At 40.2% G+C, this 72,089-nt stretch overlaps 3 protein-coding genes across 3 annotated transcripts; all 3 read left to right on the forward strand.

Moving 5' to 3' along the window:
- The first annotated feature begins 489 nt into the window (after positions 1-489).
- lrrc15 (leucine rich repeat containing 15) lies at positions 490-6,257 on the forward strand. The gene is made up of 2 exons (XM_073477016.1): positions 490-767; positions 3,424-6,257. Exon 2 carries the CDS (start codon positions 3,431-3,433, stop codon positions 5,141-5,143), a length of 1,713 nt encoding a protein of 570 aa, XP_073333117.1. The 5' UTR covers positions 490-767; positions 3,424-3,430; the 3' UTR covers positions 5,144-6,257.
- A 1,390-nt stretch (positions 6,258-7,647) lies between these two features.
- LOC141005428 (uncharacterized) lies at positions 7,648-11,848 on the forward strand. Its single transcript, XM_073477282.1, has 2 exons — positions 7,648-7,687; positions 7,917-11,848. Exon 2 carries the CDS (start codon positions 7,926-7,928, stop codon positions 10,356-10,358), a length of 2,433 nt encoding a protein of 810 aa, XP_073333383.1. The 5' UTR covers positions 7,648-7,687; positions 7,917-7,925; the 3' UTR covers positions 10,359-11,848.
- A 3,721-nt stretch (positions 11,849-15,569) lies between these two features.
- On the forward strand, positions 15,570-22,962 carry LOC141004976 (uncharacterized). The gene is made up of 3 exons (XM_073476699.1): positions 15,570-15,634; positions 18,581-18,762; positions 19,524-22,962. The coding sequence occupies exon 3, from the start codon at positions 19,533-19,535 to the stop codon at positions 21,687-21,689; it is 2,157 nt and encodes a 718-aa protein (XP_073332800.1). The 5' UTR covers positions 15,570-15,634; positions 18,581-18,762; positions 19,524-19,532; the 3' UTR covers positions 21,690-22,962.
- Positions 22,963-72,089: the final 49,127 nt, after the last annotated feature.

Genomic DNA, 72,089 nt, shown 5'->3' on the forward strand with positions numbered 1-72,089 from the left:
TTGTTTGGTTGTTTTTTGGATCATTTTGCAATCTGTAATCCCCCAACAGTGGGATACAGTGTGAACACCCACGATTGCCAAGTGCCCAAACCAGCAGTTCACAAACATACCACGGACGTCATACCAAAGATTAGTGCAGCTGTTACTTAAATTTGCACACCCAAACAAGAATGCACACACACAAAAAACAGTGTCACAAACAAAAACACAAAACCAACTCCATTGTCTTTCGCCAAACCAAATTCTCACTGTCCGTCCAGCCCTAACCTCCAACACAAACATATCTGTTTTTTTCTGGAACTAAAACATGTAGTTACATTACTAAAAAAACATTGGGATCCCCTAAGATGATCACACATCATTTTACATGCTTTCAAACAAGCAAAGTCACTCATCTAAACACAGATCAGCAGAGGGTGGGGCCTTGGTGGGTGATCCCCCCACCACCACGTTTAGCAAAAAATGTGAGCGTGAGTGTGTGAGAGGAACAGAGGGGGCAGGGGGACGGCCGGGACGCTGAACAGTGGCAGTGAAGCCTCAGCAAAAGGACCTACAGATTTCATGAGCTCAGGGCAAAAACAGAAAAAAAACAAGAGTGGTGAGGGGAAATCGAGTGATGACGAAGAGCAGGAAAATGTGATGGTGTGAGAGTTCAGACGGTGCTGGAAACTTTCATCAGAGGATCCGTGAAGCTAAGGAGGAAGGGGGGACGTACATAAAAGATAACCACCCAAAGTCACTCATTCAATCGTCCAGCACTCCGGGAGGTAAGTTCTGCAAAAGCTTAACAGAGTGCCGATTGCTGTTTAGTTGCAACATACTTGACAGGGATAATGTGGCATGAGGGTTTCATGGTGAAATTAATCAGAACTGAAATAAGATAAAGATAATGATAGATCTACAAAAGCTAAGCAAGTTTGTGTAATATATGATACTTCTACTTTAAAAGATACAACCCTCTGTGCAATATTCAACCCTTGATTTTGTTGAAAAGTCTGTATTCATGTGTAAACTATAATACTGCCTGTAGGATTCTTAATTTGCACTTAATTTATTTAGTTAATAAGTGAAATGTTCTGTCCAAAAATGTGGGGTTTTTTTGACAGCTTGAGTGGTAATCAAACCCTTTTATATAACAGATAGATTAACCTCTGTGGCTTGACTACTGGTCTCTGGCACCCGCTCTGCTGGTTCAGTCTTTTCATGACCGACAAAGTGCTGATCCTTCAGCTATGGCAAAGGGGAAAAAAAATCAAAGCAATTAATGGTGAACTGGAAATGCCTTTGCCATTACACTGTCCCGTTCGAGAGCAGACGGTGGTTTTGGTTGGACTGGGATTTTATAATATATACCAGAGAGGAAACATGGTCTAGCTGTCAGGTTTTGTTCGAAGAGGAAACTTATTAAATTCATACTTTTGAGGAGTCACGACAGGCACATAGGCTGCACAGTTCTCGCTGATTTTGTGTCAAGAGACAGTAACAGTGACAGCTTCCTGACAGTGTTTTTTTAAATGTTTTCCATAGTGACACATACAAAGGAAGGGGATAGGGGGCCTTCAGATATCACATTACTTAACGGATATAGGATTAGTTTTCTTATGGATGTGTAATCGGACACAAATGCCTGACTTAAACATGAACTCTGACCTTTCACAGCAAAAAAAAAAAAAAGAGGAAGTGGTGATAGTTATGCAACCACTGGATGTTGCCCCTTTAAACCTCACTTGAACCAATAAGAAGGAAGTTACAACTAATACTACAAAGTGTCTTGATAGACGTAAAAGTAGGGAGTACTGCTAGGGTTAAGAATAAAGATGTTTGAAAATAGCAACTTTTTACGAACAATGAAAACATTATTTTCCCTGTCACAGCAGGGACCCAGCAACCCAACTGCTTAAATGAAAGCAGACATGAGAACAAAATGAAAAAAAAAATGTGAACAGCTGTGAACCAGGATGTATTTTATGACCCACTATCTGTCATGAGAAAAATGAAAAAAGAAAAGACAGACAGAAAAGAAAGAAAGAAAGAAAGAAAGAAAGAAAGAAAGAAAGAAAGAAAAACCCGAAACAATCTGGTACCTCTGTAACTGAGCTCATATTGGTCTCTTTAGAAAGTTACTTCCTCGAGAAGACTCTTTCTGCACCCTAATCCACCTCAGCCACTGAGAAACTACTCATGCTTGCCAACCTTAAGTTGCAGAACTTTAAATGGATTTGTATGGAGAAACAGGTCATGATGCTGGCACAGCTTCATCTTTGGAGCCTCCTGAGCCATTACAAACACTGAGCACAGCCTCCGCCACAGCCTCAAACATGTGCAGACATTCATGTTAAGATACACTGATACACAACACAGAAATGAACAAATAAACACCACATGTATATTTAATGAGAATTCTGCAGCAGACTTTTCAAACGTAATGAGCTCTAAAATTGCTGTTGAACACAAATCTTGCAGACATGGTTTTAATGGCAAAAAGCTACTAGGCAGAGTGATTCACCAGCCAATTCTGTTGACAATGCTGACGAGCAAAGCTCCGAGCCACATGCAACAAAGTACAACACAGTATAAATTTATGGAAATGTCTCCTTTTTGGTTGAAACAGGAATGCTGAGGCTGCAACATGTAGGGGCTGTTACTAATTAGGGTTGCCTTCAGTACAACAGCCTTACTGTGGTGGTGATTTTAAAATGCAGAGAATCCCTTTTGTGGCTGTTCTCTCAATGAGAGGATGTCCAGAAATTGTTAAGTGTCCTGAGATCTAACAACTGTTGTTCATTCAATCTCACAAATGAGGTAAAAACACAACAAACGCAAAAATGCTACCGACGGCTTTAACTCATTCCCTTTATGTGCAAAAGTAGACCTTGATATTGTAATGTAGAGCTAACAATAAGTTCTTATTTGAGTAGAAACTACTTTTTAGAGCTACAAACATTTATGTTTCATTTCACATTGGTGGTGTTTTGGTGAGATCAATGGTTAGTCAGCTTTTAGACAAACCGTGTCGTTTGAAAGATGTTCAATTGTACCACTGGCTTTCTTTTTGTGTAGCCTTCTAGCCTATAATTACTCAAGTAAAGTCCAGGTCAAGGTAATCTTTATTTTCCCCGAGGGCCAATTTGTTACACAGCCAAGCGATAACATAATAATAATGTAATGTTGGTAAAATATTCGATTTTTGAGTCTCATTCCCAACTCATCAAATATTGACACGTTAGGAATGAGACTCAAAAATCAACCATTTTACCAACAGGAGCTTTAAGCGACTTTGACATGTAAAATTGGAGCGTCCCTTCAACCATGACATGTTTATATGTATTGACCATAACATGTTCACAATGCTATTACCTTCTATGTAAATCTGATATAAGATTCATAACTTTGACTGTAACATAGCTGTTTCTTCTGTTTAAGGGAAATAATGGATCTGTCCCTGACCCTTCACGTGCTCCTACTTCTCTGTTCTCTCAATGCTGTGGTTTGGGCGTGTCCGGATGGATGTAAATGTCAAGGAACCAAAATCCTCTGCAGTGGCCTCTCAGACTTCCCCTCAACTGTGCCCTCATCTACCACCGCCCTCTACTTCTCTGACTGCAGTATCTACTTCCTAAAACAAGAGGACCTGGCTGATTTCTCTAATGCCCTCAGCATCTTTGTGATTAAAGACACTGTGTTGCGGGAAGTACGCCTTGGCACATTTGATTCCACCACGAACATAGGTGCCTTAGGGTTTACTGGCACCGAACTGCAAGATCTCCCTGAGGAGTTATTCCAAAATCTTCAGAAGCTTGAGAGTCTGAATCTGAAGAGCAATAGGCTTCTGGTTCTCCGACCTAACTGGTTTTCCCGGCTGGCAGATCTGAAAGTCCTTGACCTCAGTAAGAATCTGTTCACCTCTGTACCTGTGGAAACTTTTTACCCGCTTGTTGAGCTGCAGTACTTAATGCTTTCCGCAAACAATATCAGTCAACTATCTAAAGACACATTCAAGGGTCTCTCTAAGCTGAAGACCTTACGACTTAACAAAAACTCAATACAGGAACTCCCCACTGGCATTTTTGATGACCTTGGAAACCTGGAGGAACTATCCCTACATGACAATCTGATCACTCATCTCCCCCAAGACCTGTTCTCTAATACTTTGAAACTCCAGAAGCTGTTCCTCTCCAACAACAGGCTCACATCTCTTCCGCAAGGGATCTTCTTAAACCTCCCCCTTCTTTCCCAGATCTCCCTGTATGAAAACCAGCTGGAGAGTCTGGGACCAGGGGTGTTTGGACCCATGGCCCTGCAGGACTTGTGGCTGTATGACAACAAACTGAGTCGTGTGGAGGATGACACATTTAAGAACTTGACTCAGTTGCGTCTGCTGGTGCTCAGTCGCAACCAGATCAGCCACGTGTCCACCAAGGCCTTTAATGGGTTGGAGAAGCTGGGAGAGGTATCACTTCACACCAATCGGCTCACAACCCTTCAAGCTGGGACTTTCCAAGGTCTGCCCAGACTGATCAACATTTCCTTGGAGCACAACTTCATCAAATCCCTCCCTTTGGGTTTTCTCCAGGGCCTGAGCAATCTGGGACAGATAGACCTGCGAAATAACTCCTTTCCTAACCTGCCACAGGAGAGTCTAGATGCCCTCACTGTCGTATCTGAAGTACTCCTGCAGCAGAACCCCTGGAGGTGTGACAAGGATATTCTGCCACTTAGAGACTGGCTGATACAGCACCCATCCAAAGCCAACCAAACTCTTGTGGTCTGTGAAACTCCTTTCAGTCTGAATGGCGAGCCAGTTGCACTGCTGAATGATGAAAATGTGACGCTTCTCAGCTCTACTGAGGCACCTGTTTGGACCTCAACGGAGAAGAGGAGGAAACCCAACACACATCCGACAAGACGAAGCACTTCCTCACCTGCTGTCAAGACCACCCCCACCTCAGAGTATGAGGAGGTCACCAGTGGTGGACAAGGAGAGAAGGAAACAGTTTCTAATGACACTTCGATCATCCTCATCCTCATCGCAGTAGTGTCCACTGTCATCATCAGCACTGTCGTCATCAGCTGTTTGTGCTGGAAGAGGAACAAGAGAGGCAGAGGAAACATAGGCAGCAGAAATAAGAACTCTGTGCTGTAGAGTAGACCACCCGACATCCCAGCAACCCCAAGAACTTTAAAGCCAAGGGAAACTGCTCACTGATTACAGTGGTTCACTCGGAAAACGTGGAGCTTAGAGTTGATTTTAGAGCCTCAACGGCAACAGAAATAACCACTTTAGCTCCATTCAGATGTACCAACTAGATCAGACAACTTTCAAACTGAAATGATGACATTTACCAGCCAGTATTCTTTTCATGTGTGCTGTAAAAAAGAGAACGGACATCGTAAGTACTAACTGAAAAAACAGGCAACCTGGACATTTTGGTGAATGTAACTTCAGATGCACTAAAACAGTGTTTTACTCTTCAGTGACACCTTATATTAGGGTACAAATATTCAACATTAACTTGTTGAATAAGTTGCTTATTAACATGCATATGAATGTAATATTGACTGTTTAAAGCACTTATTAATGTCTTATTCTGAAAGAACTACTATCCCAGTAACTAATTTGATAATAGTTTGACACCCACACAGTCACATTAGAATTGGGAACATATTCTGAGACAGACTAAATTTCTTGCTATTTGGACACACGCTGTTTTAAGAACAGACCATATTTATTAAGCGTTATTAGGAGAGAATGATTAGTCTTGTAAGACTTCCACCTTATAAGGCCTGTACTGAGTAAAACATATTTCAATTGTATACAACAACCTCCTTACTAACCATCAATAAGCAGCAATTAGGGGGTTATTGAGGGCAAACTCAATAATATCAAGAATGTGGTAATACAGAATATGGCATTAATAAGTCCTTTAAAATGACCAATAATGAGCCAATATTCTACTTATATATACATGCTAATAAGCAACTAGTTAATGGTTACAGTAGTGTGTACCCTACAGGTCTTCAAGGGAAATTAAGGCTGCATTCAGTATTTCTTCAAACTTTTTCATTTTTCAGTACTAATAGTTGCAGTTTGACAATGGCTTTTTGTGCTAACAACAATACATTAAGGAGTTTTGCAAAATGGCTATCCATGAAAAATCAAACGTAATCTTGACTCCACTGTAAAATATAAATGCTATGGTTTCCACACTTACAATGCAAAATGCTACAATATAATAAATGCACTACTTTTAGTGGGAGTAATCTTGTGTTGTGTTCATCATTTACTGAACAATGTGTCACTTACATTCGTCTCCTTGAAACAAGTGATCCTCAGGCGTGTAAAGGGGGAGTAAACTCCTCTCAAAGGTACTGTACCCACAAATAAAGACTCACTGATAAAAATAGGAAGTTGCATCACACTGACAGACTGTTTTGTACATCAGATGGAAAAAAAAGGAAAAAGAAGCACCCACACATCCAAAAATATTAAGATGTGTTATTTCTGTTGTGGCCTATGCCTTACATGATGATTATCCTACTGTGATCACTAAATTGTTAACAGACAGGATTTTTAATTAGACTAAGTTTCTGATTATGTTGATTGTGCCAGTTCCATTTGTGGAATGCCACAAAAAACAAAACAAGTCCAGACTGAGTAAATTTAAAATTGGGTCATGATGAACAGAAGGAGGCACAACATGATACTGTACCAGACTATTGGGGTTGCATTCACAGTAATCTTTATTGATTGTGAGGCTAAACTTTCTTCTTTCTTATAAACACAGAGTAATGGAGTAAACATGTCACTTATCTAACCCATTCCTACTTTCCTCTTTATTAAATCAATCAGAAACAGTGGAAAAGACTGCCATCTAATGGACAGAAGTCATAATGTTTGAAACCTTTGGCTCATAGCCAAACATTCCACTCTTTGCTTTGCCAGCAATTACAGACACCAGACTAAACAAACAAGTTGCAAACATTGTTATGTATGTTTAGTGGTTCCCTGACAAAACAATGATCTAGTAAAGAAGTAAAAACAAAACATAATCAACAGACCAGATAGAGATAGAAGCATAGGAAATGGATGAAAGTGGTGGATAATAAAAGTTTGAGTTTGAAAGATGTGGGAAGAGCTGCATATTTAAAAAAAATGGCATAATGTTTATGTACCATCAAGGATGTTAACATATAAATTATGTGTATGAATTCTAAATATTAAAGCTTTTAAAAAACATCTGTTGTTTACATTTTTGTCCTAGGTGAAGAACATACAGTAACATACCAAACATGTCTTTGTGGTGATCATCCATCAAATTTTAAAATCAACATTCAGTCATGTGTATTCAGCTTTAACAGAAGATATTGTCCTTAAAACTACTTTAATTTAGAATAATCAGAGTGCTGTAAAAACATCAGTGATGATAAATAATAATAATAAAAAAAGTCAGGTTTGTTATCTTAGAGCCATGTTGCAGATCAGTGCAGTAACAGGCTGAAACATTAAATAATTTCAGTTCTTGCTCTTATCTCAAGCTGCAGAAGTGAGTTTAACCACGCCTTACATGGGATGCAACACACTCCAAGCCTGCTGGCCAACATCGATACATCAGATATAAAATTAGACGTAGCTTGTTTGTGCCTCCTCGCTGCTGTAACAACCTGTTTAGGGACAAGAAATAACAAGGTAGGCAAATGTTTTTGGGGGGCATTTTTGACATAGCAAAGCTTTATATGATGTTATTGATACGTTACTACTCTTAGTTACTCGTAGTTACTTGTGGTTGGCTAATTATCATTAGAAAGACATAAAAGCCATGCATTTAACTTCCTTCCAAACTGTATGCAATGCCCAATTCAATCTACTCAACTTACTTCATAAGTTATACATTATCACATTTTCTTTCTTTTAACAGTGAATAAGCATGTCAAGAGGAGAATTCATCATTCTTTTTCTGTCTTTGCTGTTTGAGTCTTCATTGACTCAAGTCAAAGAATGTAAAAAGGGGCAAGTGTGCCCCAGAGATGTTTTTGATAAGCAAGTGATAGAAATCCCACGTGTCCTGAGACCAGGTGTGACAGAGGTCTACTTTCTGCATAGTCAGATTCAAACAATCCCCAAAGGAGCCTTTGTTGAAAATCCCCAACTTACAAAGGTGGAATTCTTGAACACTATCACGACATCTATTGAGCCAGGAGCTTTTGAAGGTTTGGTAAACCTCCAGTCCGTTGAGATCTCCGGCACCTCGTTAACGTCAATTCCAGTGGGAGTCTTTAAAGACCTCAGCAACCTGGATAAGATTATACTAAAGTCTAACAAGCTCCGCAGTCTGGAGACAGGCTTGTTTGACGGCCTTAAAAGACTTACAGAGATCCACTTACACGGAAATGAGATCGAATCGATTGAAGACGGGACCTTTGACGATCTTGGGAACCTTTCATTACTTCATCTCGCTAAAAACAATCTCTCTGCTGTATCCACTGACTGGTTCTCGAACCTAAACAAACTGGTGACTCTACGACTTTACGAGAACCAGCTGACCACCATTCCTGAAGACATATTTCAGAATTTGCCAAACTTGAAGGAAATTGGCTTGGCGGGAAACAAAATAACAGAATTATCACCTAATCTATTTTCACATAAAGACAAACTAACGAAGCTGTTTCTGGATGGTAATCTTCTGACTGGTTTACCTCAAGGATTTTTCGTTGACTTCCCTGTGCTTAAAACACTGACCCTACATAAGAATCAACTGACCAGTCTACCACCAGTGCTTTTTGGAGCACTGCCTAAATTGGGTGACTTAAGCCTCAGTCAGAACAATCTCAGCACTCTTCCTAATGGAATATTCAGCCCTCTGAAGAAACTCAAGAAGGTAGATCTGTCTAAAAACCACTTTGTCACCTTGAACGCTGAGTACTTTGAAGGCCTTGAGATGCTCACAGAGCTGAATCTACAGTACAACAAGATAAATTCACTGGATGCAGGTGTGTTTGAAAAGCTACAATCGCTGACCACACTCAAGCTCGCTCACAACGACCTCCAGACGCTTCCTGAGGATATTTTTCAGCCTTTAGCAAAACTCAAAAAACTGTACCTGGATCATAACCCCTGGAACTGTGACTGTAATCTGATAAATCTTCACCTCTGGATGAAGGTGAACTCTGCCAAGATTGTGTCTCAAGTGTTCTGTGAGTATCCAGAAAATCTAAAAGGACAGGAAATCAAATTATTAACAGAGGATCAATTTATTTGCCCCACCCTTCCCTCTACGACCACTCTCTTAACCACCACCACAACAACATCCACGACACTCCCAACTACAGTACCAACAACCACCATCCTTACAACTACAACACCGACCACCACTTTGCCAACCACCACTACACCTCCCGCAACCACCACACCCACCACGACTCTTCCAACCACATTGCAAACCACCACCATACTTACTACCACAACACCAACAACCACTTTACCAACTACAAGAATACCAACAACCACTTCTTTACCAACAACCACACCCACAACCACGACCACAATAACAACGACAGCACCAACCACCACCATTACAACCACTGCACCAACCACCACTATTACAACGACTGCACCAACCACCACTATCACAACACTTGCACCAACAACAACTGCACCAACCACCACTATCACAACACTTGCACCAACAACGACTGCGCCAACCACCACTATCACAACACTTGCACCAACAACGACTGCGCCAACCACAACTAAAACAACAACTGCTCCAACCACCAACATCACAACACTTGCACCAACAACAACTGCACCAACGACCACTATAACAACGACTGTACCAGCCACCACTATCACAACACTTGCACCAACAACAGCTGCACCAACCACCACTATAACAACAACTTCACCCACAACCACCAAAAGAACTGCGCCCACAACCACAATAGGAATAACAACACCCACGACCACCACCACCACCACCACCACCAGCACAACAAGTATCCCCACAACTACACTTACAACAACAACAGCCATAATCACCACCCTCGGCACTACCCAACCAACCACCATCCAAACAACGACGCCTCCTCTGTCCTACTGTCCCATCGAGCAGCCATCACCTTCATTTGAGTTTCAGCACACGCACAAACTTCTGCAGTGCAAATCTGAGATGATGTTCTACATCGCACTGCTGGTGGTGGAGATCACCTGCACACTGGCGCTGGCTAAGTTCACCCTCTCTCTTTACCGCCTGCTGCAACGCAGGAAAGGTATGGACCACGGGGTCAAACTCACCCACTTCTCCTACAGGAAAGAGGTTCTCCTCAGACCTCTACGAGAGGCAGAGACTCACAGCCTTTAAACAACAGCGCTTTACAGAGCATCCTCTTGTCTGTTGCCAGTGTAATTGAGCAGATCAGCTGAGCATCAGCATATGACCCATCAAAGCATCCTTGAGTAAGATATCGAACCCCTATTTGCTCATCTAATTGCTAATGTAACATTTACAGCATGTTTTTTTATTAAAACAATGTATCGGATAAGAATGTGACAAACAATGTGACACTGTGGGGAACCTGCAGAAAATTATCAATTGAATCTACAGCACCCTTCAGCTTTATGGAACTCATAGTGAGCATCAGTTCATTGTTTAGCTGTCCGACAGGAATTGATACACATGTGGATGATCTAAAATGATATACTTTAACAGAGCTATGCCGGTAATAAGTGTGATGCCCACAGTGATGTCACCACAGGTTTGTTGACTACTGTTTTGAAGCATTGAGTTTGGCATTACGAGCGTCGCCATCTTGTTTTTCATTGAAGCCAGAAGTGACCACATTTGGACGAGGGGGTTGATCTGGGGAGGATATTCTGATAGGATCTGACTGAGAACCTGAGGAACCGCCTTGGTGACGACTTGTCAATCACAAGGTAGCCACGCCTTATGCATAAATTTGTTGTCAATTTTACTCTAAATGGGACCATAATTTATAATATAAACATCATGCTGTGTTGAAGAAGATTTGAAACTAGTGATTAAGACCATAAACTCATTACGAAACTGTTTACTGAGGTAATGAATGAAGTCAGAAATAGGGTCATAAGCTTACAGACAATCAGACTTCTTTTTTAAACCAGTGGAGTGGACCCCTGCTGGCTATTAGAAAGAATGCAGGTTTAAGGCACTTCCACTTCACTTTTCAAACATCAGACTGTCCACACTTTATGCAATCAATGGCAGGGACTCTAACTGGCATTAAATTATTTTTTTGGCTGTGAACACAACGCTGTCTGTCTTTTCACCTTATAAAGTTGATACAAACTTGTTAGAAACCATTGTCCATTTACACATCCAACAGATATAGAGCAACTTTGGAGTCATGCTTTCTGGCCACCTCATGAATATAAGCGGGATATTTACTCTCCTTTTAACTGTTATTGGTCTCTTCCAATTCCTGAGTGAAATATCTGGCTTTTAGCTGTTAAATGCTACACTATGTTCACCAGGTCGTCTGTGACATTGTTTATCTGTTGCTTGGACCTGGAAGACACTTTAATGCATCATAGAGCTGAGGTGAACTGCTGAGTCAGGTGATAATTCTCTGTTGGTTTGTCATGATGTGTTCCATTGTTAATATAAATATACTAATTATAGCACCTTTAATAAATATGTTAAGTATTTTCAGCTTGGTGATGACGTGTTTTAGCAGGTTGTACTTACACACTCCATATAAATGTCTCACCTGGAACATTTTTTTTGTTTTGTTTTGTTTTTTTTTTGCTGTGAAGGATTTACGAAACATAGTAATGTGTTCTCAATGTACAATGATTAAAACATGTTTTCCTGGACATTTCTTTGCCTTGTAATAACTTTCCCAACCTGCCACAGGAGAGTCTAGATGCCCTCACTGTCGTATCTGAAGTACTCCTGCAGCAGAACTCCTGGAGCTGTGACAAGGATATTCTGCCACTTAGAGACTGGCTGATACAGCACCCATCCAAAGCCAACCAAACTCTTGTGGTCTGTGAAACTCCTTTCAGTCTGAATGGCGAGCCAGTTGCTCTTCTGAATGTAACCTCAGATGCACTAAAACAGTGTTTTACTCTTCAGTGACACTAAATAAGTTGCTTATTAACATGCATATGAATGTAATATTGGCTGTTCAAAGCACTTATTAATGTCTTATTCTGAAAGAACTACTATGCCAATAGCTAATTTGCTAATAGTTTGACACCCACACAGTCACATTAGAATTGGAAACATATTCTGAGACAGACTAAATTTCTTGTTATTTGAACACACAGTGCTTTAAGAACAGACCATATTTATTAAGTGTTATTAGGAGAGAATGATTAGTCTTGTAGGACTTCCACCTTATAAGGCCTGTACTGAGTACATCAGATGGATGTTAAAACTGCCTACCTACATGCACCGATAGATTGTGAGATTTACCTGGAACAACCAGAAGGTTATGAGGTGAAATCTGACACAGATGAAAGGTTGGTGTATAAACTTGAAAAATCACTATATGGGTTAAAGCAGTCTGGCAGAAACTGGAACAGAATATTACACGAGTATCTGAGTGAAAAACAGTTTGTGCAAAACCCAGCTGATCATTGTGTTTACACAAGAGAAACAGAAAATGAGAAAGTGATCATAATAATATGGGTTGATGACTTAATCATTGCTGCCAGTGGTAAAAAAGCACTGAAGGTTGTGAAGGAAATGCTCACAGCAAGATTCAAGATGAAGGACTTGGAAAAACTGAAAAACTTTCTTGGAATAGACTTTGATCAGAGTGAAGACTGTGTAAAGATGTCACAAAAGAGATATGTGGAGAAAATACTTGAAAGGTATAACATGCAAGACTTTAAACCTAGAGCCACACCCTGTGAACAAAAATTTAGCTACAGTGATGATGCAGAAATAATGAATGATGTCAGAAAATATAGAGAGGCTGTAGGAAGCCTATTCTACCTGACTACATGCATTTGACCTGATCTAAGTTTTGTAGTAAGTAAACTGTCACAGTACTTTACTGAACCAACAGAAGAGAAATGGACTACTGTAAAACATGTACTGAAATATCTGAAAGACACGATGGATAAAGAACTGTGTTATAGGAAATGTGACACTGAGAAACCAGGGCTACAAGTGTACAGTGATGCAGAATGGGCGGCTGATGTAACTGACAGACGTAGTACAACTGGTTATTGTGTAAATCTAAATGAAAATGGACCTGTCGTTTCATGGAAAACCAAAAAGCAACCTACTGTTGCCCTATCCACTTGTGAGGCAGACTATATGGCATTTGCCTTAACCATACTGTTAAGGCAATCTAAAGAAATTCTGCATTTGTGTTTATGTAATGGTTTGAATTTATTTTGCAGTAATTTATGTCTTTCCCACTAGAGGGTGACGTCAGGATCAGGTCAGACTCCTTAATGCAGGTATAGAGGCCTGAGGCCTGAGAGGTAGGGCTGAGGTGATAAGTAGGCTCAGAAACAGGTGTGTCACTCTTTTGTCACACAGACAGTGTTTGGTGGCATCACTGCATGGAGACCTCAGAGATGCCAGTGGTGAGAAAACCTTAATTTAATCACATTGACAAATAAAATAACTTTAAGTTAGTGAATGAGAGATTAAAATGTTTGTGTTTATTGATCACTTAATTGAGAAAGTTTATTAATGTATTTGATTAGTTAATTCTTTAATTTAATTAAGTTAATTTAATAATTTATTCATGTTCAGGTATTAATAAGGCAATTGATTTTGTACTTATTTAATGACTGCCTGATTCTTTGTTTTCGTGATGAATAAAAGGAGTAACTAAAAGCAATCTGAGTTGTGTCCAGCGTTCTCTGTTGACCTCCAGGCCTGATGACAAAACCTGCAACAAAGATAAAGTTGAATAAGTTTGCAAAGTTTATATTTGGAGAGTAACAATGTGAGAGCAAGTGGGGGTGTTAACATGTGTAAGATATGCTCTCAATTGTGCAAATGGGCTTTTGTTGTGGTGACATGGGCGGGTGCAAGTGTTGTGGGAGGAATGCTGACAGCCAGTGTCACCTATGACCTGTTTGTATAAAGAAAATGAGATTGACAAAGTTCTCTTCCTGTGAGGGTTCCAGTTAGAGCAGCCCACAGTGTGTTATTCATCCGTCATGCCCCAATTTCGGTCGAGCAATGGGTACTCATGTTAGGAACGCAGTGCGAATCGCGCTCTGACAACACATGTTTTCCTGGACATGTCTTTGCCTTGTTATAACTTTCCAAACCTGCCACAGGAGAGTCTAGATGCTTTCACTGTCACAGCGGAAATACTCCTGCAGAGAACAGATGTGACAGGGATATACTGCCACGTAGAGACTCCTTTCCTGCCATTGTCGCAGATGTAAGAGTGGTCTCTACTGTTTGTGCTTTAGTTTTGTTGGCGCATTCGTTTATTTGCTTCAAGAGAATCCAGAGAGATCAGTTCTTTTAGTTCAACTAATTTTTTAAGCATTAGAGAATCAAAAGGCATGTACATGGATCTCTTCTGTTTAGAAAACCGCAGTCCAAAAGGGGATCATCCCTATGTTCCCCGGGTCCTATGTTCCCCGGGTCCTATGTTCCCCGGGTCCTATGTTCCCCAGGTCCTATGTTCCCCGCTTTGTATGTGACCGGGGAACATAGGACCCTTTTTCTAAAAAAAGGGTCCCATGTTCCCCGCTGTTTACCCAAAGGGTCCTATGTTCCCCGCTGTGTATGTGACCGGGGAACATAAGACCCTTTTTTAGAAAAAGGGTCCTATGTTCCCCGCTTTCCCCCAAAAGGGTTAGGGTTAGTTAATTAGGACCCTTTCTTAGAAAAAAGGTCCTATGTTCCCCGGCAACAGCGGGGAACATAGGACCTTGGGAACATAGGTACGCTCCCGTCTGAAAGCAGCTGTCTGCCAACAGTTGCTGCGGCCAACATCCCAAAAGAGAATGACTATCTTAGCATTACACAGAGTATTATGAAAAATTGTGCATCTATCTGATTGGTCAGAAACTGCTGGGGGGGGGCTGTGGTTTAGACTTAGCTCTCCCTTCGTTGGTGCATGGGCTGGTCCCAGCCACTCGGCACACGAATCCACCTGTCACAGGAGACATCGTCCTAAAGAGGGGAAAGTCCTATTCCATCACTCTTTCTCCACGTGTTGGCGGCCCTTCCTTTATATACGTTCAACTAACATGACCTTTTAAGGGGTGCGTTGGAGTGGGTCAGTTTAGGAATCGGTTCCTGTATGTACTTTGGGAGTGTATCAGTTTAGGGATTGGTTCCTGTATGTACTTCTATTTTAACTGACAAAAACAAGTATGCGTGTGGGTGTTATTATATGTCAGCATTAAGACATCCTGTTATTGCATACAGAACAGCTTGTTCTGCTGGACAATGACTTAATTGTGCAAGCAATAAACTCTGTGTGCGAGCTTGTATATTGATAGAGCAAGATAGTAAGAAATGTTCCCGTAGTTAGCGTGTATAAAAATATAGTTTCAGTTTAGTTTTCTTAACATGCTGTTTTTGCCAGTTACATATGATTTTGTAGATCGCCCTGTTGTAGACCCTCTCCTGTCCATCAGAAGTGACTCTCTCACGGATCACTGCTGGTAGGTTCACCTATACTTTGTGCTGTGATATTATCATTATGTGTGTAGTTGCTAAACGGGTGTTTACGTTTTAGAAATTGGCTCATAGTGGTGGAATAAGCACCATAGAGTCTCGTCCACTCTCCTCTCCGGGCTCACAGGCGCGGCCGGATCGGGAATGCAGGTCTGTGTTGGTGTGTGGGGCTTATTTTAGTTACTTTGTCCCCTTTCATAATCTGTTTGTATCCTCCGTGGGTGATAGTCTTGTGTAGTTTATTTCATTTATTTTGTTCCTGAATTACTATTGTTTGGGAAAGAAACTTTTCATTTTGTGTTTGTTTAATTTCCAACTGCCTGGCTGCTTCTCTCACATCATTAATACTGTTTTGTGTAGTTTTGTTGATTTTTCACAATTTACCAATACCTGGCTGCTCAGCCCCCTCCATTAATATTGTTTTGTGTAGTTTATTCTGTTTACTTTATCTAATTTCTTTTGTTATCTTGTTGTTAAATTAAACTTCAAGTGGTCCGTCATTCACCACGGACAGGAGGCCCATTTTTCTGTCATTGCTGAGAACCTAGTGTTTAGTGTTTCAGCATTTAGTCACTGCAATATAGTGTTTTGTTTATTTGCAAGAGTGGAGCCCCACTAGCTTCATCTCATCCCCTTTTCTGTTTTTATTTTTATTTTTATTAAGACCATAAACGAAACTGTTTACTGAGGTAATGAATGAAGTCAGAAATAGGGTCATAAGCTTACAGACAATCAGACTTCTTTTTTAAACCAGTGGAGTGGACCCCTGCTGGCTATTAGAAAGAATGCAGGTTTAAGGCACTTCCACTTCACTTTTCAGACTGTCCATATTTTATGCAATCAATGGCAGGGACTCTAACTGGCAATAAATTATTTTTTTGGCTGTGAACACAACGCTGTCTGTATTTTCACCTTATAAAGTTGATACAAACTTGTTAAAAACCATTGTCCATTTACACATCCAACAGATATAGAGCAACTTTGGAGTCGTGCTTTCTGGCCACAAATGGTCATGAATATAAGCGGGATATTTACTCTCCTTTTAACTGTTACTGGTCTCTTCCAATTCCTGAGTGAAATATCTGGCTTTTAGCTGTTAAATGCTACACTATGTTCACCAGGTCGTCTGTGACTTTGTTTATCTGTTGCTTGGACCTGGAAGACACTTTAATGCATCATAGAGCTGAGGTGAACTGCTGAGTCAGGTGATAATTCTCTGTTGGTTTGTCATGATGTGTTCCATTGTTAATATAAATATACTAACTATAGCACCTTTAATAAAAATATGGAGTATTTTCACCTCGGTGATGACGTGTTTTAGCAGGTTGTACTTACACACTGTATAAATGTCTCGCCTGGAACATTTTTTTTTGTTTTGTTTTTTTGTTCAACCATACAGGAGTGTATGTACCTAGTACAACTGCAAGAGGGTATTGACAGATGTCAGTACACACTACCCAAGGTTTATGAGGATAACCAAGGGACAATAGCGCTAGCAAAGAACCCTATAAGCAGACAGAGATGTAAACATGTTGACATAAAATATCACTTTTTAAGGTCAACTGTGAATGATGGAAAAATAATTCTAGGGTATTGTCCAACAGACCAGATGGTAGCAGATGTGATAACAAAACCTGCAACAAAGATAAAGTTCAGTAAGTTTGGAAAGTTTGTTTGGAGAGTAACAATGTGAGAGCAAGTGGGGGTGTTAACATGTCTAAAATATGCTCTCAATTGTGTAAATGGGCTTTTGTTGTGGTGACATGGGCGGGTGCAAGTGTTGTGGGGGGAATGCTGACAGCCAATGTCATCTGTGATGTGTTTGTATAAAGGAAATGAGATTGACAAAGTTCTCTTCCTGTGAGGGTTCCAGTTAGAGCAGCCCTGGGTACTCATGTTAAGAATAGTTATGTGTTCTCAATGTACGATGATTGAAACATGTTTTCCTGGACATTTCTTTGCCTTGTAATAACTTTCCCAACCTGCCACAGGAGAGTCTAGATGCTCTCACTGTCGCAACAGAAGTATTCCTACAGCAGAACAGACGTGACAAGGATATACTGCCACTTAGAGACTCCTTTCCTGCCGTTGTCGCAGATATGAGAGCGGTCTCTATTGTTTGTGCTTTAGTTTCATTTTTCTTATCATGTTGTTTAAACCAGTTAGCCTACATATGATTTTGTAGATCGCCCTATTGTAGACCCTCTCCCATCCATCAGATGTGACTCTCTCACAGATCGCTGCTGGTAGGTTCACCTATACTTTGCGCTGTAATATTATCATGATGTGTGTAGTTGCTGAATGGGCGTTTTCGTTATAGGTATTGTTATCATTATTGGTACTCATAGTGGTGGAATAAGCACCAGAGTCTCGTCCGCTCTCCTCCCCTGGCTCACAGGCGCAGCTGGATCAGGACTGCGGGTCTGTGTTGGTGTTCAGCAGCCTTACTGGGGAGTTGTGTGGGGCTTATTTCAGTTACTTTGTCCCCTATTGTAATCTGTTTGTATCCTCCATGGGTGATAGTCTTGTGTAGCTTATTTAATTTATTTTGTTCCTGATTTACTATTGTTTGTGACAGTAATTTTTCATTTTGTTTTTGTTTAATTTCCAACTGCCTGGCTGCTTCTCTCACATCATTAATACTGTTTTGTGTAGTTTTGTTGATTTTTCACAATTTACCAATACCTGGCTGCTTAGCCCCCTCCATTAATATTGTTTTGTGTAGTTTATTCTGTTTACTTTATCTTATTTCTTTTGTTATCTTGTTGTTAAATTAAACTTCAAGTGGTCGGTCATTCACCACAGGCAGGAGGCCCATTTTCTTGTCATTGCTGATGATTAGTGTTTCAGCATTTAGTCACTGCAATATAGTGTTTTGTTTATTTGCATGAGTGGAGCCCCACTAACTTCACCTCGTCCCCTTTCTGTTTTAGAAACTGAGAGTCTAAGGTGCTGGGGGTTGGTGTCTTCCAGTGGTGGTTTCTCCTTCCTGTGTCCTGTGCTTAGTTGTCCACCCCTGGTGTAATCCTTCACGTGTGTGTGGATGTGTATGCACGTGTGATTGGGCTGACTCTTCTTCAGGATACCTCATTCCTGGTGGCCTGCCTCTCCACTGGTAAGCCTCAGCTTCAGACATTTTCTTTGCCCTTACCTAACAACTGTCTACATTGTGTGTTTTCTGGCCCACTTAATTAGTATTTTGATATTGTTAAAATAAAGACTTATTGTTGGATGGAACCATGTGTCTTACCTCTTAGTATCATGAACCTGTATGCCTTTGAGTTATCAGTCTTGGACTGAGGTAGATATTATTCCTTGGGTGAAATTCCCAGGGTGGCGCTGTCAGCTCCTCCTTAATTATACCAGCTCGCTGGTCGTCCTCCTAACCGCTCGCCACACCAGCAATCACAGACACCAGACTAAACAAACAAGTTGCAAACGTTATGTATGTTTAGCGGTTACCTGACAAAAACAATGATCTAGTAAGGAAGTAAAAGCAAAACATAATCAACAGACCAGAGATAGAAGCATAGGAAATGGATGAAAGTGGTGGATAATAAAAGTTTGAGTTTGAAAGATGTGGGAAGAGCTGCATATTTTAAAAATGGCATAATGTTTACGTACCATCAAGGATGTTAACATATAGATTATGTGCATGAATGCTAAATATTAAAGCTTTTAAAAAACATCTGTTTTTACATTTTTGTCCTAGGTGAAGAACATACAGTAACAGACCAAACACGTCTTTGTGGTGATCATCCATCAAATTTAAATCAACATTCATTCAGTCATGTGTATGCAGCGATAACAGAAGACATTGTTCTACTACTTTATTTTTTCAGGTTATTCTTTATCACATTTTCTTTCTTTTTACAGTGAATAAGCATGTCAAGAGGAGAATTCATCATTCTTTTTCTGTCTTTGCTGTTTGAGTCTTCATTGACTCAAGTCAAAGAATGTAAAAAGGGGCAAGTGTGCCCCAGAGATGTTTTTGATGAGCAAGTGATAGAAATCCCACGTGTCCTGAGACCAGGTGTGACAGAGGTCTACTTTCTGCATAGTCAGATTCAAACAATCCCCAAAGGAGCCTTTGTTGAAAATCCCCAACTTACAAAGGTGGAATTCTTGAACACTATCACGACATCTATTGAGCCAGGAGCTTTTGAAGGTTTGGTAAACCTCCAGTCCGTTGAGATCTCCGGCACCTCGTTAACGTCAATTCCAGTGGGAGTCTTTAAAGACCTCAGCAACCTGGATAAGATTATACTAAAGTCTAACAAGCTCCGCAGTCTGGAGACAGGCTTGTTTGACGGCCTTAAAAGACTTACAGAGATCCACTTACACGGAAATGAGATCGAATCGATTGAAGACGGGACCTTTGACGATCTTGGGAACCTTTCATTACTTCATCTCGCTAAAAACAATCTCTCTGCTGTATCCACTGACTGGTTCTCGAACCTAAACAAACTGGTGATTCTACGACTTTACGAGAACCAGCTGACCACCATTCCTGAAGACATATTTCAGAATTTGCCGAACTTGAAGGAAATTGGCTTGGCGGGAAACAAAATAACAGAATTATCACCTAATCTATTTTCACATAAAGACAAACTAATGAAGCTGTTTCTGGATGGTAATCTTCTGACTGGTTTACCTCAAGGATTTTTCGTTGACTTCCCTGTGCTTAAAACACTGACCCTACATAAGAATCAACTGACCAGTCTACCACCAGTGCTTTTTGGAGCACTGCCTAAATTGGGTGACTTAAGCCTCAGTCAGAACAATCTCAGCACTCTTCCTAATGGAATATTCAGCCCTCTGAAGAAACTCAAGAAGGTAGATCTGTCTAAAAACCACTTTGTCACCTTGAACGCTGAGTACTTTGAAGGCCTTGAGATGCTCACAGAGCTGAATCTACAGTACAACAAGATAAATTCACTGGATGCAGGTGTGTTTGAAAAGCTACAATCGCTGACCACACTCAAGCTCGCTCACAACGACCTCCAGACGCTTCCTGAGGATATTTTTCAGCCTTTAGCAAAACTCAAAAAACTGTACCTGGATCATAACCCCCGGAACTGTGACTGTAATCTGATAAATCTTCACCTCTGGATGAAGGTGAACTCTGCCAAGATTGTGTCTCAAGTGTTCTGTGAGTATCCAGAAAATCTAAAAGGACAGGAAATCAAATTATTAACAGAGGATCAATTTATTTGCCCCACCCTTCCCTCTACGACCACTCTCTTAACCACCACCACAACAACATCCACGACACTCTCAACTACAGTACCAACAACCACCATCCTTACAACTACAACACCGACCACCACTTTGCCAACCACCACCACGACTCTTCCAACCACATTGCAAACCACCACCATACTTACTACCACAACACCAACAACCACTTTACCAACTACAAGAATACCAACAACCACTTCTTTACCAACAACCACACCCACACCCACAACCACAATAACAATGACTGCACCAACCACCACTATTACAACGACTGCACCAACCACCACTATCACAACACTTGCACCAACAACAACTGCACCAACCACCACTATCACAACACTTGCACCAACAACGACTGCGCCAACCACAACTAAAACAACAACTGCTCCAACCACCACCATCACAACACTTGCACCAACAACAACTGCACCAACCACCACTATAACAACGACTGCACCAGCCACCACTATCACAACACTTGCACCAACAACGACTGCACCAACCACCACTATCACAACACTTGCACCAACAACGACTGCAACAACCACCACTATCACAACACTTGCACCAACAACAATTGCACCAACCACCACAATAAGAACATCTGAGATGATGTTCTACATCGCACTGCTGGTTGTGGTGATCTCCTGCACACTGGCGCTGGCTAAGTTCACCCTCTCTCTTTACCACCTGCTGCAACGCAGGAAAAGGATGTACCACGGGGTCGAACTCACCCACTTCTCCTACAGGAAAGAGGTTCTCCTCAGACCTCTACGAGAGGCAGAGACTCACAGCTTTTAAACAGCAGCGCTTTACAGAGCATCCTCTTGTCTGTTGCCAGTGTAATTGAGCAGATCAGCTGAGCATCAGCATATGACCTATCAAAGCATCCTTGAGTAAGATATCGAACCCCTATTTGCTCATCTAATGGCTATTGTAACATGTACAGCATGTTATTTTATTAAAACAATGTATCAGATAAGAATGTGAAAAACAGTGTGACATTGTGGGGAACCTGCAGAAAATCAGTTGAATCTACAGCACCCTTCAGCTTCATGGAACTCATAGTGAGCACCTCATGAATATAAGCGGGATATTTACTCTCCTTTTAACTGTTATTGGTCTCTCCAATTCCTGAGTAAAATATCTGGCTTTTTAGCTGTTAAACGCTACACTATGTTCACCAGGTCGTCTGTGACAGTTTATCTGCTACTTGATCATCATAGAGCTGAGATGAACTGCTGAGTCAGGTGATAATTCTCTGTTGGTTCATCATGATGTGTTCCATTGTTAATATAAATATACTAACTATAGCACCTTTTGATAAAAATGTTCTGTATTTTCATCTTGGTGATTACATGTTTTAGCAGGTTGTATAAATGTCTCACTTTTTTGTTTTTTGCTTTGCTGTGAAGGATTTACGAAACATACATGTGTTCTCAATGTGCAATGATTGACATTGACATTTCTTCGCCTTGTAATGACTGAAATCCAGCACTTGGCTACAATAGACACACCCTTACAGCAGGGGGAGCCAGAGGTCAGAGAGACCTAATTCTCTGCCTCATTCATTAATTTTCATTCACCAAAAACCAGAACTTAAGAAACTTCATCTAACACAGCCTCAAATTGTTTAGCATGTGTCTGCAATTAAGATGCCATTGTAATAGACTGAATTAAATGTAGGCCTACATTTTTTCCCCCTTATGCACAAGTATTACAGCTATATATTTTTTTCATCAGATATGTATATATGTATATTTTTTATTAAAGCAATAATCTTATGTCACTTCCTAAAAACAGAAATTATTGCACTTTTTCTACAATGTCATTGGAGCAAAACAAATTAATCTCTGAAGTTATACATTCATGAAGTGGCAGAGGGGAAACCACTGAGCAGGACTCTGGGACTGGGATTTGTGTTTGGTGGGGTTGTCTGCCTGATAGCAAAAGGCTAAAAGCATTAATTAGGCCTTTCATTAGACAGTAGCACAGGAACAGAACAGTAGGTCAGAACCATTAACCCTGTCTGTGTGAACACGTGTGTGAGTTTGTACATGTGTATGTGAGAGATAACAACCGAATTAAAAACTAAAATTCAACTAAGAATGTTTGCCTGCTGCCTGCTCCTAAATACAGTATAGTAAAAATAATGACTGACTCTGCACAGTAACTATGAGGTTACATGCACAATCCACTCCAATACAGCAGCTCTGGCCTGAATTTTATTTTCACGAGGCTTATTATTTTCAGTTTTCGTTGACACTGTCAGGAGGGTAATAATTCTACATTGTGTTTATTATTGAGATCATAGATGGTGGTGGGGTTGTACTGGAGTAGACCAGAATAGACCCCATTAACTTTAGGTGCGGGTCCAGATAAAGGGACAGAACCAGGGACACGAGAAGTAGGTGTGCTAAGGGGGCTGCAGCACCCCCTAAAAGGCATAATAAAAAACCTATTACTGATTGTCCACATGACAGAAAAACTTCCTTTGATCGTGAAGCCTAATGTTATTTTATCTGGTTAATCTGCCAAGTGTATGAACTACACTGCAGACTGGAGTCTCTGTTAATCGTGACAAACAGGCAAATCTGTGTTACATATCCTCCTCTCCACTATGAGATGTCTATAATCATAACATTTGCCAAATTTACAAGAAAGACAATTTATCGTAGAAAGCCTCATACAAAGTGTATAAAGTTACTTCCAACTCAATAACACACAAAATTGAGAGAATTCCTTTCCCTCTTCACCTCCTTGCTGTTGTCGACTGCAGTGGGTGTGGCTGCTTTGACCTACAGTATGTTGGTTTTCACACATTCTGTCTTCTGTTTTCAAATTATTATACAACAAATATTAGCAAATGTTAACATGCCAACAGGCTAAACCCAGACCACCAGCAGAGTAACCGCTAAGGGCCGGTGTCCACATAGTGTTGTTTTTTGGGCAGAAAAGCGCTGGCTGTGCATTCAGGGGTGCTGAGTTGATGTGTTTGTTGGCTGAGAGAAAAAACGCTGCACGTGCGTCTTCTCTCTGTGGCAATGACATCTTGACAACCGCCAGTGTACGATCAACAGTGCTTCTTTGCAGTTTACAATCCATTTAGTTTGATTTGACATCAGGACATCAGAGCAAGGAGAAAGTGGGTTTGTGACATGATCAGTAAAGAAGACGTTGTACATGAATTATAGTCTCATCCTAAACATTGTCAATTCTGTCAAAACAAAACACAAAACTAAAAGTGTAAATATTGTCCAAATAATAATGTGTTCCCTATTCTAAATTGAGGTCTTGCACGCAGCAAACTCAATAGTAAAACCTGTGTGGGTTAATATAAGAGCCAAAATACTAGCACCTAATTAATGGTTAATATGTGTAAATAATGTAGTGCTACCCTAATCTTTGTTAACTTGTTTATTGTAAGTTAATATTCTTGTGCTGTACAAAGAAGAATCTCAGCAATGTGGAGATGTGAGATGTGAATCTCTTCCACTAGAGGGCACTTCTGTATTGGACAAAAAAGCACAAAGACTTCAGAAAACGTTTAGCTGTCTCACGTCTTAAAATGTTCCCAGTGGTGCCTCTCCCCTCAAGCAAACTGCTGTATTGAATTACAGAGTAGTTTCCTGCTGAAAACCAGTGACACAGACAAGAGAATCTCGTTTCAAGTAAAATAAAATATGTGTTCATATTTAATCAGATGGCATCCAAACTGAGACTTATCCAGACACGGCAACTTACATAAATCCCTTTGGAGGAGACTTCTGTGTGTGTTGTGCCAGGCAGCAAGAATAGTGAATGAAGAGGCTGAATGAGGGTAACATAACTTTGCTTTATCAGATTTACCTCGAGGCTGTATGGAAAAACACTCACACACAGCTAGAGGGAGAGATGACTTGATTACATCAGCAATGGCTCTTCTGATGCTGTAAAAGGGAAATGATAAATAAGCAGCTCTATTAGAAAGGACAGAATATAAACCAAAGTTAAAAGCATTCATTAATATCAGTGTCTTAATCATATAACAAGTCCTGAGCAATCACTCCAAATACAATATCAAACCTTATACATAACTCAACTAAAAGATGGCAAGAACTGAGGAGTGGTGTTGTTTAATATTTCATCCTGTTGGTTAGCTTTAGTTAAGTTCCCTCCTGTAATGTTGCATCACAGAGCTATTCCTGTCTCCGCGTCAAGTAAGCAGTCTCATGTCTTTACCGTTTATCCAGATTTGAAAGACTGATCTATTTTAGTCCACTCTATACTTCCCTGTGTCTCTGATTACAAATAAAGCAGTTGCAGTTCTGGGGAATTTGTGACTATCTGACAGGGCAGACACAGGTGAAATCAACCAGTTCATCACACCGCTGGGAATAAAACTCTGAGAGAGGATGCTTAAGGTTTATTTTTTTATCCATCTGTTGATGAAAAAGAAGTTAAATGCAAATATGGAAATCCGCTCATGAATATCCATGTCTAAGTTATTAATTGTAAACCAAATAGAAAAAAAAAAAAAATCACATTAATACAAAGAAAACTACAGACGACATGACCTTGGTGTACTTAACGGTAGCTACGTAATGCGTAGCATTGTAATGTGGAGGCACCTCGGCATATGAGGGTTGTTTTTTTAAATGTATTTTAAGGAAAATTATTGTTGTAAAGAGATTTCTGCATTGTATTATTCATCTTTTATTCCATGCATCATATCTACAACACTATGCAAGCCGTTTCATTCTCTCACTGTGAAGCTTGTAAACACTTTTACTGTAATAACTTTGCATCAGTTATGGAGTAGAAAGACTTACAGTATCACCAGTGTCATCTCTGGACGTCCTGTTCAACTTTGAACTGGTTTCAGTTTCATGTCTCTTATGTTCCAGGTTCAGAACATGTTCTGTCACCATATGGTATCCCACAAGGATCTGTTCTCTCCCCTTCATCTTCATTTTCTGTTTCCATGTTTATAAGAACTATGGGATTTTATCTTAGAACTATCATAACCAGAGACAGCTGTACATAATACTGCCCATAGTTCATCTGTTGCCTCATTAAATCTTAAAGTGTACAGCTGGACGCTTCCACATGTGAAAAAAAGCTAATTGCTCATGAAAGTGTGTAATCCACATGTGAAAATGTATTGCTTATGTGGAAGTTTTCGTTCATACAGTATGTGAAAAAAGCCAATCACTTGTGAAAATGCTCACTTCACATAGGACTGGCAGCTCCAAATGTGCATTCAAAGCTATGTGCATCCATGCATCAAAAATCTAAACCTCCAGGAGAAACTCCAAATGTGAACCGCCTGACCACTTAAAACTTCCTGCATAAATGCCATGTGACTCCTGCCAATTAAATGTGTCATATTAAATGTACCGTTTCATTCACTTTAATTAAAAAAAATCCCAAAGCATTTTGACATTTTCTCAAAAATGATGCAAAACACAAATTATTATTACATTTTTTCTTAAACCTCTTAAAATAGTGCAGAATTGGGAGGCAAAATGACACAATTTACTTGAAAATAGGCAAACAAGAACCGACACCAAAGGTTAATTATATCTGACAACGTAGCCAGTGACCTTGCCATCAGGCAATGTGACTATAATGACTGGCTACAGCTATTTGCGGACTATGGAGTTTAATGCTCTGCTCTGAAGGTTATCTGCGTTTTAAATGTTTCCACAGGAATGCAACTGAGCCAACTGCTACATGTACTGACATTTGACAATATGCAGCTGACCCTCTTTTATCCACAGAAACATACAATGAGGTGGAGGGCAGATGGTTCAAACATCTAAAAGCCTCCTCTCGTCTCATAAATATGGAGAAATCTGCAGGAAATCCTCACTGCTGCTACGACACAGTGTCAGAAGCCAAAGTATGAAAGTACAAGTTGATATGAGAACTTCAAACTCACATTTATCTTCCCTCAGCGATCCTCTCTATTGCCACACAGGTCTACCATGCTCAATTCAGCTCATTTGACTCTCCCATTTTGAATTTCAATGGCTTTACAGTTCTACAGTTTTAGTTGAGCTAAACGATCCTCTTCCAGAGGCAGGAGAACTTGTCATATCCCTTGAAGCCTCTGCTTTTAGGAAGGATAAGCCTGCAAGTCCTGCTAATGGGCCTGAAATGGAGCTGAGGAGGTAATTGTGTGTGAAAAGGGCAATGTGCTGAAGAACATAAGAGGCCATAAAATGAGGAGGAGCCCATTACAGCCAAACTAAGACACTTCAACTGGAAAATAGTTTGCAGTAAGCAGGCGGGTTTTCGTAATACAGCTGATTACCTGGGGTTAATGACCAACAGAGGCCCATTATAGATAATATGTGGAACATACGATAGAGATGTGGCTGGCTGATTTTTGAGCACTCCACCTCCCATTCTTCACAGAATTTTCTTGCTTTATGAAGTCGTAAGAAAAGCTCTTGAGGGATTTTCAGTCCTCGGTCAACTGTGGCTACAGAATATAAATCTTAAAGCAAAAGTAAATTTAAAAAACACTGACAGTTTAACGGCTGATGTTCATTTTCCTTCAATTCTTGAACCACTGCTGCAGCACTCAAAACTCAGAAGAAATAATGCTTTTTTGATAGAAAGCAAGAAGTTCACAACCCCTTATGTAACCAGTGTCAAAAGTCATTCTGGGAAATTGCCAAGCAGAAGTAGATGAGGCAGGTTGAGGAAAATTGCCAACAGCAAAAGCAAATGAAAATACTTCATAAAAAAATGCTCCAATCACAATTTAATGGATTTGATGAGTGTATGTCAGTGTATTTTCTCATTTATTTTCTTAGTATGAGTGGTAGGATCCTACACAAATGCAACATTTACTTTAGATAAAACCACACACATAGTCCTGCAAATTTTTGAGTTTGAGTTTGATGTCATTAAGGAACCCTAAGCGAGGTAATGTTTTTCAAGTTTCATTCACGTTACCTTTAGAAGCCGACTTCTGCACACTCTCTGGCGAAGAGGAGTTATAGCGACGGATGACTAAGTGAAACATGCCGTTACCTTGAGTAAAATTATGGACTCCAAATGCTGCTGATCCCACTGCGAATCAACACTAGCTACATGCTGCTGTGGGACCATAGTTTTAGTTGACCCGTCTGTATGGTTGACTGACAATGACTCTCATTAACTTCACCATGTAAATGTGTAGGCTGTCACTCCCACCCAGCTCAGACACACTGAAGATATGATACATGGTGGAGACAATGTGACTGATTTGCTATTGAAGACAGAATAGACCCAGACATTGTTTTTTATAGAATTTGGAGGATCAGACCAGACATTAAAAGTGAGTGATTACTAGATTTGCATTTGAAAGGTTGTAAAAAAAAAAGAAAGAAAAAAAAGAGGACTCCATCAAGATGCCCACGTTGTTCTGTGACTGCTGGAGTCTTGCAAAGGTTTTGGTGCTGTGAGTTTGTTTGGAGGCTTTAGTGAACAATTGTAACTTTAACCACAGCACCTGTGGCCTCATGCAGCAAAATCCATCTGTTTTGTTCATTTTCTTTATTGCTCACAAACATGCTGTCATTGTTATTTTGCATTTTTAAAAAATCTTTGCAGATGATTTATGCTTTTATTCCTACCTTAATGTTATAATGACTCCACAGCTTGTGGTGTCTGACACAGACTGACAGACGTCTTCTCTTGGCTCATTGGACTCAGTCCGCCGGCTGCCCTCCAGCCTTCACAAACCGCCTTATGGTGCATCTGCAACCGGCTGTTGTGAACACACACGTACAAATGTCAACAGACACAGAATTCTGTTTTTCCTTTCTTTTTCTTTTTTAGCACTTTGCTGTGTGAATGCATAGATGAAAATTAAAAAGCAACAACATTCTGGATAATTCTGTGGTACACTAAATGTTCCCCAAATAGTAACAGGTAAAAGCTCCCTGGGATTTGTTGTGTTCCTGTGCACAAAAAAAAAGAGGGAACAAAGAGAGCCTGGAACAAACTGTAATTGTTTGGTTGGTCAGATTTTTTAGATAGCTACCTCCCAGATATTAGCAGCATTAAAGTTTTGTCTGTAAGCCCTTTATTTTCCTACAAACACAAAGATTACTCTGTGCCATATTTCAAAACAAGAGAAACGCTCACACACATGTACTCTTTGAGTGTTTTTATTCATTAACCGCTAGCTCAAACTGTGACATTCACCACCATGGCCCTAAATCTAATCCTAAACCTTACACTGACCCCTTTAAATAAGTAAGGACCAGCACTTTGTTTCCGCTTGCAGAGCAGCTTCCTTGTCCTTGTATTGTTTTGTTCTGAGGCAAAGGTCCTCACAAGTATAGCGAAACAGGGGCAAATATGCACAAGCAGTCTCACACAGGCAGACAGCGCTGAGGGGCACTCCTGGCCTCTGGCTCTGGAAAACACAGCAGCCTTGGCTCTGGTGTCTCACGCATCCGCTCCACAAACCCAACCTCCTACCCAAAGAGTCTCCAGCAGTGCCAGCTGAGTCCAATCTCTCCCTGCCAGCTGCACCCCCGCCAGGCAGGCTGCAGCTACATGGAGCTGGGGTCACCATAACACCTTCTCCCTTACTGCTAAAAATGGAAGCTGTCAGGTACTGAAACTTGTCATGCCTACATTGTGGCACAGCAGACTGGACACAGAGGATGTTAAATATTTTAACACTTCCTATAATTTACACAAGACAATACACACACAGATGGTTTCGTACCTCAGGGGACAAATAGATCAAGGAAATTGCGTCCAGAGATGTAGGTAAAGTAGCAGTGACATTTTTTCGGGCAGACTCTTTAACCTCTAACCAGTGCATAAAGGTTTATACATTTACAGATTAGCGCTCAAAAGTCTCTTATAAGGACCTTCTAGTTAATGATATAGGGGGGCATCACTGTGGTAGGAATTGTGAATTCACAAACAAGACCGAGAGTCTACGGTCATGCTAGCAGCTCTGTGAGGAGACAGGTTCAAAGTTGACCCTGTTCACCATCTTAGTTTAGCCTATTAGAATGCTAACATTTGCCACTTAGCACTAAACATAAAGTACGGCTGAGTAATTTTTGAATAACTGCAATTCAAGGACTTTAGTTTATAATGATGAATTGCTAGAGAACAGACAAGAGATATTTCATTAATGAATCATTAAGTCATGATTAGTTCATTAATATCTTCAGTCTTCATGATATGACATATGTAAGAACTGGCTACCTGTCAAATTCATATTACAAACAAATAGGGGGCAGCATACCATAGTACCATAGTAGCTGCTAACTGATGATAACTGTAGCTGCCATTAGCTAGTTAGCTCAGTTAGCAGTGCAGCTAGTGGTCCTATTAGCTGACTGAAAGCTCGGAGCAACGGGGGAAGAGTTGCCCAAAGAAGCATTTTGTGGCCTCATCGTCTGAGAATCGTGTTTCATGAAATGCCATGAAATCATTTGTACAGAATTCAATGGTTAAATTCACAGATATAAATGACAGCCTCCATGAATGTAACCCTACACTAGAAAAGTCGGTTGGCTAGAAAGTGCTATAAAGATGCAGTCCATTTAGCATTTCACATAAGACAAACATATCACCAAAGTCCTTTACTGAGAAACACAAGAATTATGATAGGAAGGACAAAAGATCTATGGCTAGATTTAAATATTGTATCAATCAGGCATGAATATTGTTGCGAACAGACTGCTACACATATACACTCAACATGTGCCTTTTGAAATGTGAACTAAGATCACACTTTTCAGTCCTAGACAGGGAATATTCCTTATTATTGTGAGTGATGAAATCACTACAATCCCACTATTGACTCTATTAATCAAAGTACCATCAGAGCTTTTCACTAACTTAATTCGGTGAGCAGCAGTTGGCACAGAGGTGAGAAAGGTGAAGACTCCTCTTGAGAAAATGCTATAATAAGAACACAAAATGTGCTGTACTGCCACATTTTTTAAACCATTAAAAAGTTATGAAATCTAATTGAAAAGTTATGAAATCTAATTCACAGTTTCAACCTTCACTGTGATCTCAGCATTAGTAACTACAGTACATATTAACAGTCCCTGGAGAGAGTTAAGAAAAAAAGAGGTGAAAAATGTCCAAATGCCTGAGCTGATGAGAAGATGAATCTTGGATGATACTTTGAATAACGATGCCAACGACCCAGCTGCCAAAACAAGAAGAAATAATGGCCTCAAATAATGACTTGTCAGGGTTTGTATGAGGAAATGAGACAGAAATAGCTCGGCTTGGGAAAAAAAAAGACATGCCTATTTTTACCCCGTCCTCTTCTCCTTTGTCTAATTTTAGTTAAGAATTACTCTTGCTGGCTGCCCAGGCAGAGGTCTCATCCATCTGCACAAGGGTACTGCAAATATTAGAGGGACTTTGAGAGTGATAATCTCTGACATCCACGTTTAAACACCTGGATTTACACACACACAATAGCTTAGCTCTCAAAGTCACAACATTTTGTTCGTTTCGAGGTCAATTTGAGTCCCTGCATTAGAGAGAAGTTTGAGATATTTTAGGATCTTTTGGACTGTGATGTCATTCTCAAACACACCAGTGATAATGGTGTCATTGACTTAATGAGATGTTTCACCTTCGCTACACCCCAAGTAGATGAAGCATCAGCCCAGCGTACAGGACACAAGAGAACACTTTGCCATTCAACTTCCAAATTCATGGGCGAAGCATTTGGCTCTTAATTGGCCATTTGCAATTAGAGCGATTCTTTCTCCTCTCTTCTCCTACCCCACAGGACTGCTCTGTGGGTCAAAAACTAAGCAAAGGTTTGGGGTTTAATTAGAAGAAAATTAAGTTTACTGCAGTTTTCAACATGACCTATAGATACGCAGCCATCCAGTTATTCCATATAGTATTCTGACTGACTGACTGACTGACTGGATCACTCCATACTGTGCTGCACTTAAAGTCACTCACTTGTACAAAATAAGCTTAACTTAAACTTAATTTAAAGATTAAGAGAAGAATCTGGGGCTATTTAAGTGAATGGGATTGAGAGGCAAACACTAAACGGAGGGGCTGTTGGTATTAAAATGTTGCACAGTGAAAAGTTGACAGCAGGTTCGTATTCTTTTATATACTGCTGTGTTTTAGTACCTGTTTTTGTCACCCTGCATTGTATGTAGGTGGGAAAAAGGGACACTCTCCTGTCTTCAGGGATAAAATTAAAACTCAAGCGATGCCAACAGAAACATAAGTGATGATTAATATGTGCTTCAGGATGACCACTGACCAATATATTGAGAAACTGCAGATTAGTAACAGCACTTAACTCAGACATTGTGGTCATTAAATCTTAATCGTACTGTATAAATGTCTTCCTGAGGGAATGTTTCTTTATTTAAAAACCAACTTCAATTAATCAAACTAACAAATCTTAAAGCTTCAGTAAGTGATATATTTTAAATGAAACAAGTCTTTAATGGCTCTCCAACAGTAATCACTGTTATGGAATGTAGTAGTAGTAGTAGTAGTAGTTGTAGTAGTAGTAGTATTAATATTTCTCTATGCATTCATCAAACTCTTTTGGCTCTGTTGATGTAAAAGGTTTGGTGTCCTTACTTGAATGTACTTGTTTCATGTTCAGTCTGAAAGCTGGATATTTTTAGATTCGAGTATCACCATTCTGTCAAATTAGACTCAAACATTTTGAGACAGCCAATGAAATCTTCCAAACAATCCAGCCACAAAGTCTCATCAACTTAACTGCTGTGGATGGGACAGCCAATGCAGCTGATTATATCACACTGCACCACAAACTTATTTAGCAGCCTCTCATGATCGAGTGCTGAGGAAATTTGTATGTATCATATCAGTAGAATTTCTCAAATCTGTAAATTTTGTTAAATAGCAAAGGAAGAACTGATTCTCGTGTGTTTGTAGGAGTAAGAAGAAGGTTGACTCACTTAACTAAGGCAGCAAAATATACTAGACTATACCTATGAAAAGAGAAAAGCCCTTGCTGGGGGGATGAAAAAGCAATCATACTGTATCAGTTTCAAGACTGATGTTCAGCAGGTCAATAATCCATCAGTGCAGAGCTCATTTGTGTCAATGAAATTTACCAACAACTGAAGCTAAAGTTGGTAAAGTAAGTAAGCAGCTATCCATCTCCAACCAACTCAACCTTTATTGTCTTTTTTTCCAATCAACCTTTTCATTCGTATTGATATGAGGCTGTAATGCTATGGGACACACAGCAACAGTGGACCTTCTCTGCACCTTCACTCACACCATGAAGCCAGCAACTTGAAAATTAAACATGTATTTTCGATTTCTTTACCTCTTTTGTTGTTTTATTGAATGTCTCCACCTTCAGGCATTTATAAATCACCCAGAGCATCTTGGACAAACAATGGCGAGAAGCACAATAGGGAGGGTGTTTAAGGTTATACAGTTAGGGCCTAGATGACACAGCATCCTGGATCACAACACTCTCACTATGTGTGAATGCACCTGCCTAGATGTAGCTAAGTGTCACCTGAGCCAGAAATCAATTGCAATCACCCTCCACTCTTGTCTGCCAGGAACTGGTTGTTCCTCCACCCTGCAGCCCCACACTGCCCGTGCACACCGAGGATGTAAACTCCCTGCTGGATCAAGACACAATGGTAGACTGTGAGTTTACATTGCTTTCAAACATGAGAAAACGATGAGTAAATTGGCTACAAGTTGATATTTTTTTACACAGAATCTAAACTGATATACAGGTACAAAACAATCTCATGCAAGTGCCGTGTAAGAAGTACTTGTGATGATGAAGCCATCCAGTTTCTTGTGTGTACTTCACAGTGCCTCTCAGTCATTGTGAAGTGACGGTGCAGGGTGAGATGGAACAGCAGGTGATTTAGTCTCTGGCGGGCAGCCGTCATCAGACAGATTTACACTTTGGACAATAACAGCAAGCACATGATTTGTGTCTGCGCACAAAATTCTCTGTCAAGGTCCTGATAAATTGAGCCGTATTGTCAGATTATCTGAGCTCCGTTTCAGGTTTCATTTCAGACGTCATCTTAAAACATCAGATTGATGAAGAGTTGCAATTCAGCCAGTAAATTTAGTTAGGACTTGATTACAGTGTCGTATTTTACGAACGGCACTGATGAAATATAATTTTCCACACATAAAATAAGGTTATGGAATTCAATCTTTTCTTGTATTTTGAATTCACCTATTTTTAATGTGTTTTTCTGTTTGCAAATTTAAATAATGTTGATAGTGTTTAGTGAAAACACATGAAGTTGTGATGCTGGAACAGTTTTGAATACTGTCATTTGTTTGGTTTTGGTTTAATGCTGTGATGATGAACAGAGTGAAAGTTTTGCCATCTGTCAACAATATTGGTTTTAGGGAACCCTCATTATCATAACAGATCTGTGTACACAGACTTGAATGACTATAATTTCTATGTAGATTTATAGCATATTAGCACAAGTAGACGCTGGATTAGTTCTAGTGACGGTTGTCAACAGCACTGAGCAGGATGGCCCTTAGTCAGTAAATGTATATCTGTCATTTGAGAGTTACAGCAACATTTGTTCAAATCAAGGAGGAATTTGGCAAACATTACTCACTGAACTCCAGTGCGAAAAGTCAGCTCTCATTATCAGTGTCAACGCTGACACACTGTCATTTACACAAAAGCTCCGATCATCTGTTCTCCTGAACTCAAAAAACTGAAAACAAACTTAAGAGTCTCATTAAAGGGTTACCGTCAGTTTTACTCATTAAAGTGTGTTTAAAGATCTTAGGGAGTAATCTACAACTGCATACTTTGTATAAAAAAGTAGTATAAAGCCTTTTGTGGCTCCAGAGGAAGCTACATGAATCTGATAAATTGTCTCCAATGATGTCACTCAACTGCAACGTTGCATTGTGGGCAATGGAGGCACCAGGTTTCTGCTGTATTGATTTTGATAATCTGTTCTTAAACTGTCAATAATGAGTCCAAACATTGCAATGCTAGACCAGTGGACTGCGTTTTAAAACATTGTGCTACCTACATTACCCACAATGCCACTGAGTGACATCACTGGAGCCACAAAAGACTTTATACTACTATTTTTACATATCTAGTAGTACTCCCCAAGACCTGTAATCACACTTGATTGACCTTGACCTGTGGAAAATTGGTGTAGTTATATTTAGAGAGTATGTTGAGCTTTCAGTTTTGATCATATAACTTCAATTTGTAATAGTATAATTTAGATCAATTTAGATCAAATAGTATCAAATTTAAATATTAACAGCATATAATTTAGCTTATTGATGTATGAACTCAATAATCGGGCACTTGTTTGTAAACATTACTGACATCATGGCATGGAATCATCAAAAAACTATAAAATTCTAATTTGCTGATTAATGTAAGTCTGAACCATGAAGATAAGTGACAGCAGGTTTCAATGATCTGCTTTCAATTTTGGTTGATGAACTAACTCTTTTTTTCTTATATGTAGATGATGACTTTTTTCTTTTAAAGGAGCACTATGTAGTTTTGGGAAGACATTTTAATCAGAGGAGACTGATTGTTTATCCCTAAACAAACTAAATAAACAAACTCTTTGTTTTCATGACTGAATAAACAAAAAGACCTTAAAGGACAACACAATTTCATACTGTTTTACTTTGTTTATATGTGGTGGACCCTGCCACCTTTCTGGCTTCAAACAGTGTTCTGGGGACCTTATTTTCCACTAAGAACACCCCTATTTGTTCAGTTATGGAAAAAATAAAGATTTCTGAGTTGATATTATTACCTAATTAATATTCTAATTATTAATATTCTGAGTTTGAATTTCTTCACCAAAACTACATGGTGCCCCTGATAACATCAGACTGTTTGGTTTGTGTGTGACTTTTGTTTGTTTGTTTGCTTCATCCAACTGAGGGGGAGAACAACGAGTGATGGATGGATGGATGAATAATGGATGAATAATTCCCTCCTCACTGCAAAAATTGACACATCAAAATAAAAAAATCAAAGCTGTGCTAACTGACCAACTGCTTTTCAGTCTGTTGTTTCAAGAGTTGTCAAACATTCTCTTCTGCCAATACAGTAAAGATGCACATATCAAATACTGCAATCTAAAACAACAACCACTCTCTCTCTTGTTATCTTTGAGGACATCCGTACACCACGCACGTACATGCACGCGCACACGCACACACGCACACACACACACACACACACACACACACACACACACACACACACACACGACTTGACCCCTTCTTCTCTCTGACATTCAGTTGACCCATGAGGACTCATCTCAGCTGTGTCGTCCCTGTGAGGGGCCTGTCTGCTGTGTCAGGGTGCTCCTTCAGTTAACCACACAATGAACCACTCTGAGCATTAAGTAGCAATATAAATGTAAATGAGTCCCTTGAATGTAGGGAAGATAGAGTGCGAGGAAACAATATATGTTTCCAGATGAGTAAGGATGATAAAGATGCCATGGACACGACTATCTGGATTACTTGCTAGTTGTGAGGACTTAATCCTCAGAGTGAATGCCTCATTTGAGAACTGTGCAGGTGTTAATTGATTTATGTGTCCATTGTTGAAGAGTACTCTGCACTTTTGTACTGTACAGCTTGATAAGACTTTTAGATTACCAATTGTCAATTCAGTCAATCACAAGAATACTTTTTTTTATTCTTCCTTTCTTCTTAAACAATTTTCATTTAAGTGGGAGCCAGTTGGAGCTAGTTTCCCATGAAAGCAGTCTGTCGAGACAGTTGATACATTACCAACAACCATGATTTTAATCACGAATAATGCATTTTTCAATGTAATGATTTATGTTAATGATACAAATAGGCAAATTTAAAAAAACAAAAAACAAAACATGTTTTCCTAAAGAGCTACGCTTTTCTACCAGACCTGATCACACACTTGGACAGTTCGGATGAGGAGCAGGACGTAGCATGGGATGCTCTAACGTTTTTTCTCAGGGAAAACACAGCAGTTTTTTATTTCATTTTTACCTCAAACATTAGTTATTTAAGAGATCCCCCCCATAAACTCAAACCCTGCAGGCACAGTTCCATGACATTGTGTCTGTGACACAGTTTTATTCTGTCCCCTGCACTTTTTATACGCCCCTGGGAGCGTTTCAGAAGCGAGACGCTTTGCCTGCCCAATTTTGTGCTCAGATTTTATGTTTTTTTTTTTTCCTTGATTTCTGGCCTGGTACCACAGTTATGATTAAATGTTGATTTAGTATTGTGATATACCATCAGGTATCAGCAGCTTCTCTCAAAAATAGAGTAGGAACGTATTTTCAGTGGTGCAGAGAAAAAGAGCCAGCTCTGGCACACTTCCGGTGTAGACGGTGACTGCTATTGGCTCTGGCAGCTACGTCACAGCCGGAATGCCACACAGCTGAAATCAAGCCGTTATGAGTACATGGTGACCTCACAAAAATCCTAGCATAGCTTCACGCAACTCCACCTGCGCATGTCTAATCAGCAAAATTACTGAAAAAGTCTGTGAGGTTAAGTGTGGCCTTTTAATCGATAACAATGCATCTATTTAGTAAGATGATATGTAAACTATAAGTAACTAGAAACTACACAAATGTAGCAAAGTAAAAAGTACAATACTTTCCTCCAAAATGTAGCAGAGCAGTGTTTTTCACTCATGTTCCTGGAGGCCCCCTGACTGCACCAATTAGCTATTTCCCTGCTCTAGCACAGCTGACTCAAATGATCAGCTTGTCATTAAGCTTTGCTGCAGCCTGATAACAACTTGTTCATTTCAGTCAGGTGTGTTGGAGTAGAGAAATATCAAGGGCGTGCTCTGTATCGCATGCTTTTTCTTTTTACTTTTAGTACGTACTGCAGTGCAGTATACATACAATTGGGACATACCTGAACTTTGACCCTCTTGCTCTTATATCCGTCTCATCCTTAGGACGGAAAAGTACAAAGAACATAGTGCTTACACTAAAATGTGCTTCATCTGTCAATGCTGTTTCAGTCATTCTGTCAAATGAGCCGTCAAATGTTTGTGCTCTGTCAGCAATGTTTATTTTTGCGTGACACTGTGACGTATGTGACGTATCTTCCGCTGCGCAGACTGTGGGTCAGAATAGCCAAAAAACCATGCTAGCTTGCATACTGCAAAATATGACCAGATGTAGTAGGACCTCCTGGTATTTTTGGCATTGTGAATTTCACATACTTCATATTGGGACATACATATTAATTTTTTTTCTGGCATACTAAATAGTATGGTAGTATGGGTAATGGAACGCAGGGCTAATACATGCAGGGCAGGGGGCCCCAGGAAAAGGATTGAAAAACACTGTAGTGGAGTATGAAGTGTATGATAATATGATTACTGATAAAAAAAGAAAAAAGTAAAAGTGATCTAAAATGGCTCCTCGTTAATGTGACTGTCAAGGTTGAAACTTGCCTCTCACCCAGTGTGTGCTGGGATGTGCTCCAGCCCTCTGTGACCGTGCACAGGATGAGCAGGTATAGAAACTAGATGGATGGATGTTTGCTGTTGTTCGTATGGAGACGGAGTGTGACTCAGCGGTCAACCGCTGGGACCGGGATCGGCAGGTTAGAGGGCGACTGTCTCTCGAGCTCTCAAACGTCACATAACTATCTCGCATCTCAGCCTGCCTGAACCTGCCACATTTCATTTGATGTTTGTTTATCAGACTAAGGTTGCACACCTCCTCCTCCTCCATCAAAAAAACAAGACTTGTGTTTTTCAAGACAAGGTACTTTGAACAATACAAAGTTTCAACAAATGTTTGCAGTTCAACGAGAGGAATCATGCAAATGCTGCTCGCAGAATTATGCAAATCATTCGTCACAGAGAGACCCGGGAACAAAGCGAAGAGAAAAAAGAAAGACTCATATAAATAAAACAGAAGTGCTGATAGACTGAGAGAGGTTTAGATATGAATAAAGAAAATGGCTCTGAGTGTTTCTACAATGATCAACAATTCCATCAACCAAAGTAGAGAAGGATGAAGTATAAAAATAGCTTTAAAGAAGTATGGATTATATTGCGTGCACTGGATGTACATATTCAAATGTGAATATAAATATTCTACTAAATATAAAAATATAATGTACTAAATATATAACATGATGACAGATTTAGACACAGGTGTATCTAATGGTGGCAATTTACTTGAGGATAGTGCAAAAGTGATGGATAAATCATGCAGTGGTCCATTAGAAGCATTTCAATTTATGAGTCTTCATGAGAAGAGCAGTGTGCTCGGCTCGCCTCTGAGCTGTGTCTCACGTTGACAGAACAGTTTTTGTTAGCTGTTGATGTGCTTTCATTACATCTCTACCACAGGGACAGATTTAAATGCTGCCCTGCTCCATTAGAATCTACATCAGCGGGTAAACTTATCAACCAGACTCCTAGCCATCCTCTCACTATCATTACTGATGCAACTCATGTGGTATTGGAAAACTTCTGGAGTTGGTTTTGAGCTCTGAGGCAAAATGAGACAGGCAAGATGTGTAGCCACTGAAATGATAATAAAAAAAGAAAATAAAAAAACCTCCTCCCACTCTAGTAAATTATTAAATATAGCTGTAATCTGGAGTGTTTTCATTTTTATTCGAGCAGTCTTGTCTCCTGATGCACCTGTTACATATTCAGGTGTGAAAAAGTTGTCAAGAACTAAAAAAAAAATGTTTAAGTGAATGTGATGATTATGCAATGTCTGGTCTGACTGTCAAAATAAAGCAGAAAAATATTTCACATATTATATCTTTTGGACTGTTAATTGTGTGCAGTTTGGTTAGCAAGGTTTAGGAAAAGATCATGGTTTGGTTTTAAAGTGTGTAAGTTCAGTTACATAACTTTGGTAAAAACAGGTCACTTTTACTGTTGGTTACACACAGGACTCAAACTCAGGTCTCCTGGGTAGAAGTCCTGTGTCTGACCCACCCAATCTCCCCTTCTATTCCTGAGCTTTGGTGTTGAATAATGGCCAGAAACATGCAAAACATTATGACATCATAGTGAAGTTGACCTTTGACCTTTTGGATATAAAACATCATTGCTTCATTTATGTGCTATTTTACCACAATGAGCGCGTGAATTCTCAAGTTATGGCCAAAAACATGTTTTGTGAAGTCACAGTGACATTGACCTTTTACCACCAAATCCTAATGAGTTCATCCTTGAGTCCAAATTAGAATAAATTCCCTCCAGGCGTTCCTGAGAAATCACATTCAAGAGAATGGAACAGAGAGACAACTCCTGCCGCGGCTGTCGCCAGCTCGGTGACATAAAAATTACAGGCTGCTGCCGGCTCACTGACTGAGGGGTTGCACAGAGTTTGCAGAGGAGTGACAGTAATGTGACTGAGAATCTTAATGGATGAGGAGTATATACAGAGTTGTTGCACTATGATGCAACAAACTACAGCCCGGACAGCTTGATTGTATTAAAATTCAGTTTGACATCCTCAGACATTAAACTCTACCTTCAACCTGCAGCTCAAGCCCATGTTAGGCATGATTACCCTGCTTGAAATTCATACCCCATACCAAATTTCAGTCTTTTTTTTGTTGTACCTGTTTTATAAGAGTTTATGATTGAGGCACTTGAACTGTAAATGGTAAAGGTTTCCTCCACCACTGTGTACGGCTTCTATTCATCTCCAGAGGACAGAAAATGTGAACAAAGTGCAGCAACATCTTGAAACCTTTCAGACAAGTGCCTGCAAGGTCACACCTGCAGGTGGTGAGTGGCCTACTTGAATTTCCATGAAGTGAACACATCACTGATGTGAGGTCAGAGAGTTCTTGACTGGTTTTGAGTGTCTGCCACCGGCATAGCCTTTTGATATTCAACATGCTTTAGGTGGAATATTGTATAGAAGCTAATCAAAATCAGTCGGGCCAACCAGCTCGCAGCCACATTGCAAAGGTACTTCATCATAAATGACTCCAGTGGCAGAAAGAAGAGCTGATTGTGCCTATATAAACCATTTTATCTGCAAGGAATATCTGTGAATGTGTATATGTGGATGTTTGTTGTTGCTCACACGCAGGAAACTTGTCTAAAATGAAAAGAGAAGAGCTGTGAACTCCCTTGGAGGCAATGTAGTGGACTTGCCACTGTTACGCAAGGCAGTGATTGCTCCCTTTAAAGACACTGGCACCCCTGTGCTGTGCTGTGCTCAACTCCTGGCTCACATTTTTCCATATTGGCAAAGATTGGATCTATTACATGTCAGTTTGGCTCTGACTTGAAATACTGTAAAACAATGGTATGAACGGGCCAAATTCATCTCAGATTTTCTCAGTTCTTAAGGAAAGAAGGACATTTGCTTTTAATCTCTAAGAGGCTTACCCTCCTGCTGAGAGAGGAAGTAATGTTTATAATCCCTGAAGACACAAGTTCATCAAAGTTGTGGATTTAGTGATGAAACATCCTCCCAGCTCTGTCCTTTCATTAGAATCAGTTCAGACTAGTTTCAAAGAAAACACAACCTCAGACATAAAGTTCAACCAGTCAGTCAGTCATCCATCCAATATCTGTAACTGCTTATCCTTTGCAGGGTCACAGAGCAGATCCCAGCTGACAGTGAGTGAGAGGTGGGGTACACCCTGGACAGGTCCCCAGTTCATCACAGGACACATAGACACAAATAACTGTTCACATGGATAATTAAGAGACACCAGCACAACACAGGAGAACATGCAAACTCCATGTAGAGGGGCCACAGCTGGCCAGGGGGTTCAAACCCACACCCTGCTTGCACCACCATGCCGCCCTCAGTCTGTGATGTTGAATACAGAAAATACTAGCATTGTTTTCAACTTTGTCTTGATTTGACTCATCTGCTTTAACTTGTTCTCGCTTATTTTCATGCATGAGATTAAAGGGTAACTCCGCAAATATTTACATTAGAGTGTGTCTACAGGTCTTGGGGAGTACTGCTACATACGTGGAAAAAAAAGCCTGTTGTGGCTCCAGACGAAGCTGCGTCGAATCCTCCAGTGATGTCACTCAGTGGCTAAGTAGCATTGTGGGTAATGTAGGCAGCAGATTTTGAAAAGCAGGCCACTGGTCTAGTATTACACTCCAATATCACCAATCACAATATCACTGTCACTATCATTATGGACAGCTTCAAAACAAATTATCAAGACAGCAGAACCAGAGACATCGCCTTTTTTATTCAACACATTCTACTTTTTCAAAACCTAATGCCTACTTTACCCATGATGCAGTTCAGCTACTGAGTGACATCACTGGAGGTAATTCATCAGATTAGATGCAGTATGCCTTAACCAACTGTCCGTTATTCACACTGCTCCTTCTCATAATCTTTGTTCATTCAGAGGGGACAGAAAATTATGTTGCAGTGTGTGAAGACTCATTTCAACTCATTACAAGTATAATCTATTTCACACGTTATCACTGACAGATCTGAAAGCATCTGCTCGGGCTACAGATCTTTTCTATGTCATCTTCTTAATCACTGTCTTGATGTATGTTTTGCCTCAGTGACTTCCTAAATATATTCAAATAGGCTGTGCTGCTCTGATGTGACTGAGATGTTCAATACTATTGGTCTTATTTGAGAATTGAAGACTCCAGTCTGCAAATGTACGGCGGTGGTACTAAACAGATCACATTTGGGTTTGCTGCAGCTTATTTAATAATTAGTTTATGTATGTGAAATCTAGAGGACAATGCAATAACCCAATCAGACTTGCTACTTATTTTAGACCCAATCCAGCCGACAATTTATGCATCATAGCAGGTTACAGCTAAATAAATAGCTGTCTGTAAATTACTATGAAGATAACTTTCATTGAATAAATTCACTGATTTTGTTAAAATCGTCCAACAAACTCTTTTGAGTTCCTGTGTTCAGTAGCTGTTTTTGCCCACAATGTGCGTGTTTTCTTGTATATTCTCCCCTCAGGGAATCCCATCGAACCATTCCTCCCTGAACGAGCTCACTGTTGGCTCATGACCAGCACAAATAAAAAAAAGAAGAAGCAGAATTTGACTCAGCTTGGCAGAGGTACTGAATGCTGGAGGTACTGCTTGTCTCAGTGTGTGCTGCTGTTTGAACAATACCTTCAGGTGCACAAAAACAGTACAGCCAGAGTTTGTCTCGTGACAGCCTGCAGATATTTGCTGAGGTATAGTATTGGTTGTTAGTTAGAGGCTACTTTTTATATGTACTTGTGTAAATAATGAAATTAGTTTCATGTCCTGTTGTTTGGCTGAATGTTTTGTTTGTTGTTTGGTTGAATGTTTTGTTTGTTGTTTTTTTTTATGTGAAACAATGTAATGTTAGGACGCGTGACACATTTCTGATCTGAAAGTGACATCAAAATCATATCAAAAGTCGTGAGTTATTTCTCCTTTTGATTCAACATAAATTACGCATGAATTTAAAAGTAGAATATTTTAAAAACCAACCAAGATTATAATTCATTGTCACAAATACATCTGTTACAGGTTATACATGATAATAAATTAAATTAATAAATTAATTATAAATCATTCCTCATATTCATTCCCTGCCTTCCACAGGCCTAAAACATGCACTGCACTTAATAAGCTGTCTTGAGACCCAGAGGTGTACTGCATGTTCAGTAAGCATTTCTTTTCTTATTGCATTTTGCAACAGCTTTCAGCGCTACTGTTTCATTCTTTGCCAGACTGTTATGCAACAAAGTAATTTTGAGTCAAAACAAATTGTTCCTCTAAAAACAGACAACATAAATATAGAAAACAAGAAGAAAAAACAGCCTCATTCATATTGACTCCCCACACTGACTCAACACAAGGATGACTGAAAGCTATTACTGTAAATAAAGATCTGGGTTGATTAAATGTGAATATCATTTAAAAACAGCAAGTAGATTTCCATTTGTGAAGACACATTTTACTGAATGAAGCTGCACAAGGATGGAGGATTGAGTAGTTTTACCCCTAATGTCAGATTTTATTGAATGAGGCAAAGGGCAATCTCTTTCTACCACAGATCGCTCTGATGTGAAGTTCAGAGGTCACGAAAGGTTGCCAGTAATTGGTCACTGATGAATTAGGTGTTTTCAGACAGGTAGAGACACGGCTAATCAGCATGTAATCCATGTTTACTCCAGGAATTGACCTAATTCTCTGACAAAAGAGTGGAAAAAGATGTCGGCGGCATATAAATCAGCACCTGCAATGCTGAGTCACCTGGTGAGCAGACAATACTCAGTACAATGACTAGACTCATTTAAATAATGTTGGGCTATTTTTAACATTTTCTAAAAGGAACAGCTCACTGCAGTTTGTGCATTTTGTCTACTCAGTAAATCATACATGGCACAAAAAATGCTCACGGATGAAGGAAAGTGTGTTTCAGCTGTGACAAAGGGGGGTTAGATGTTTACTTTGCTTGGAAAGCAAAATAAACATGAATACAGGAGAGGAAGTGAAAACAAAATCTGTCCCTTTCCCCTCGAGACTGCCACCTCCTATGTCTCCTAAAAGCAGGGAGCACAAAAAAATATCTCTACCTGTATACCTTCTGCTTTTCCTTCTGCTCACCTGTCACGATGGTGACAAGACTGGGCTCAGGCAGACAGAGACAGACAGACAGGCAGAGAGAGAGAGAGAGAGAGAGAGAGACTAAACAGAGAGAGCAGCTCTGTGCTGCATAGCTGGGCTTGCACCCCATCATTTCTCCATCTCATTTAATTTATCAGATATGGCCTGACGGAATCACCCAACCTTGGCAGTGATTATTCTCACCTTGTCAGTCATTCTCTCAGGATGTGTCTGTGGAATCACATGAAAGTTGCAGAGCTGCTGAGACTGCAAAGTCATTATAGCAAATGGAGCCAGATAAAGTCTGTACCATTTGCGGGTAAAAATGATGCATATTTATGTTTCAGATATACACGCATGTCAATAATATAAGCCCTGCTTTTTTACTTTAGGTTCAGATATAAGTTGTTTTGTTTTTAGCTTGCTCAAAGTGCAGATAGACAACTTTTCAATCTCTCCCCCACTAGTGTTTCCCTGTGGTATTAGTGTTGGCGCCGCTGTCGCAAACACAGCATTAGCAACATGGCTACTCAGCAGTTAGTCCAAAGCAAAAACAACTTTAAGAATTTCAATTTGACTTACATCCCTGAACACCCGCACGTATTAATCTGTTGACAGGTTTTGTTAGAAACTGATCAAGTAGAAAATAATGCCGGTTTTGAAGTCCCTGTGGTGAGGGGAAACCGTGCGTGAACACACTGTGAACAGACTTTGACATAACACTGACGCTCTCCATTGAGTGAATGCCCATCCGTTTAACCTCAGTTTCTATCACATCCCCTCTTAACCTTCTTTGGCTCCTCCATCATCATCATCTTTTTCTTTTGCTGTGTAGAATTTCTACAGTTTTTTCACCGTTACCTGATGATAGTGACCATAGAAAACAATGCTTCTTCCTGTTCTGGTTGTGCAATGGCAGACAGCTTCCCTTTTGCTGTAATATGAACTCCATTTTTGCTGGAAAAATCCATCCCGAACGCAGGCCGAAAAAGCATAGTGAAAGCAAGGCTTATGGGTGACCAAGCTATACACGGATGATGTCATTTTTCTACAGCCATCACACTGTGTAATCAGTTTTTTACTTCAGAATGATAAATTAAAGCTCAAATGTTGCCTATTGCCAGCTTAAAATGAGGATGAATGCAGAAATTCCAGAGGTCAATATGAAGTCACACAGTCAAAAAGATGTTTCCAGGGATGAATGAAGAACTCATCATTTGTGCAGCTTTTAAATAACAATCTCAGCTAAAGTACATTTGTACTTGTGTCCACAGTGTTTATCTTTAGGCCCTTTGCAGCCAACTCAATGGGGTTTAAACTGTGAATAGTCAGTCAACAGTATCTTCAGCATATATTCTGTGATCCAAATCGAACAGAGCGAACGCTAACCTTCTATTTCGAAGTTTAAAGAATTGCTTTCCTAAAGCAATGCGTCTTTAAACTCCAGCTTGTTAGAGGCATTATTTTGTACCCTGACACAGAAACCCTTCAGTCTGCACAGACTTTTATGCTAAACCTCCAATTTCTTTTACCAATGATTCACTGAATTCTTCTGTTCTTTCTCAACGCTTGCACAGAGTTATCTTTGTCTCTGTCGGCCCTTTCAGTTGTGAGTCTGGTTGAACAGCATTTTGTTCACCATCTACAAAACATCACTTTTTTGCAAAGCATTCATACAAAATAACATTGATTTATAAAGAGGAATTTATTCAACCTAAAACCATGAAAGCCTTTTCAATACTAAAGAGCAGTCCTCTCGGCCATCTGATTGTACAGAATCAAGCTTTGGTGCACTAATGACACATGAAGACAACACTGCATCATATTTTTTCAATGACGTTTTGGGACATTTTATTCCTTCATTAAATTTTATGTAGCTTACCCTTGGTGATATAAATGAGGGGAAAAACCTTTCAGCACCAAAAACTGTAGCTTCTAAAATGCCCATAAAGTTGAATCAACATCTCTCTAAAGCAAACTAAACATGGTTCATGGCTACGTGCACCTAACAAACTGGCAAGAGAGTGTGTAAACATCACACTGCACAGGATTGTGCCAAAAATATTCTGTGAGCACAAACAATTTCAAAAGCTGACAGAGCATTTAACTGTTGAGATGCCATATGGCGTTGTGATCAACACATGCTTACTGCATGTTCAAGTCCCTAGTGTGAATTTGTCAGAGCAGCAACCAGCTGTTCTGTATAAGGGGTCAGCACAGGATTGTCCTGACTCCGTATGACACCCCACAGCTGCCAAAGAGTGCCAGAGTGGGTGACATAATGACACAGTCGGGATATGGTTTCCATCAGCGGCTGTAATGTCAGGATGCCCTTGAGAAATTGTGACTTTCCCAGCAGACCTGCTTAACGCCCAAAAGCAGCCGTTGATGGATGAAGGCTACTGTGCAGCTCCCAGCTATAGCATGTGGAATCGAACTGAGACACAATTAATTTCTACGCTGATGAACTACACATTCGCAAGTACACTTTCTAGTAATAATCAGGTAATGTGAAGTGTCACCTTTACAGTTTTTAATTGTGAGAAACCACTATATGAGAGCTGTCTGATTCTGAAAGTAACCAGGATACAAAAAACATACTTCTATTTGATGTAACTGATCAACCAGTAAAAAGATTCAGTTTGTGAAACCATTGCTTACCTTGTGTAGCGTATATTATTCATTATTATTAATATTTTTTTCCTTCTGGTTTTTGTTGTATTGTTATCTCTCCTGTTTGTGTTTTTGTTCTGTGTGATGTTACTGTTCCATGAAATGCAATAAAAAAATAAATTATAAAAAAGCTAATTTATCAAAAAACCAGACTCATTATACTACTACTTACATCTGTCTATACTGCACTCTGAAATGATTAATTTCATTTTATTTTGTGTGTCTGTTTGCCTCTTTATTTTCCTGAAGGTTGTCCATGACTGGCTGCTGACTCAGCCATTGTTTTTCTAAATCCCATCCAGTACTTGTTGTTTTAAATCAATGGCTGGTGTTTTTCCACAAAGATACTGCATTTTGATTTAAGATTCTACTTGTGCTCTCACTAAAACATTTTAGATTCTTATTTAAAACCACATTATATTGAGAGAAGGAAAACAATATTTCCTCAGTGCATGACATTAAAACATTTTATCAGTCCCATTGCATTGTACGTGCTATCTTTTTATTTTGGCTGAATTTCAAAATCCCTCTGGACTGATTGCAGTAGATTCAGATCACCTATGTGCAGGGTGCAGAGACTGGCTCCTAATTAATGAGTGAAAGCAGCTCGGGGCATTCCCCTCCCAGCCAATCAAGGTGTGACAATGCACTTTCTAGTTGAGGGAAACTGTGTGTGTGTGTGTGTGTGTGCTTTCAGAAATACAGTTGAGTGACCAGCAACAGTCACTCTTCAACTAGGCTACCTTCATCCGGGTCTGGCTTATTTGTGCAAGTGTATAGCTTGCCTTTCAATTAGCCTGACGTCTGCATGTTTTCTTTTGTTCATTTAACTTTTCTTTATCTTAACTGAACCCCTTCGAACCCAAACCCCTCCCTTCTACATTAGTTTTCCCATTTTATTTTGCTAGGGACTTGAGAGGTTGCATAAGCATATTTCAGTTTCATTATCCCCTTAAGAGGCATTTTTTGTTCTAAGTATTTCTAAGTATCTAAGTATTTGGCATTACCTGGTTATATGTATATTTTTTGTTTATATATTTATGTGGGTTGGGACTGGTTCGTAAGCATTTTACTTCCAGTACGGCCACAACATGACATGATGTGTGCAGGGTTGCTATATGAGTGAAAGAAATGCCGTCCTGAGAAGGAACCATTGACCCCTTCTCCACATCATCAGTTCTGTCTCTGAACACTTGTTCTATCAATCTAATATTGACAAATGGTGAGTAATGGAGTTTGGGGTCTACTGACTTTTGTTGTTATCTATAAAGGGAGCAGCCCACTGAGGTTTGAGCTGAGCCAGGATCGTAAAGTCCATGCCTGTGACTGTCAGAGCTGGACACATTGACTAGTCGGTAAGCACGAGTACCAACAACTGAAGAGATAATTATAGAGGTACATGTACGGCAGAAAAAAGGGTTCACACTTGTCCCCTCTTCTCTCTTAGATTGAGGGGACAGTGAACAAACAACTCAGAATTGACCGAAGCATGATGGGAGGTAACTAACAGCCAGTGGTGTGTGGTAGTTAAACTGTTCAAAATCTAGAAGCTTTCTGGCTTCTTGTTTCCATAAATTATTTAGGCAGTGTGCATCAAAACTAGTGCTTACGGTGGACAAGCAGCAAAAAAGATTTAAGATCTGGTATATTAACAAGTAAACTAAAGACTTGTTTAATGTGCCTCTTATTAGCTTATCATAGTGTTTTAAATCTGTGAAAGTGTTTTATTTACCTATTTAACTCTAGTTGGTTTCACTTCACTCATTCTGGAGCTGACATGAACAAAAACAGAAATCAAGATTTTCATCTAGTAAACAAGACTTATGAATCATTGCGGAGTGTGGAAACACAGTGCATGGAACAGGAACAAGAAAACTTTATCTTTGCACTTGAACCCACACCGGCTCACAAATCATCTCACCAAAGCAATCCATCTTTAAAAGTCGTTTCAATTGATCGAGGAGCACAAGAAGCGTCTTTAATAATCCAACAACTGAGAGAGGGTGGGGAGATGTGACCCTATTTCTGGTGTGTGTGTGTGTGTGTGTGTGTGTGAGGAATTGGGAAATTAATGAGGCTTACTATGGGTGGACATGCACGGTAAGGGTTGGTTAGAGCAAGGTTTGTGTGTGTAAAACATTTTAATGCTTCACTATACGTCTCCTCTGTCATGGTGACACTGACACGTGACAGGTGTTAGACAGTGTTTGCAGTTCCTAGTAAAAGCTAGGTGATGTTTGCCTCAGAGGACACCACAGTGCAATGACACCGAGCCATGTGAGACAAAAAGGCATTTAAATCAATTTAGTGGATAATTTAGCTTTGGAAAGCATATGACCCTTCCTGAAATGTCTTAGTGGGGAAAAGCTCAATTATCTGTTGCTCAAAGAGGATAAAAATACAGTAAAAGAATGTCATGTTAATCATTAAGCTGCTAATTCAATTGGGATGGCAAGCACTGGGGCTAAATTCTGAGGTGGTGATAGTTTTCAACTCATTGAATCCAATAATTTGACAAAGAAAATGTACAGCAGTGTGCTTTGTATCAAGAATGTGTTATCACTTCAGTGCCATGAGCTTTACATTCACAGAAATGAATATTTTCACATCAGGAAGCTCCACGGTGCAATGACAGTCTCCTGCTGCTGGCAGCTGAGCAGCCTTTGCTTCAATTTAGGCTTTGGATGATCTGCACAAAGGCAGGTAACCATTAAAAGTGAACTATTTTCTGTGAAACTCACATTTACTGCATATTAGTCATCTTTGCAACATGCCTGCTCTATTGCTGCAACGTTGGAAAAGTCTTTATCACAACTCCCAGCTGGGAACATAGTCTTAACCAGCCTGTGAATTGGGACTAAACATGTCGATGTTTCAGTTAACATCTTCCAGCTCCTGGCTGCAGAGAAGAACCAAAATGATGTCATTTAGGTAAGGCTGAAATGAATGCCACAATCCAAAAGGGAGGAGAGAGGCATACCACCAGCAGAGCCCGTTTGTAAGTCAGACTCTGATATAAACAGACGTGGCAAAAGTACACATTCTTTACTCAAGTAGAAGTACAGATGCTTGTGTAAACTTTTCAACTACATTACTTTACTAACATAAAAGTGAGTTAATATAATTCAAAGAGTTTTAAAATAGAGCTAGAATAATTAGGATTTGTCTGAGCTGAGCTTCATAGACGCACCAGAAAGATAGTTGATTGTTGAGTCTCATTGCCAGGACATCAAATACCGACATTTTGGGTTGGTAAAGCGTTCTGTGCAGCACAAAAAACTGAGAAAATAAGAAAATCCAGGCAGAGGGCTACAGGGCCCCTGCAGATACGAGACGCTAACACAACTTTTCTCCCCGTTCGAGTCCCCCTCTCTGTCTGTTTCCTTCTCGCTACGTCTGCCGTGCGTGATATGCACTGATAGGTTGAAACCATTCTTGTGATGTTGGGAAGGCGGCGTGCAATGACGCAAAAATAAAAATAATTCAAAATGTTGATGTACTTCTTCTCCCTGCAACACAAAGGTCTGCTGAAGCTTAGATGAAATGAGTGAAAGCTGCAAAACAATTAAAGAATGGGCCTTGACATGAGATTGTTTTGTCAGCTACATAAACACAGTGATTTTTCTTACTACTCTCAAGTTCCTTTTTTTCTTAACTTGTCAGGATAAAAGAAAAGCAGACTTGTTAAATGTGGCTACCATGATTTTATGACGTACCCAGAATCTAATGAGAATGAAATCCCTCAGCTTAAACGACAAAAAGAAACTGACATTATGCAGTTTACACGCAGCAACATTACGCCTTTGTGCGTGTGGGTGTATCACTGTAAGTCTATCCAGCTAATTATCCCATTGTACTGTGGTGTATTGAGAGGTCACAGAAGTGTTATTGGCTGTCACACTGACAGGCGGCATTGAGGGATCATCACACCATCACTGTGTCAGCCTGAAAGCCTGAATACACTTCACCCGGTCAAAACACACACCGGGCATTCCGCCAGCACTGATGGGATTTACACGAGGGGGGGAAAAAACACTGATGTCTAATCCTTTTGTGAGTCAAATGTAATCATTTCTTTTCATGCAGGTTGAATATAAGGATATCTCTGTCACACTTGGCACAAATGTTACTTGTTTTTTGTTCGGATTTAAATCCAGCTCAAAAAACTAAATGTAGGCTTATACTGTATAATCTTGTCACATTAATACATTTTGGAAAAATTTGATAAATTCCTGTCATTCTTAATTTTTCTTTCTTTTATAATCCAGCCCTTCCTGTCCTCACCACCACAGCTTTACTATACTCTCACAGATCATAGTACTGCTGGCACTAATGGACTGAAATGGTGGAGATAACCAAAAATATTAAGTTGTGGTGGGTTGTCTCTGCACCAGAAATAACCTGTATTATAACATGACATCGTGACATTATTTTAATTTAGCTTTTTTATTTATTCATATCTTTAATCATGACAGTTTCATTAAACCATAACCTTGCAGACTCCTGACAGATCAAACAAGAACAATATTTCTCTGAATAATAATTCTTGAGTTAACAGTGAGTCCAATATTATCCCTGAAGGGAAACATCTTTTCTTCACTCTCACATTTGTTTTAAATCATTATCCGTCCGACGACAGAATTAGCACGGTGCCTGCTATAATACAGTGGCCTTTTTTTTACTCTTAACAAAACCCAGGTGATTCTTCGATGCACTGGTGACCAGCATGCTAGCACACAAGATGTAACATGTTAACAAGACAATTTCTAAACTTTTTCTTTAAATCTTCCTGTACTTAATGGTGTTTCTTTGCCACTCAGTCTTGACTTTGTGTTGTGATTCTTAACCTAAAAGGTTTGAGTTAGTCAAACTTACACAATGACGGCACACAGTTTACTCACGAAGCACATTAAGGAAATCTCAACCCACAGAAACGCTGCAGTATGTGGAAGTCTCAGTGCTAAAAGGATGTCTAATTAGCCTCTTTGTGAAACTTGCAAAGTTATCAGCCTACTGCGACAATTAACCACATTCGGGCTACACACTGTGGGTCCCTCCGTCTGTCTCATATCTCATCTCATCTCATCATATCTCCATCCCTTTGTACTGTGTGTAGGTGTCAGGTTTCTATTCATCGGTGTGAGCAGGCAGATGAGACTGGGAGGAGAGAGAGAGAGAGATCAGATACAGGGATGACTAACGGCTCATTGTTATGAACAAGGAGCTTGTTCACATGTGAGTCAACCTGTTCGACACAGTAACGCCAAACTGCCATGACAAAGTACAAATGTGCTTCTTCTTCTTCTTCCTCTTTGTGGTGCAGGATTCATGGTGCAATGTTGAACAGACAAAAATGATGAAGGCATGAGATACGGATTTACATAACAGTCTGCTTGAATGATTCATTCAGCTATTGACTGATTCATCAAGTAGGTCATCCATCGAAGTCTTCAGTTAAAAGGCTGCACACAAGAACGTACTGTATATTTGAACTGTAAGTTAACATACAGCTTTTTGGCTAAGGGGAATTCCAACTATCAAAAGTCCCGGTTTTATTCAGGGTCAAGTGCATTCATTGCATCACTGCACTTCTGTCCAGATCAGAGAGTCAACGAGGGGATTATGTTCAAAGTGGAAACACAAGTCAGCGGCCAAGTGCTGCAATGTTTTGGCCACGACACACAAGATCTTTATGCTCAACCAACCGGACCTTAAAATGGAGGTCTTACTCTTCTGGCGTCATTGCAGTTTTCTTTTTTAAAGTGAAACTTTAGATAACAAACAGCCAAGGTGTTTATCAGGTGTCAGCAGTGGGTAGATCAATACCTAAAGCATCAGTACAACAAACACTAAGCCTTGTTTTGAATATTTATTGTAGGGTCAATTGGACTGATAGATTAAAAGTGAACTTTTTTTTTTTTTTTTACTATTTATTTACTTCCCTGTGTTTAAACGTGTATGATTAGGTACGGGAATAGTGAAAAGAAACAGCAAATGCTCGGCAAATCATTTAGTGATAATGACAGTGTATTCACAAGCAGCTCTAATGGCCTCATAAATCATAACATATTGCTCTCCCATACATAATAGTACATTAGCCACTTTTAATAATAAAAACTCAAAATCAATATCAGTGATTCTACCCTTGAATTACTTATCAGAGGGTAACCAAATTATGTGCCATCATCCACTCTGAGCAATTGCATAGTTTTTTTCGCTGCCTTGCCTTTAATAGGTTATCCTGTTCGAGGTCCAGGGTGCACCTGGAGACGTTATCAGAGAGGAGACAAGCCACCTCAAACATTTTGTATAGAAAAGTCGGTAACTCTAGAGATGGCAGTGCACGGTTGAGATTCACGACAGTTTTTCAACCGATTTGGTGCAGCAGGAGAAATACTTCTAATAAGCACGGAAGAGGAGGGATTACCAAGCAAGGTGAGGTTATTTAAAGATTAGACATAAAAATTTGCATTTTTAATGGTATTTTAGAGTTCAGTACTTCATGGAAATCAGACGGGTGGACCTACTGTACATCACGACAAATAGCACCCGTTTCATTTGAACTTTAAAAATTGTTTTAAATAATTTTAATATTTAAATTTAATATAGCTTTTTTACTGCAGTGATACATTGCTATTACCCTCAACACTATGGGGGGCTGGGGATGGATGGGTAAGAGCTTCTATTGAAACAGAATAGCTCATTTAAAATTAAAAATACAGAAGAAATGAATGAGAACCAGTTCATTTATATCTGTGCAAACTGAACTTTGAACTGTACTTTTTTGTGAAGTGTAAACATGCACAACACATTCACTTTACCAGCCTGTCTGTCGATTCTGAGTTGAAACCTGAGCGCCTTTGCAGCAGGTGACCCATGCTGTCACAACAGGAACATGACCTTGTAGTCTGCTTTATCAATAAGCACAAAAAGGAGCATGAAAACAAATGTGTTTCAATCACACTACCAAGCACTTTGTGCCTTCCATTTATATCACCTTGCTGTCAGTGTTGTTCGTGCTACACGGTCTTCTGATTGTGTTTTCTGCCATGCTGGGACAAACAGAGCTCACCTTTGGCGTTAGCTAAACGGATCCTTAATAAAATACAAATAATCTCTATTGCCACAGTAATTGACCTTGCCACAAATAGCAAAGTGCATAGATAAAAGGAGAGGCACCGAGGGGTCAACATTGTTTGAAGGCGCTCGCAGCTCAGCGGGCTTGTGAATGCAACCTGCTTTTATCGGCCACCAAACAACTAAATACAGCAGAAGCAGGCAGCTGTATTTGCATTCTAAACACTCAACAATCAGCGGGTAGTGATATCAAAGCACTGCAGACCCCTTGATCTACTTTTGTATTCATCAAGAAAATCCTGCATTTACTGATAAATATAAATACTTCTGCATATGAATATTTCTAGTTTGGTTAATCTGGAGCAGCTGACATACAAGCATGTGTTTGCACTGGAGATGAATGGGATTTCTGTGTATGCCTCTCCTCATCTGAGGGAATATTTGAGAAACATGAATTATGAATCCCATGCCACGCACAGATAACCGTGGTAATGAAGCCAGCAGAACAACTGGATAGGCTACATATTTAAAGAGGCTACTTCCTTTGTGGACATGTCATTCGGGCATTAAAGATTCAGACGTTGTGATAGCCCAACATTACGGAGGACTGCAGGGTGAGTGGGTTTGAGACAAGAGCTTTATCTGGACGGCATTATGGGGTTGATGCTTACAAGAAACCAGAGCTGCAAGGGCAAGGCTGATGTAATAAGACAGCACATGTAAGCTTTACTCTGAAGTGTCCATAATGCCTCTGCAAACACTTCAAAATACCCGAAATTGTTAATGTTGCACATCCAGGATGCTAATTAAATTCACATGCTGAATTTATTCAGCACATATGAGAGGATTATTTATGGCCTCCAACTTCACAGCATCTGCAAACAACCTCTTTAATCACACTAGGAACAGGATTAAAACTAGAGCCATGAAACCTCAGCTCAGGTAGCATTAACCACCGCTGCAAAATGTTTATTTTCTCCAAATTAGTTTCTGTGTAATTAAACATTCATGCTACACATCTCTGCCCACACCATCCAGTTTCTCTGCAACGTTGGCCTTACTTTATCATTATCCTGTCCAGGCTACAGGCATGAACCAGGCTATACATTTACCAGGGGAGAGAACAAGGCCAGCACATGCTATTTAATCCTCCACTACATCATGGTTAACCAAGACCATTTGTTTAATCACCAACTGGAGTCAGTTCACTGCAGACACTGATAAAGAAACAGTATACCACCGAAAGGTCCTGACTGTCATTAAAGAACTGAAAGAGTATGTCAACCTTTGTCCAGGTGAGCTCTTAGATCCACTTACTACTGGGTGTTAGGATGGCTGGTAGCTTCACCTCTTGGTGTTGAGTACATGTTTAAGTTTATGAGTAGCCAGCTTGTAGTGTTCACTGGAAATACATCTTGAGATTTAACCCCACTTTGTGCTTTACCACTAAATTCTAGTAGTTACAGAACTGTGTCAAACAAACCAGAAGGTCGTTGAGCAACACCTACCACTTTTCTGAGGATATTTTCAGGATCCTCAAAGACTCGTCTAACCAGGGTCGCCAATAGTCTTGCTCATACCCAGGTGAGGAAGATCTTATTTGAAGGGTTAGGGGGTCATTTGGGGTCCTCCGATGACCCAGGCCCTGGGACAACTGACCTGGATTAAACATCTTTTTTATTGTAGTCAACATTTACATGCTAAAAAACAACATGCTAGCATTATCATTGTGATCTACAGCATGGATACCCAACCTGAACCAATCGGGATACGTCGGAACTCACCAGCTGGACCGGGTCAGACAAGGTTTCAGTCACGTCATAGATATAAACTGTGTGTAGAGAAATGCCTATTCATGGTAATCAACACTGTACATGTCTTTATTCCAGGTAAACAGGAAAGCTGTTACCATGGTAACAATTGTGTCAGAATAACACAAACTCAGTTCTTCAGCATACTTTAACTGCGTCGGGCTCGAGTTGGGTTAAGACATAAAAAACACAGTGCCTGTCGAGTTCGGGTTGGTTCTGTTATCATGTTGTCATGCTGATGTAATCCGCTTAGCTCATGCACAGCCACAAAGAGCTGCTGGAAGGACTTTAGATTCTTTGGCAGAAAAAAAAAAATTAAGACTTTTCCCTGACCTCGTTGATGAACATCATGAGGTCAACGAAAGATATGAAGGAGGGTTCTTAAGTACTTTGGAAAAAACAACCACAGAAGTAAGATAATCCAACTGTACTAACACTAAGGCTGCAAGGAATCGTGGGATGGCAGTATCTCCTTTCCTATTGTAAAGGATGGTCCAGCGTTTCTATGTGAAAGGAGACAAGAAAGGAAGCATTAAAGCACCTTTGCTTAGCATTTAGAGATTCAAATAACTCTTATCATGCTGCCACTTCAGTCATTTCACTTTTAAGCAAAGAAGAGTATTCGGCCACAGCTTTAGTCTTGTTTAAAAAAAAGTGAGGTTATGCAAACATACATGTAGTAAACTACAAATATTAAAAATTGTGACCAGTCTTTCAACATGAATATATTCAGTGATAATAGTAATATTGTCACAAAAGGCTAGCTGAGTCAGGGGACAGCACAGCTTCAACAGGAAACATGTTTGTTGGAGTGTAAACTGGTACAAAGTGTCTGCCACTCTCGGTCATTTGACATAATTTGTTTGCTCTATTAACTTTTTGTCATTTTCCTCTTCGGCTCTGTGTTTTGTTGGCTCACTGCTAATGACTTGTCCTCCACACTGCAGATTAGGTGTTAGCGTGGTACTTACACCGTGCGCTAAATCAAAATAAATCACGTTTCGTCTGAGGTGACCTGATAGAGCATGTAGTTTTCAGTAAAATGGGTTTGTTGCAGGAAAAAAAGGCAAGATGTCGCGATAAAAATGTGATCAAACAGATAAAAGTACTAGAATCATCTCTGTGGTGCATAATTAATTTGTATCGTGATTGAGCTGAAAGACAGTCAGAGTAATATGCAGGGGAATAATCTGAGTACAGTACCAAGGTCTCTCCGGTTACAGAACAAACTCACCTCCTCTAATAGCTTTGTTTGTGACAATACACACTTTCAGATTGCTGAGTGACACAGACTGAAGGTCAGGCTCCTCTCAAGCAAACAAAGCATGATGATGACGTCAAAAACAAAAACACACACAACCCAGACTGACAAATGGCCACGACATAAGATGGCAATTTCCATTTGATCATGGATTGAGGTGCAGAATTGTGTTGACCGACACAGACAGTGACCTGTGGGTTGTGCAACAGATGGCTGTCTGAACATCACTTGTGGAAAAAATGACAGTTACAGGGAGAGCTTCAATGTAAGAAATGTGTGATTGAATTTATGTGAGACTTTGAAGGTAATTTGCATGTATTCTCTGCTTTATGCTATATTGTGTGGTGTTTTGTGACATGAACAGTAGCCACCTGGTAGTGCCTCAGGGACTATTTTGCATCAAACATGAATCCTACATTCATTTAATCAAATACTCTTTTTGTGCTTTGCCCATGTGCTCAGACTCATCTTTGGCGGGACTCTCACCTCAACTTGAACTGTGACGTTACATGGTATACCTATCAGCCAATAGATGATACATGTGATAATGGGGATTTAAATTTTTAATCAGCACATTTGTCAGGTTACTTTGGTGTACGTCTGCTAATAATGGGCTCACCAAATGTGCTACCTGCATCTATTTTTGTCCTCATTCATAATAACTTCATTTGAAACACTGTGAAGCCAGAGATCAATGTGTTCTGACACATTTTTTTTTTTGAGATTTTTGATATTTTTAGACTTCAAAGACCTGTCCTGAGAGGCTATTTCAGAAATGGGCATCACCATCTGTGATCCAGTTTTGAATGCTGACAGGTAATGAACACTGCTGCTAATGATCAAAACAAGCATGTCACTTCTTTTGATTACCATAGATTTATCATAATGACAATACACACTCATCTGAAGTGGCACTACTGTGCGAGAGTCTCTTTAGGTGTGATTCTCTCATCAAAGTAATTAAGCGAAGCCTGAGTGCCTTGATGCAAAAACAATTCACACATCCTGTAGTACTCCTGCTTTCAACGCTGTTGGATGAAAACCTCACATCCACAGGTTTGGTGATTTTAATATTTTCAGATGAGCTAACAGATAGCAATGGGCTGTTTAAAAATGATAAGATATGATAATCAATACATGATCTTAACATGTGAAAATGTGTCTGATCTTCACCATCAAGTCTAGAACAAAACTGTATAGAGCCAACTTGGACACTTAAGTGTTTTGATCTGCATGCTAATATATGCATGCTAACATGCTCCAATGATAATGCTAGCATGCTAATGTTTGGAAGGCAATGTTTACCTTGTTCACAATCTTAGTTTAGTGTGTTAGCATGCTAATATTTGTTAATTAGCCCTCAACACAAACTAGCTGAGGCTCAAGAAAATGTCAGTAGTTCTTTAGGTATTTGGTTATAAAACAAAGTATTTGAGAAACTGAAATTTTGACCTCATGATGATGCTAGTTGAAAGTTAAGATATCGCCAATTAATCCTGTGGAAAACAAATTTCATCACGATTATCCAATACTGATCAGAAACCAACGTTTTGGACAAATTTACATTTGGACCAGATGATTGTGGTGATTAAAGGTCAAGGGATCACCATAGACATAACGATTCATGCTTTTTGGAATATGCTTCATCTCTCAGGGATCCTGACTGTCTGTACAAATATTCATGGGAATCCAACCGATAGTTGTTTTGGTATTTCACTGTGGTCCAAAGTGGTGGACTGTCTGACAGACCGATATTGCCATCCCTTGAGCTATGCCTCTAGCATGGCCAAAAACTTGTTGAAAGAGAAAAAGAAAACATTGCCAATTTTTCATGCAAGGTCCAAAAACATACTGAAGCAAATGCTGTAATGTCCAACATGGACACGAATAGCAGAAAATCCTTTTGGTCTAGGTAAAATGCAGGGTTTTCTGATGATTCATTTCTTATTCTTTAGATTAATTTCTATATTTCTGACACACCATGACAGAACCCATGTGCACAAAGCCAAATCTCGTAGTTCCCATTTCTCTTAACATGAGACTTTTACTGAATTTGTTACATGTAGTTAAAATTCCAATTTTCTCCATCACTGAGATGAAAACAGCTTTACCTCTTTTCCCAAAACCAACTAACACAAGGTTCTGAGCTTTTTTGTAAATGTAACAGATGTGGCATAATATACACATGCAATTTATGCCCAATGACTCCTCAAATTATTTTTCACTGAATATCCTGATGGAAACTCGACTCGACTCTCTCTTTCAGCTGCTACACTTCAGAGACAGATAAAACATTTCAATTTGACAGAAATAATTTGTCCGTCAGAGAGTGCTGGCTGTCTGTTCTGTTGTACGGAGAAGTAATTCCCCTCGTCTTAACATTAATTATGTTCTCCTTGTGTCTGTCAACACAAGGAGATTGATGGCCGAGGGAGGAAGAAAAAACAGAGCCACAGTCCGATGAAGTCTAAAAATAGACTCAGAGGCCAGCACGTTCACGTCTGTCATCTCACATCACCAGCATGAATGTGTAATTATTATTCATTGATTAAACAATTGGGGGAGGGATATGAAAGAATTAGAACCTATTGATACACAGGGTGGCATATTTATGTGTATGTGATTGAGTATATATAGAAACACAGGGACTAATAATCAGGCTGACTTTCATGCCTGGGGGCTGGATTTGTTTTCATCTGCTGAGGGATGAAGAATATCAAAACACCGCTGATGGAAAAGACTGCTGTGCTCCTGCTGGTGTACAAAACACTGGGTGTTTGAGGTTTGGCGGGTTGCTGCATAGGAACAAAATCCAATCATCAAAGAAAGGCTGTGTGTAATTATCGCAGAGTTTTTCATATCCACTGAGGTCTAAAAGCCAGAAAAAATGAAGAAAGAAGTTACAGGTGCGACCCAATCGCCAGAATAAATGTTGGAAATGTATGATTTTGCAAACCACGACTGTGTTGCAACTTTTAGATTTTGATTTCCAATTTCATCCTCTGACATCGCTGTGGTTATGTTCTGGTTAGGTTTAGGCAAAAAAACACACTTGGTTAGAGTTAGGAAAACACCATGTTCTGACTTAAAACACCTGGGTTTTTTTGCTGTAAAACACAGCTGTAGATGTCCTGATGTCTTGATAAAAATGTGGTTTTGTTACCACAAACATGGCTAGAGATGTTCTGACCTCCTGTCATAAATATAAGTTTTTGTATAGTATATCCAGCATTGTCAAACTTGCAAATGTTCAAACGCATACTTGAACTGCGGTCACCGGCTTGGCAGCCTTGTCTTCTGTAACTCCACCACCGTCCCCTTCACCTCCTAATATGAAAGTCAGGTCATAAACATGCCATGTGAACATGATATGACACGTTTTGTAGAAATGTCAAGGTACGCAGCCAATGGCATGCACAAATGTGAACGTATCAGTGGCTCACAATAACATTAAATGCTAACATTTACTTCCGGCAGGTGACAGTTTTCTGCCCAGAGAAAAGGACAGATCAAATATAAAGAGTGAAATAGGACTTGTCTTGTCTTAATCAAAGAAGACTAGACTCACTGGTATTAAATCCTTTGCCTCTTGACAGGCACCAGACACAAGAGCGCTGCATGCAGTTACATCACATTTCATGACTTCTGGGCAATGAAGTTCATACTGTCAGTTACCCCTCGTTGCCATCTGGAACTGCCAGTGTGAGAAGTTGCCTGGTGCAGCCTCCATTCACACGCTTAGTGGTAACATCTGACCCGAGTACAGTGTATTGTAGTAGATGTCCAGATGGTGGTACATTGTGATCCTTTGCTACTCAGCTACATCTAATGAACAGCTGCAAGGTGAGAAAAGGGTTTGCATGCAAACATATGGTGGACTTTATTCTTTATTTAGAAGAGGTATTACAAAAGAAGTGTGAATGGTTCATCACACATTGTTATTCAGCGAGAATAAGAAAGATGGGCTCCATCACTCAACGTTACTTACGATATAGATGCAGGCCTATAATATACTGTACATTATAACAAGTTGCATACCAAAATTAAAGTATCTTTTTATTGTTGTTTTACAGTTATGATCAACATTTTTACACTAACAATGTTGCAAATGACAGTGTTAAAATGACAAAAAGAGAGGAGTCGCTTAGCTCCACTCAGCTTTACGAAGCTTTGTCGTGATTTTCAGCTCACTGTTTAGCAGTCTAGTCCTCATCTTCCCTGGAGACTATCCCCGCATGTATTCTCTATCACAAGACTCACACAAAATTACCATTTCACCTGTTTGTCTTTGTACTAGAAAATGGAATACCGGAAGAAACTGACACAGACACAGCAACACACAGAGAAAGACCCGAACTGGCCATACTGCGATTAAAACCCAGGATACTAACAAACCATATTACTAACTGACATGCTTTAAGTCTGATAATGACAGACAGTATTATTAAGGCCGTAAGTATTCCCACTGACTGGTTGACTTTATACTGTAAAACCACACTTTGTCTCTGTGCTGATGCTGCCTCTGTTGGTGTCGCTGCAGCTGCTAGCATGGAGAACCAGTGGTGTAATTATGCAAACTACACAGTTAATTAATAAATGCAAAATAGTACTCGGAGGTACTGCTCTTCTCTATATTTAAAAAATAGTCCATACCTACTCCTTTACTCTCCTGTTTGAAGCGCAACATCTGGTGCTTAGCCTCTGCCTCTCAGTGTCTGATGCAGAGGAGGGAATTTCCAGGAACCCCACGATTTGACTCTGGATCAGAGGGCTACAATGTGACTATAAAGTGATTATGGATGCATCTTGAAGCATCAAAATGTTTAACTTTCTGTAGCCTACATGATTTATTTTTTCTCAGTTTGACTACTTGCTACTTTTAAAATATATATTGTATTTGTGATGATCCCTAATTAAAGTAACAGATGAATTTACCTCCATTATCTTTGCTTACATGTTGTGTGTGTAAGTTTCACAGTTCAGTTGGTTCAGTCGTACAGAACGTGCAGCCCGGTCTTACAGACTCGTTGCAGGCAATCATGTGAAGAACTGGGAGTCAGATTTTCAATTATCAGCTGTTTTGCATTAAAACATATTCTTTCAAGAGAGATTTTTGCAGTGCATCTGACAGTCTCCTGGTCTGATAGGGCTTTAATCGGCTGCTAAGGGACCAGATTCCTGTGGAACGATGGTACTGTCATCTGGATCTTTCTTCCCTTCAGCAGTTCTGATGGGTTTACACCGACAGATGTGTGTTGCTCTGTCGCACATTAATGCTAACAGTAGGTCAGTGTGTTTGAGGATGCACGTCCATTTCCCTGAGAGTTGTGAGAACTGGACGAAACACGCACAATGTCCTAATGTCTTCGCTTTCACTGACTTTACAACCAGGTGTGTCCTGGTAGAAGACAGATGCAATCTTTCCATGCAAATGATACTGTAATCCAGTGCTTGGCTCGATACTCACATGTGTCTGTGTAGGTTGAAATGCCTCTGTGTGCCCTTTGTGTGCACTTGATTTCCTGGCAGAAGTGGCAGGTTTCCACTATGCATTCCATATTGGCAGATATTTTAAGCCACCACACAGTTTCCTTGGCCTGTTCTCTGCATTTTGACAAGCTTTTAATGCTTTGACATCATGCATGCTCTCTAACATTTCCTGTGTCATTGACTGTGGAATTACAAGGTGACAGTCTGGTGTGATAAGGCCCTCACATTCTGACAATGAGTCTTTCAGCGTGTAATAGTCTTTTGCACCGCGTGTGATGCCATCCACCTTTGATCAGCTTTAGTACACTTTGCAGCTGCTCATCCCTCGGCGGAGCAGACTTTATCATGTCCAGTTTGCGCTGTGATATTGGCCAACTGTGACAGCATTTACATGACAAGCAACGTCTCTATGTCTCTGTGGTGTTGTCGCTGTCCTCTAATGTTCTGCGTGACAATGCATTAGTAACGAAAGGGGGGTTTTCCTGGTGCTTACTCTGCTTTGGCATTGAACTGCATCAGTTGCATTAGATGTCAGGTGTCCAGGCGGTTTCTCCTCTCAGCAGATCATACAGGGGACCTGCATCTGTTGACATTTTGGTTATATACTTGTTCATAAAGTATAATTAATCATGGTCGTGGACATTTGTGGGCTCCTGTGGCTTGCTGATGATGTTTGTCTGCTCTGATTCCCCTGACATTCACTATGTGGCTGTCTGAACACACAGCCTTCCTTGTTGAGTTTGAGGCCAGCCTCCGTTCTCTCCAGTTGGTGTGATGCAGGTGTGTTTAATGTGCAGGTACGTCTCTCCCTTCCAGCAGTTTATTCAGTTTGCACTGGAATATATCTAGAGCCATATGTATTCAAAAAGGCAGGAGCTTGAATCAACACCTCCATAAGGCGAGATACATATTGTTTGGAGGCTATCCTCATGCAGTGCTGTCCAACAATGTGAAGACTGTGGATCCTGACAGCTTGGCCAGTGTCTCCTCTATTCTTGGCAGATGGAATCTCACACTTTTGACGTTCAGCTCTTGGAGACAAAATTAACTAATGCTTCCACCGGCCAAATTGCTTGTGAATGTGCAAATTTTACCAGCAACTCAATAGATTATCTATCAGCCACTTGCATATTTTACCAGCATTTGGCTGGTGACTCATACTGATTTTGTGCCCTTTTTGGAGGCCTATCCAGATCCTCGATGAGCTTATTGGCTCCAGCATGGTGAGTACCAGTCTGTCAGGCTGCGTGACCCTCTCGGTCACACCCTGCTCTTCCACTCGCTGCAACTTGCCTCAGACTTTAGAAGGAAGTGGTAGAGGAACTCTTCTGTGTGACATATGATACAGCTCCCTCTCGTAGGTGGATCTTGAACAACCCAAAATGCAGAATATATTTTGCCTATGGATGTTTCTGCAAACCACAGATATGTGGGAACTTAACATTTCTATATTTTGCAACTTTTTGTTTCTTTTGGCTCAATTTTTTCAGTTGTATCTTATGATAACGCTATGCTCATGCTTTGGTTGGGTTAAGACACAAAACCACTCATTATAAGGTGTAGGAAAAGATCATGTTTTGGCTTAAAATACCCATTTTGGTTGGCATAAACACGGCTGGAGAATCCCTACTCCCCATCAAAAATATCTGCAGTCTCGAGCTGCGATCACTGGCTTGGTAGCCTTCTTGCCTGTAAATCCACCACCATCCCCCCCCCCCCCCCCCCCCCCCCCCCCCAATATGAAAGTCAGGTCATAAATATGTAATATGAGCATGATATGACACATCTTGTAGCAACGTCAATACAGTACGTAGCCTATGACATGTACAAATGTGAACGTGTGTGTGTGGGTTGCAGAATCATTAACTGCCTACATCTTATCCTGGCGATTGGGTCTTTATGTTTGGTCTAAGTGGTCTGAATTTTCTTTACAGCATCAACATCAGCTCCTTTTAATAGTTCTGAACCCAAATGTGAGTGTGTTCTTTATTTATTTATTCTGTCTAATGACCTGATTTTACGAGTTAAAAGTTTTTTCTCAGTCTCCTCTCTAGTACTGACCTTACTAAGCTCTTACTAATTTGGAGTAAGTAGCATCTTTTATCAAAATGTCTTTTCTCCCCTCAGATTCTAATAGTTGCCTGGAGCTCTATATTTATGCTACATCGTCTTTGACACGTATGCCGACAACCAGTCTGCCCGTGATGTGTTCACTGTTTTCAGTGTGACCCCAGCATTTGCACTAACTGTTGCAGGCGCGCTCCCTCATATAGTGGTTTTCTTTGGTATGAAATAATCATCGCATTCAGCGAGAGCCATCTTGTAGTCGTCCTCTTTGTCCCCTCTTCCGAACTTTGCAGTTGATCTGTGCAGGGTGGATCTCAGTTTGACTTCAGGTGTCTCTGTCAGAACACTTCTGACATCATGTCAGATAAACTGCAGGTTAACACAGCTTGTTAATGTGTTTCATTAACTCTACAGCAACATCTCAACATGAACATTATGACATGCTATCAACCAATCATGGTGACTCACATACTGCACAGCTTGCCACAGCATTGCTCTCTGCACAGTCTTACTTGGCACATGGCTCTGCATTGTCATTTATTTATTGCCATTAATTCATTTCCCCATTTTGCAGTTCTTGCCTTTGCTGCTCAGCTGCTGGCCTGGGGCACATTTAATTTGCCTACTGGTCGGGTCAGAAGTTTTATACGATTTCTTATAACAAGTCAGGCTGGGCTGGGACTGGAACTGAATGATAATGGTAGCAGGTCTTTCGATGCTGAACTTTGCAGGTACATTACAGGTTTGCAAAACTGGAATCATGTATGGATCTGGATTGAGAATGTTTTTCTTCCCATTTTGCAAACTTGTTTAAACTTTTTAATAACATTTCTGATTGCTTTCGCTGCATATAGGAATACAGGATGAAATATGTGTGGCTGATGTTGATTATTTCTTTTCTCACAGTCTAACTCGCAAAATAATTTATTTGCGACTTTGCGATACTAGACGTTCATCAGGCGAATAGTTTGTTCCAGTGAGAATCCATCTTAAATAGGGAGTGACTGCAAGTCTGCAACCAATCACATTCCATGCATGAAATATAAAGACATGAATAATGACAAAAAACACAGGTTTCCTACATGAAAGTATCAAACAGGGAACAAGAGAAGCAAAATACTTAACAGTAATTCATATAAAGAAGACCATGAAGAAGAAAGTATTCCACTCACTGATCTGAGTGATTATTCCTCCATAATTAACTGCAAAATACCGGACTTACATATTTTTGGTTATATTATTGTTTCCTCCACTAATTGGGCAGCTGGGAATAACAATGCAGACATCTTTCACACATAACATGTGCCGTACAGTTTGCTTTTTGCAATCTAATAAAAAAATGACACAGTATGTTACATAACAATGTGCCAGAGATGACTAATAATGATTATAAAATAATTGAAAATGCACAGAACTTGGCCAAAATATGTGTAAATATATAGAATTAAAGTAATACACAGGACAGAAGGGCAAATATGGTATATGTTGATGAAGGTTCACAGTCAAGAAAGATGGTATATAAGCACAGATGGATAGCTCAAACTGATGCCTCAAAAATACATTTGTAATTAATGGCATGTCCATTTTTCCTAACCTGCTCTGAAGTGTGTGTGAAATGTGCTCGTGTGCCTCCTTGTGGAGCACGTCAGCACTGGAGGAGGCACCACAGGGCTGGGTCACAGGGAGTAGTTGGCAAACAGGAAAGAGGAGCGCACTATAAGAAGAGACTGAACCCTGAGGAGCGTCAAAACATTTAAAACCACATCCGAGAGAGGAGGAGAGGAGAGAGGGAGACAGAGGCGAAGTGAGACACGCACAGTGAAGGACAGACACGGCGAAGCGTCCAGAATGAAGCGGTGATTTTATTCCCACAAGGACCGCGAGGCTGCCTTTTTAAAAAACCCCAAACCGGTCCTTGTCACAACCCAGCGTCAGCACACTGTGAGGAGAAGGTAAAAGTGCGGTCCGACGTCGCACTCCTCCTGCGCCCGGCGCGCCTCGGTGTCACCGCGCACAGAAATCCTGGATGCGCACAAAGTGTCAGCTTCAGCACCTGAGGAGAGGACAGCTCCGCTCTGGACCTCCTGTCCGACACAACTCCAATACAGCTTTTCATGTCCACACTTCCAGTCTGACAATCTGCTTCTCAAGTCTGGAAGAAGTCTGAAGACCCGCTGACGGAGAGATCCGCGACCGACTGTGTGCTCAATATGTACCAGGGGCATTTACAGGTAAGGAGGCAGCCTCTTTTGTTTGCTCATTCGTCCATGAAAGGGAAGTGTTTTAGTTGGGATGGGACTGACGTTAACGGGGCGCGCTTCCACATGCATCCGAGTTCATGTCAAGGGCATTTTTTAAGAGGTACTCACGGTTAATGCTCTGACAACAGGGACAGGAATGGGAAACAATGTGCTCATTTTCATCTGCAGAGGGACGTTTTCTCTCATCAATCACAGCTGAACATTTAGGTTTATGGCAAAATTGCCTACATTGATGAAAAGGGATGACCTAGGAGCTATAAATGTGTACATTATTTTCTAACATCCATTGACCAAAGAGAGATATGATAGGTGCACGTGCAGGTGCGTGCCAGATGTAAACAGGAGGTGAGCCCTGAGCAGGGCAGCCTTGACTCTGGCAACAACAAATCATGAGTTTTTGAACGTGCATGCTTAGGCTCACGTGACGTCATGCAATCTGACGTCAGTTTCCATACAGCAAACTACAGTACTAACAACATAGACCAGGAAAAGAGACTGAAACTGGAACAGAACGATCAAGACATGAAATGAGAGGAGCGTCAAACACTGCATGCCTGATGTACAACATAATCACACACTGTCAGTCCTTCCTCAGTGGTTAATGACGGCCTCTCCTCCAGTTTAGACGCATGGATTGAAATGAATACTGGTGGTTGACAGAGATACCTCAGCTCCCAGACAGTTGATTATGTAACAGAAACTGACTGACTTGGTGCTCGGGAGCATTAAAGACCAAAATTTAATATTTCATGATGGATTACTCAAGCAGCAGTATTCATTGAAAATGCATGAAAAGGCGGTCAGCAGTTCTTGTCTGGATTGTGTTTGTTACGGGTCAACGAGGAGCCTGTGTTACTGAGTTAAGACATGTAATCAATGCTATCTTTACGCCACATGTTTCATCCCATGATCTCACACTTTAAATGTTTCTCATCACATGCATGCGAGCCAGTACACTGTGCATTGTTTAGATCATGACTGAAACAGGACATCTTGTTTACGATATAAGGCTGATTTAGCAGCAGAAAGGTATTGAATCTATCGCCATGACGCTCATTTGTGTAACTGCTGCACTTTCTCCTTTAAAGTTAAATGTGTGTGTGCATATGAAAATAGAGCTACCTGAGCCTCGGCCAGATCTTTGTCTCATACTGTAATAATGCACTGGCTGTGTGGAGAAAGGGTGTGGTTTGCTTTACACATATACATGATTTCCAAAACTTTCTGATCATCATGGAGTTTTATCTCTGGAATAAATGCTCAGGAAGATATAAAGTAACATTTTATTGAGATGTTTCTGCAAAAGTATTCTGAAAAGAGAAAGGGTGCATGAAGGGGACTTCCTGAAATGTGAGCTGCATGCATTTTATTCAACCTCCAGTGTATGTATTGCTTCGAAACTTCTCATGAATGTTGAGCATGCCCTCTAAAATCTTCATTTTACATAATTCTCTCTGTCCCCAAATGCTGGCTCGAGGCATAAATCATTAAGAGTTGTGAATCTCCGTAGCTTGGAATTTTAAATGAAGCTCATACTGTACACACTTCCTGATGTAACAGCGATGGAGCATCAGTCAGTTGCTCATAATCAGAGCTATCAGATTTCCTTCCTCACGGTAGATACACTTGTAAATCCCTCTTTATTACACGATTGTCAGTCAGAAAGATTTGTCAGCTTATGGTGCTGCAGCTCAGGAGGCTGTTGGCTGTGGGAACAAGATAAGGACGTCACAGCTTTCCCTTTCCTATTTCACTGGACGACCTCCTCATCTCTCTTTGACCTGGAGCATCTATACGTGAAGGTTTTTCCATGAACACACTAACATTTTTGCATAAATTATGTGGATCTGCACACAATGATGCAATATTTAGTGGATCAAATATCTTGGCATGACTTTCCCCAACGATGCCAGAGCCTGTCCTTGTGGTTGGCATGTGTGGATCGGGCTGTGCATGATGGATAATATCTGAGTTTGGCATAACCAGTGCTGCTTGGCAGAAATATAATACTGGACTCAATTTCTGTAATCATTAACATTTGTATCTTGTTTGTATTAAGAATAGAGTTATTGTCAGCATCTTACAGTTGTGTTGTGCATGAAATGAAAAGAGTATTGTTCCTGTTTTTGTGAGCAGGGGATCACCTTCCTGTATCAAGTGTTGGAAGAGATTGATGCTGTTTAAGAAAAGCGATTCAGAGGTGTGGATGTCAGCCTCATTCTCTTTCAGTGAAGGTGCAGCTGAAGATGCTGCGAGGCGAGCTGATTTAGCTGATTCAGCTGCTCAGAAGAGATATTGTTCCTGTCAACGTTCTGTATATTTCTGCGTTGGTGAACTGCATGTAAGAAAGACCTTGAGTTGTCTCCATCCGCACTCCCTCAGATGGCACTTTCTCACAACATTTTGACGTTATAGATCGCTGTGTAATTGCTGTAGTGGCTTCCCTACTTCGGTATTCCTGTTTACAGGGAGTCTACTAACGAGAGCGTTTGTACTGTGTGTATAAAACACATCCGGGCTTAATGGAAGCGATGCTCCAAGGCCTGTGGATATTTGCTCAGTTAAGCACAACATGATTACATAATTTGATTACCATATTCCAAGTCCCCCGGGGTAAAACTTGGATGAGCGATATCGTTGATCAAGTCTCTTAAGATCTCAGTCGTTCGCACCATCTTTTCATTAAGCTCCTGGTTTGTTTATACAGTTTGGTTTGTCAGGTGAAAGATTAATTGTTCAAAGGTTGTCCTCGGGCACTCTGGGAGAGTCAAAAAGGCCACTGATATAAACTAGTGTAAAATCACTGAGTGGTTCAGAATGACTTTTCTCCATTTGCATTTCCTGTTTTCTGTTTCTGTTTTGGTGGTGTGGGCATTTGTGGAAACTCAGCGCACGTCTTTGTGTTTTTGACATCTCTTCATTGTCAAAAAACTTTGTCTCAAGGGACACTAAAGCCCTGACAGATTATTTTTACAGCAGTCTGACACATTAAAATGCTCTTAATTAGCATAATCAGATGTGTCTTATGAGATGCAAATACCATATTACAATTCCTAATGATTTAAAATATTCCAATCAATGCCAAAAGGAAAAATTAAGCAGTGTTTGTTGTAGGAAAGCGTCTTGAAGAGAATAAACAGGCGGTAAAAACAGAGCGCGGCAATCAATCAAATCAATAAGTCGACATTCAAGTCGACAGGGGATCACAACACCAGCAGGGGTCTTTATGCAAGCACGCGGCGCTCCACAAGCGCTTATCAATCATAGCTGCACAGTCCATCGGGCCATCTTTCACTGATGTTGACGCATGTCTTCCAAAGCTCTTTCAAGAGGCTTTCATCCAGACTGGCCAGCCACCTGCAGGACTTAGGGGTCCTGAACACTTTTTACACACAGACTGTTTTAAAGTCTCCTTGATTTAATGAAGCATGGTCTTGATTAAGAGTGATTTAATAGCCTTGACTATTTCAGGAGCCAGGATAATGAGTGAAATCAGGTGGTATCCGGCTGGAACGAAAAGCTCCACAGACAGTTATGCTCTCCTTGTTGGAGACGTGTAGTAGGGCAGGAAGGAACATAACCCAAAACTGTTCAGACGCTGCGTTTTGGAGCCTATAGCGTCAGGAAATTACCAAAGTCTTATAATGCAAAATAGAGAAATAAATATACATCAACACCAAAGAGGAGAGGAGAGGAGTAGAAACAGGTCATTGTTTGACAACTGGGCTGAAAGGTATGTTTTTGTAGTTTGATTGTGTTTTAAATATTTATTTGAATGGCATGTGGGGAGGAATTAAAAAAAAAACCTCTTGCAACCACTTGTCCTTGTGTCGCCTACATACTGTACAACCTTAAAATAGTCCGACATTACACGACTGTTTAACAACGGGGTGTCTTGGAGTTGTTGCGGTTTGCACATTACATGAGTGATCGGCAACACATGGTCACAAGTCTAACATCTATCTGGTCCCTAAACCATGTAGTCAACAAAACGCACTCGAGAAGTGGTACATGAAGAGACCACGTGTGATTCCTGGGAATCTCTCATCCTCCCTGGTTGGGTAGTTAAGGCTCTGTAGAGGTCCTGAGCAGCTTGTGGAGCTCGTAAAGCGGACTAGAGGGAGACTAAGAGGGATTCTAGCATACATCAGCAGCAGTTGTGCTATAAGCTGATTGAGGGGACGGGGGTTTGTTTTTCTTGTCCATATAGCATGAGAATTTGGTCAGTTTGCTGTTCACTGTCATCTGCACGCTGCTCTCCTAACACCCACCCATCCATCCTATAAAACACAATTAAGATGTGAACATTAGGGACAGATGTGTTTGTGGGGATGATGTAAGGAGATATGAGAGGAAGAGGCATACAATATTATCATAGTGCTCACTGTCGTTTTATTTTATGTTTATGTTTATTTTATGTACTTTAAAATCTAAAGTGTCCCTGACACATGATGAAATGGTGTCTCATCTTCACAGTTCATAGACTCATGATTTGGTCTATCAATCTATGAGCTGAGCCAAAAGCCTAACATGCTGCATGTTTATTAATAACCTTGCACTGATTACTTTTCAGATCACTGACAGAGCACCTCTATCGTCTATTATCTGGTTTAAGACATTCATCAACTGAAATAATAGCTTGTGTCTTAAGTTTATGTAAATCAGTTGTTTGATAAATGATTGATATGATACTGACATGGTTATTCCATCCTGTAAAGGGCCCATAGTCTTGATAGAATATATAAAATACAAGTCTCCTTCAAAAACAATCGAAAAAAGCTGAATTAAAATGCTTTAATTTGCGTTGCCACTCCACTGTTCTCCACTTTGTTAGTGGAATGGCTTTGGGATTTCATTTCATATTCTGATGTGTGTGTCGATGTGTGGAAAAAATGATGCGTAAGTGGAATTTTATGTCAAGAGGGAGTTGATTCAAACATATGTGCATGAATATTACTTCATAAGTAAAAA

The sequence above is a fragment of the Pagrus major genome, chromosome 11, assembly GCF_040436345.1.
Source record: "Pagrus major chromosome 11, Pma_NU_1.0".
NCBI classification, from domain to species: domain Eukaryota; kingdom Metazoa; phylum Chordata; class Actinopteri; order Spariformes; family Sparidae; genus Pagrus; species Pagrus major.

Bases quoted from the DNA above. Each gene is read 5' to 3' on its own strand.
- lrrc15 (XM_073477016.1), top strand. From the start codon at position 3,431: ATGGATCTGTCCCTGACCCTTCACGTGCTCCTACTTCTCTGTTCTCTC.
- LOC141005428 (XM_073477282.1), top strand. From the start codon at position 7,926: ATGTCAAGAGGAGAATTCATCATTCTTTTTCTGTCTTTGCTGTTTGAG.
- LOC141004976 (XM_073476699.1), top strand. From the start codon at position 19,533: ATGTCAAGAGGAGAATTCATCATTCTTTTTCTGTCTTTGCTGTTTGAG.